The sequence below is a fragment of the Trematomus bernacchii genome, unplaced genomic scaffold (genome assembly GCF_902827165.1).
Source record: "Trematomus bernacchii unplaced genomic scaffold, fTreBer1.1, whole genome shotgun sequence".
NCBI classification, from domain to species: Eukaryota; Metazoa; Chordata; class Actinopteri; order Perciformes; family Nototheniidae; genus Trematomus; species Trematomus bernacchii.
Window position 1 is genome coordinate 11,450,463 of NW_022987828.1, and position 55,958 is coordinate 11,506,420.

The window sequence follows — 55,958 nt, forward strand, 5'->3', positions numbered from 1 at the left end:
GAAAATAAAAGCATGGACAAGCTTTTCTAAGTCCTGTTGTGACATTAGTTTTATAATCCTCGATATATTCTTCAGGTGATAGTAAGCAGACCTAATGACTGTTGTAATGTGGCTGTTGAAATTCAGGTCTGAGTCCATCACTACACCTAGATTTCTTGCTTTATTAGTGGTTTTGTAGTCTGCCGACTGAAGCTCTGCGATTACTTTTAATCGGTCCTTCTTTGCTCCAAAAACAATGATCTTAGTTTTTTGTTTGTTCAGTTGGAGAAAGTTCTGAGTCATCCAGTCAGTGATGTGCTCAATGCACTTGCTCAGTGTTCTAATCGGAGAATAGTCTCCTGGTGTGATTTTAAAATAAATCTGGGTGTCGTCTGCATAGATGTGATAGCTTAGATCGCTCTTTTTAATAATTTCAGCCAGAGGTAGCATATAAATATTAAAAAGCAAAGGTCCTAAGATGGAGCCTTGAGGAACCCCGCATGACATATTTGTCAAAGTTGATGTGTAGTTGCCTATTGAGACAACGTTTTTTCTGTCCTTTAAGTAGGTACTAAACCAATTTAGAGCTGTTCCTGAAACTCCCACCCAGTTTTCTAAACGGTCTAGCAATATGTTGTGGTCAACAGTGTCAAATGCAGCGCTGAGATCTAATAATACTAAAACTGATATTCTGCCACTGTCTGTGTTTAAATGAATGTCATTTAAGACCTTTACAAGTGCAGTTTCAGTGCTGTGGTTAGGTCTAAAGCCTGACTGAAACACATCAAAACCGTCATTTAAAAACATGAAATGACTCAACTGTTGAAAAACAACTTTTTCAATCAAGTTGCTTAAAAAAGGAAGGTTTGATATTGGCCTGTAATTATTCATTACGGTTGTGTCTAAGTTATGCTTTTTTAGGAGCGGTTTAATTACTGCAGTTTTCAGGGCCTGCGGAAATACACCTGATTGAATAGACTTGTTTAGTATGTGTAGTATATCTGAGGCCATGCAGTGAAAAACAGTTTTGAAAAATCCTGTCGGAATAATATCGAGGCTACAGGAGGAGGATTTCAGATGTTGAATAATGTCTTCCAGGTCATTAGCATTTTTCAGACGGAATTGTGTCATGATGTCTGGATTGACTTTAGGTGGACACAGGGACAAAACATTTGCTGTACCTGATGCAGAGGCACTGACTGCCTGTCTAATTTTCATAATTTTGTCAGTGAAGAAGGAGGCAAATTCATTGCAGGCCCTGGTGGATAGAAATTCTGAAGCTACTGACACTGGGGGGTTTGTTAGTCTGTCGACGGTAGCAAACAAAGTACGTGAGTTGTTTTTATTTTTGGTAATGATGTCAGAAAAGAAAGACTGTCGTGCCTTTTTTATTTCCTGATTATAGACGCAGAGTCTCTCTTTATATATTTCGAAGTAAACTTGTTTTTCTCCACCTGCGTTCAGCTTTGCTGCACTCAGTTTTTGCTGTTCTCACAGTCATGGCTTTTCTCCATGGAGATTTTTTCTTGCTAGATACTTCCTTTGTTTTAATGGGAGCAATGGTATCCATGACATTTGTTATTTTAGAATTAAAATGATCAACTAGCTCATTTACTGAGAAGTTAGCATGGGCAATTGAGGGACTAAAAATCGGAGCAAACATTTCCTCTGCATTTTCAGTTAAGTGACGTCTAGTGGTTACCTCTTTCTTAGCAATTGTATGGACGGTAATAGAGCTCTCAAAGAAAACACAGGAATGGTCGGAGAGCGCTACATCAGTCACCACAAGCTTAGAAATGTTCAGACCCTTTGATACAATTAAGTCCAGAGTGTGCCCCTTATTGTGCGTCGGACCCTTGACATGCTGAGTCAGTCCAAAATTGTCGATAACCCAAAACAGTTCTTTAGCCCCTCTGTCCTGGGGATTGTCAACATCGATATTAAAATCACCAACGATGATTAAACGGTCAAAGTCAATACACACTATAGACAACAACTCGGTAAAATCATCAAAAAAGCTTGCACAGTATTTGGGTGGTCTGTAGATGTTTAGGAAAAGAGCTCGAGAGGAGCATTTCAACTGAAGGGCCACATATTCAAAAGAAGCAAAGTTTCCATACATAGTCTGCTTGCATTGAAATAAATCATTAAACAAAATAGCTACTCCACCCATTCAGTCTTGCCTGACTCATAAAACTAAAGTTGGGAGGGGTTGATTCTATAAGAACAGCTGTGCTGTTGTTTTGGTCTAACCAAGTTTCAGTTAAAAACATAAAATCCAGATTGTGCTGGGTGATAAAATCATTGATTAAAAATGATTTACCTGCTAAAGACCTGACATTTAATAGAGCCAGTTTAAATGTGTTTGATATACTATCACTCTGACCTTCCGTGATAGACCGTGGAGCACGACAAACTCAAACAGATCCTTTTGGACTTTCTTTTTCCAACCTGAGTCACCAACCTTCTGTGAATGTTGGTTAAAACAGAAATAGTCGTTGGGTGGCGCCAGAGAGCGAGATGGCAGGCATCAGCGGCATCAGCGAAGAAGAAAAGTTTCTAGCAGTGGAAACGGTGGCCTGAGATGACACTGCTGGAAAGGGGGGTGTGTGGAAATGGAGTGGAAATAGTCACTTAAAATGGGTTGGCTCTGTGAAACCTGATGTACTTATATGATTCTGTTTTCTTCAAGTTTGTATCTTCTTGGTCGAATGCACTTATTGTAAGTCGCTTTGGATAAAAGTGTCAGCTAAATGCAATGTAATGTAAAAATACCTTTCAACTTCACAAGGGCTTTTGGGAACTTACAGATGGGCAGATAATAAAATATCAAGTATGACCTTACATGTGTGTGTAACTCAAATCCTGCTGCATCAGTTGCATTGCTTTTAATGTAACTGGAGATGTTAAAACATTTTAATAAAAATGATAGTAAAATACTGATGTTGTTTCATTTATGTTAAATCTTTACAGAAATGTATATATATATCCTTTATTTAACCAGGTAAAAAGACTCATTGAGATTAAAATCTCTTTTTCAAGAGTGACCTGGCCAAGAAGGGCAGCATGAACAAAGTTACAACAGATAAAGCACAGACAAGACAGGCAGACAAATACAGCTGTAAAACACAAATAAAATGGCACATTAGCCAGTCAATATGCAAAATAAAACAAACTATTAAAAATCTCTATCTGGGTAAAAAATATTTTACCCAGTTTTGTTCTCACTGTAGGAACCAGCATCTGAATAAAATCTTGGGAGCGCAGGCCATATAGACTTTCTCTTTGACACATGTATGTGCAAATGTAGGAGGTATATTTGTCCTGTCCTTTACATGCACACATGTAACACAAGTAATTTCACTTTATCAACATATGTTTTCTGGCAAATCATTTCAGCAGAAGGCCTTAGCCGTATAAATAGCAAATGTTAATGAATTGGCAATTGTTAGCATGCTGACTTGCTGAACAAAGATGGTGATCAAAGTAAAAATACCTGTTATTTGCTGAAAGTCAATATTTTAAAATCATGTTGCATTTGTTTAATGCAACATTGTATTCATCTCTTATGGGTTGGATTGTATATATTATCCAATTATAAGGCGTATCTCAAACACATATGAAACATCTAATTTAGTTATATATTATATTTGTGGTTGTATAAATCAAATATTATAAATGACCTTTTAAAATGTACAGCCATGTCATACTTTGCTTTCATCTATGATCATCAATTTTATTCTTCAAGTATAAACCTAAAAAACTATTAAAAACAATCTGATCATTGTCATACATTTTCTTTATGTATTTGTTTGGTAATATTGGACTTAATATTTGTATCAATGAGTTGCTACACAAAAACACACTGTGTGGTGAACGTGCAACATAGCGATGTGTCATTGGTTGACACGAGGACAGAAGAAGAAGAAGCATGAATGTTCTTTATCAGTTTGACATTGTGAACAGTTAGTTGAGTGACCTTGAATGCTTATCTGTCAAATTGTCAGCTTACAAGAAAGTCGTTCATGTTTGCTTTATAGACTCCTAACTTCCCGTTATAATTTACAATGTTTAAAAAGGATAAAACGGGGCTGTAAAACACTAAACGTAACCAGTGTTTCTCTTTCTGGTGAGAAAAAACAGTGAACCCTGTCCTGTTGAATCAGCTGTGTGTGCAGGATTCTCCTTATTTGAGTCACGGATGTGGCCTTGTAATATTGAACATTAGCTAAATATTAGCTAATCTATTAGAAATCAGCTTAATAAACATGTTTATCTGCCTATAAAGAAAATCTGAGAGGTGCTTTCACTAGAACTAGTTGGGCTTATTATCTATCTTACAGCTTCACACAATAAAGAGACTCAGTACTTTTTTATTTGTACATTTGCATCAAATCCGATGCAATTCTCGCAGTTGCAGATGCTTATTAAGTATAAAAAATGTGGGGTGCCATAACATTTGTCATGATTCAATCAGCTATTGTGGTTTAAATAAGCATTTCTGCAATTTGCACTAATGGCATGGAATAAATAATGTGAAAGAAGATTCATATGGATTTTATCTGGACTTAGAGAAAGAGTATGAGTTACAGAGAATGATAGCAGAATAAAATAATTCGACAGGAAATAAAGATGTCCTACTTTTGCCTAGGGCTGTGCAATTAATCGTATTTTAATCGCAATTACGATTTTGGCCTGCCACAATTACGAAAAACAACATAATCGAAAAAAACTATTAATTTGCTTTGCTAGGTTATGACAGTGCACTGCAACATATTTGATCTAATTAATTTTGGTCTCATTTATTTGTATTTATCATATTTATATATGTTTAGTAGCTTTGGGAAGTGCGCTCCAAAATATTTGTTGATCTTGTTTATTGGTATTTATTATTTTGATATTATTTATTTAAAGGTGGGGTAGGTAATTTTGGAGAAACCAGCTCGAGTGTGCTAGAATTTGAAAATACACAGCCGGAAAAAATCTGCCACTTCCTTACAGAGCCCCTCCTCCAACACACACGAACGCGCACATGACCAATGAGGGCACGAGATAAGTTTGTGCACAGGTGGAAGGCTGACAGGCAGGTAGGCCATCCAGTTATTTTAGCCGGGCCGGCTAAAATGATTGGTCGTGCTTTTTACAGTATTACGGCTTCCACAGATTTTTTGTCAAAGCACTTAAGATATTCATTGCTATCGGGATGTTAAGAGCATTCCATGGAATATAACAAAAAGGGTATCTCGAGCCGGTTTCTCAATCTTACCTACCCCACCTTTAAATGTATAATTTATTTTATTTATTTTTGTATTGGTTTTTCAGTTGAATTATACATTCAGGGTAATCAACAGTTAAAAAGATACTGTTCAAATTATTATTTGTATTTGTTTTAAAGTTCAATAAATGGATTTTTTCAAAGCCAACCTATCATGCAAAATGCACTTTTGTACGTCTTTTATACATGAATATGTGTCCCCGGTGTTCCAGGGAACTCACCAAGTGTCAGAAAACACAACCCTCTCTATTTTCCTCCATACCCAAATCTCTAAAAAAGGGGCTGCAACGGATCTGATAAAAACTGATCCAGATTTGAACACTGTCCTGACGTCAGGACGGTGGCGCTACGGCTATTGGGCCAACTCCACCAATCAGGAGGAGACAGCCACGGCCATTGCCGTTCGAAAGCGCTGGAGACGCTGTAGTACATATGCCAGGCCTGTAAGTGGCGCTGTAGTCTGCCACAAAAGCAGCGAAGAAGACTTGGTTACCATGGTTACCCTTCTGTTTATTCTCCGCTGTGGCTTTCTTTCTCCCTCCCTGAGGCAAGCGTTTGCTCCTTCTGCTGCTTTAATTCAATGCAATCCCTCCCCGTCGAGGCAAGCACTGTAATTCTCTCCGGTTAGTCCACCAGCAGATGACAAACACCCACCTCTCCGCCTCTTCGAGGAACGAGGGGACCGTGCGGCAGAGTTTCAGTTTCAGTTTCTTTCGCCGGTCAAAATGTCCGTTAAAGTTTAAATCTTCCGGACAAAATTAGAAAAGTGCCGGTCAAAGGTCTTCTTTGTTATTTATTGAGCTTTAAAACAAATGAATAACGACTCTATATAGGCTATAATAAAACACGGAGGACGGAGATCTCTTTTTCTCCCCCTCTTCTGACAGCCCAGCAGCTGATCAGAGCGGCTCCCCTCTCCTGCAGGGGGACGTGGTCAGCTGCAGCTCACAAAATCAGACCCGTAGACAGCAAACAACACACAGAGCGAAATGAGGCATGGCTAAAATGCATGATCTGTTTGGTATTTCGAAAACAGAAACGTATTAAATATACCTTATATAGGTATGGCCCTACAATATATCATTTAAATATAGCACGATAGGTTTCCTTTAATAATCGTGATATCAATTATTGACCCAAATAATCGTGATTATGATTTTTGCCATAATCGCATAGCCCTACTTTTGCCTGTACTGTATAGATTTAAGTGAGTCATGTTTGAGACGTGTTTGACCCCGTGAGTCAATCTCAAACAAAAACAAGCCTGGCTGTCCCCGTGCTTCCTATCTGTCTTTATTGGAAAGTTTATCCCTGCTTTCTCCCCCTCCAGGATGAGTTTGCATCATCTTCCTTAAGTCAACATGAAGAGGGACATTGTGTTGTCTCTCTCTGTCAGACCTATTTCTCTATAGCAGTAGCAGTGCGTCAGTACAAAGCGGGGTAGAAGTCATGACAGCAGAGCCCCTGACTCAATGCTGCTTTGGTTAATCAGTAACCAGAGTGGGAGCAGCGAGGCTGGTCTGTGTTAAATTGAGGGAGCCGAGCAGCCTGGACCTCATTCAGCACCTCACTCAGCAGCAGCAGACACACTCGGTAAGAGCAAGCTTTGATTTTTATCTCATGTGCCTTTTGATTGTGCAGTGAATATCCAAACCCTTCAGAGATGAGGGGCAATGTTTGGAACTCTATAACTGATTTGACTAATCCAATTATGTTCCACAAAACCCAAATATAATGTTCTAAAAAGGCTTTGTCCAACTCTCTTGGACAAAACGTTTTATTCAATGAGTTGCTTGAGTTCATAACAAAAAGAAAGTGCAACTAATTTCCGTAGAGTTGCTACTTGAAGGTTATAATGAATCAGATCGCATGAAATAATGTGGTCAAAGATTCTGAATTTGGCAGAAAACATGAAGGCATGTTGTCATTAAGTCACTGGGTACACAGGTGTGCTGGTTGCTTATAAGAACATTTGAGTGCAATGGTTATATTGATTAGAGACTACGGCCATGTCCTGTTGTATATTTCCTAATAGAGGAAAATCTAGTGTTTGTTCACCCCTTCCAAGAGTCCATCAGTCCACATTTTTGCACGTTTAACTCACAGGATAGTCCTTTTTTTGCACAAGAGCTTTCACCCAAGCTACTCTCCTACATTGTAGCTTAACACAAAAAATGTTCACAATAAAGGAGCGAAAGTTGTCAGTTTAGCTTAGATGGCCAACTGTAGTATTTAAAACATGGTTTAGTCTCATTTGTTAGGCACTCCCTAAACAAAAAGACTATTAAAAACTTTTAAGAGTGTGAAATATCACAATGAACTTGTCAGAAATGTTCTAAAAATGTATTTATTTTCTAACCTGAATCCATTCATTCTAGATGTGTTTATTTGTACCGTTAATATCATTTAAAATGTCCAAATAATATTGCCCACTGTTTCGTGTATGGTAACAGTTTGGATTAAATGACTAAATGTACACGCTCAGTTGGCGTCCCAGATCGAAACGCTGCGATACAAGGATTTAAAGAAAGAAAACAATTTCCAAATGAAACATCCATCTTATTTTAGTCAGTGAACACACACAAATTTGCACACAGCAACGTAGATGCGTCTTCATTATCTATGCGACCTCTGTTGCAGAGGGTAATGCCTGCTCTCATTCATTGGGCAGCAGGAGAGGACACACAAAGAGAAATCAATCCATCATTGACATGCCGCTCTATGTCCAATGTTCCTGCCAGCCAATCCTGTCAGAGACAAAAAACCAGATCCAGCCAGATTTCAGACGAAATGCGCACTTAGACTCAGGAGGCAAAAGACATACTCAAGGTAATTCATTGCTTACTAAAAACATCTGTCTCCCACAGAAGAATCCATTGTAAGGTGACTATCATCAAAAGGGAAAATGCAGTCGCTTCTCACAGCCCTCCTGCTCTGCTGCTACCTCTCAGGAAGTCAAGCCAACCGTGTCTACGTCCACCCCTTCTCCCTCTTTGCTGCCGCTAATGTCAGCTGCGAGACCCTGCAGACCGAGACGTCCAAGCCTCTGCACACGGTTCCTGTGGCCCCCCTTGATATAGAAGTCATGACACCAGACAACAGGGACCAGTTGGAGGTGGACGCCCAGAGGCATAACATCACAACGAAGACGGCGGTCCTGGCACAGCTGCTGAACACTCTGGGCCTGAGGTTGTACGAGGCTCTCAGCAGGCAGCAGCCAGGCACCAACATTCTCCTGTCTCCGGTCAACACCTTTGGTTCCCTCGTCACCTTCTACCTGGGGGTCTCCACGAAGACAGCGATGCCATACCAGGTCTTTGATTTTGATTTGTTTTTGTAGAGATAGACCAAAGACGTTCAAGGAATGCAGATCCTGCTTTTTTCCGTAACAATTTTTCTGATCTGGTGTTGTACTTTCACTCAGAGAAGTAAGTCTTTCTAAATTCACTCCTTTCCTTCCAGGACCTACTAAGCCTGCGCAGAGGAACCGACAGGGAGGACTGTGTGTCCTTGGTGGATGGACACGAGCTCCTCAAGACCCTGCAGGGCATTAACTCTCTGGTGGACGACGGGCCAAAAGATGAAATCACCACCCAGGTCTGGACCTTCTCTCGCCAGGATGCTCAACTGTCAGAGGACTTTATTCAAGGCACACAGGATTTCTCTGACACATCGTTCACCCGCGGCGTGGACTTCTCGAATCCACAGCAGGCCGAGCATCTGGTGAACAGCTTCCTGGAGAAGACGTCAAATGGGAAGGTGAAGGGCATTTTCAAAGATCTGAACTCCAGCAGTGACCTGCTGTTTGTTTCTTCCTTCAACTTCCAAGGTATGTATCTGCTGTTCTTATCTTCTAACCCTTACCCCAACCTGCACCACCTTGCAGTACCTGATTGTGTTCTTTGGTTGTGTCTGTTCAGGCAACTGGAGGACAGCTTTTCAGCCAGAGAAGACCTCCCTGCAGGAGTTTTATGTGGATGAAACAACCACAGTGATGACTCCCCTGATGACCCACACGGGTCAGTACCACTACCACAATGATAAGGTAAAACTTCATTCAAGGGACTTTGTCGTGCTTTATGTTGGTTCATTTTTGTATTTAAAATATAAAAAGGACTTGGATGAGTATTCAACCGTAATAATTGTCCTTTGATACCATGAAGGTACGGCGGTGCACGGTTGTGAAGCTGTCTCTGAGCAAGCGCTCCCACATGTTGTTGGTCCTGCCTCATGAAGGAGCCAACATGAAGGACATTGAGTCAAAGCTGCTCACAGTCATCCCCGTCTGGCAGGAGAGCCTCCAGGAGGGGTGAGTGTTGTCCTTTTAAAAAGAAAACGTCAAATCCAGATGTATTCCATCTGATTGACCAGAAATCTGAAGCATCTCTGGTGTTTCATTTTCATTATACATTATTTTTTAATGTCATCAACGTCATGAGACTTCCACTTGGATATAGCATTTCAAAATTTCACTTGTGTTGAATAGCTTATTTCATAATTTTATGGTGATTTTGTGGAATTACAACTTATTGCATCATAATTGTGTATTAGTTAAATATTGCAGTTTCAGAATCAGAGAAGTGGAAAAAGTCTAGAACAGAAAAATTAAATAAAAGTGAGAACATATATCATAATTTCACTAAAAGAGTTGTAAAAAAAATATTAAATGTATTTAATAAATAAAGTGAGGTACAAACATATATATTTTTTCCATCATTATCAATTACTAGTTTTTAAGATAACGAAAACATTTTTTTCCATGATTGTAATAATATAGTTCCGGGTTATGGAGCATATGCAATTATATTGGCTTAAAAAGTTAAAAACAACAACAAAAACATAGCAAGTAACCGTCTATCAGTTAATCAATACTCAATCAATAGCAAATAAAGGTTAAGATTTATAAAGGGACGAGAGAGTCACGTACACTCCCATTTCAGTCCAAAGATTTTAAAACGTAGCATCTCTATCCCCACAGTCTGTTGGAGCTGTCCCTCCCAAAGTTCTCCATGTCCTCTGTGAATGACCTCCGTGACCTGCTGAACAAGATGTCTCCGATAGTCGGGGCCAAGCTGCTGGGCTCCGAGGCGGAGTTCACCAGACTCAGCAACATCCAACCCTTTACTATAGATCAGGTAAACTACATGATCTTCTCATATTATTAAAAAGGAAACACTCACTGTGTGTGTTTGCATCATCAACACATCTCTGTGTCCTCCAGGCGGTCAACAAGGTGACGTTTGAGATGTCCGAGGAAGGAGCAGAACTTCAGGATAAGATCCAGGAAGCGGGCGTCCCTCTGAAACTGTCCATCAACCGGCCGTTCTTCTTCTCTGTCATAGAGGGAGACTCAAGAGCCGTCCTCCTAATGGGCAAGATCGTCAACCCTACACTGTGAAATTAAATAGTACTTTAACTCATTTAGAACACATTTACATACATGAATAATGTGTAATATATAATTCAACAGTGTTATTCCTCTCAACCTAGCTCTCAGTATTTATGAAAAGCTGTTACTTTAACTTGTTTTCAAGCAGCCTGTTAAAATGCTAATTTGTTTTTTTTAGTCAAATGTATTATAGCAGAGTTCTGTACAGTAGGTAGGTGCAGTAACCACAATTCTCCATGACGAACGACTAATACGTTGTATATTGTAACTAAGAGTTTATTTTTGTTTTGTTACGATTTGTGATTGCTGAAATAAAACATTTGTATCCAAAGTTGTGTTCAGTGCTTTAAATTACTGTCCAACCTTATGAGCCAACTAAACTGGACTGCAAGGAAAGCTGCTCAAAAGGTCATTTCACTTTCCGGTTAATGATTACTCTACAGTGTTGTTGACCGTGTGAAAATTAGGATGATAAGCAGACTAATAAAACTACTGTTGAACAACTTATCTAGCTTTTCAGATGATATATCTACAGTAGTAATGATTTCTCGTCCCGCCTCTCATATTTACTGGAATAAATGCATAAATACCTACTTAAAGGGGACCTATCATGCAAAATGCACTTTTGTACATCTTTTATACATGAATATGTGTCCCCGGTGTTCCAGGGAACTCACCAAGTGTCAGAAAACACAACCCTCTCTATTTTCCTCCATACCCAAATCTCTAAAAAAGGGGCTGCAACGGATCTGATAAAAACTGATCCAGATTTGAACACTGTCCTGACGTCAGGACGGTGGCGCTACGGCTATTGGGCCAACTCCACCAATCAGGAGGAGACAGCCACGGCCATTGCCGTTCGAAAGCGCTGGAGACGCTGTAGTACATATGCCAGGCCTGTAGATGGTGCTGTTCTCACAGAATCTGCCCTTGCAAAAACAGAGCTAAAAAATTTCAAATTGAGCAAAATGAGGCATGGCTAAAAGGCATGATCTGTTTGGTATTTTGAAAAAAAAAAAGTATAAATATGCCTTATTCCTTGGTCCTATACTATATTATTCAAATATAGCATGATAGGTCCACTTTAATGTAGCTTTAAACCTTACCAAAAGAAAAAGACTAATACCAAAACAAACCATCACATGCTGACAAAACTAAAAAACAGTGTAGACTGAGTGTCATGTAAACATTAAGAGTAGTGTACTACCCCACATCTGTATTTGATCAATATAGCCATTTGCAAATGAGAAAATCTGTCACACATTTTTGAAGATACAATGTAATAAATGTTGACATTGTAAAAGCAATATACTTTCCTTTTTAAACTTTTCTTCCTACTCATAAATATTAGAAAATTATGAATAGAAACATAATTTTAAGTGTGAAATAATATGGAAATAGGCATATTAGGATTACTGGATGGTGACAGGAAAGCAACTTTTGAGGCCCAAATACTAAAAGCAGTTACTCAAGGCCAACATTTTGTATTCCCAACATCAAAGTTGAACTTGTATTTATTTGATTTTCTTTTCATCAACCTGTAGCGCATGTTAGCAGTGCTGAGGGAAAAATATGTAAGCAATGCAATCCAGTAGCTAGCTAACGTCTTTTATATCAAAACATGCACATTCAAAACGGTCTCCGAAGTTCTTAATTTTATTCCCAAGTTAATTATATTATATAACTTTGATTTTAACAAAAATGTAAATATTACACACTAACAGACTTCCTTATTTGAGATGCATCCTTCACCAAGTAGCAGAAATTATATAAATATTGATTAACATTCTCTCTTTACAACTTAGACTTAAGACTCTTGCAATATTCTGACCCAACATGTACAATGACTTTCCAAAGAGCAGTGCATATCACCAGGATCAGGCATTTTCTATAAAAACATTTAATATACAATGCAGTCCCTTTTATTCACATTGACTACGGCAGAACCAATGATGACGTTTTTTTTAGGTTTCCAACAACAACTAGCGCACATCGGGCAGATTCCTGATGATAAATGTTTGTGCTCTGTGGCTTTAAAGTCTGCATTCAGATTTGTTTGTACACAAATATCCCCATAATGTCAGTTCTTGTCACACGTTCTTTGTGGCATCTCATCACAAACTGTAACCACACTTTGACTCTAGTCTAGACTGTGACACATATTGTTTTTCCTTCATTAGTGTTGAGGAACAGCAGCATGTTATTGGGTTTCAGTTATTATGGAGTGAACATTTTACTGCTCAGCGAGCTCTCGGGCCTCTTTCACCAGGTCCATCAGAGTGGTGAACATGGAGATGTCACTTGGCTGAAAACCCATCTTCTCGATCTGAGAAGAGAAAACAATCAGAAACATTTCAGATGAGTTTTTAACAGAACTTGGTGCAATTTCTAACTTCAATAACATTTGTTTAAAGTATACGTTTGTTACCAGATAAATGTGAATTGTTTGTATCATGTTTATTTTGTCTCTCCACCCGCAGCCTACCTGTTCCCCCAGGTATTCCACATCCAGTGCCAGTTGTAGTCGGATCTTGCTGTCGTCTGTGGGTCCACCGTTGGCTCCTGCTGTGGAGGTCATGCTTGCACCCTTTCTGGCTTGCTTTAAGCGCTTCAGACTCTCCTCCATCTTCCTCACTGAGCTCAGAACCTCAGAGATGGTCTCATAGTACCTGAATACAAGACGTAGGGAAATTAAAGCGGGTAAATGTGTTGGTTGCAGCTGGAAAGTCTTATTAAAAAGGCAAGCAAAACAACTCTCAAGAAAGAAAGAAATCGTCCTTCATTTATATAAAATGTAATAACTAATTCTGTAGACATTATCGGCACAGGCCCTTTCAAAGCTGGTAATGTAATAATATCTGGGTGCGTATTTATGTTTGCAGGTGTGTGTCTTACCTCTGTGTGCAGTCAGACAGTGCCACTCGCAGCCACTCTTTTGCTGTAGATTGGTGGACCAGCCCTGTTGAGTCAGTCAGTAACTGAACTAACGGCCGCAAGGCGTTGTCCATGTAGGCGGATGCACGCACCGGCACATCCTAGACAACACGTAAAGTAGTAAATATTACAATTTTTATGGACTTAACGACTGCTGAATTTAAAGTATTTTTCTCATGTTGCAGTTATCAAGATGAGTTTTGTGTCATATCCATCGCTTTCTATCTCAACAGCTAGAGATTTGTATTTTTCTCTGTAAACTTTTGTTTCAGGCTACAATGAGTGTACAATGTGACTGTCGAGCCTTACAGTTGTCAGATGACATTGATGGAAAATATGAATAAAGATTCAGCATTCACAGATCCTTCAAGGACTTAGATCAGGTTCAGTGGCAAGGCAAGTTTATTTATATAGCACCTTTCAACACAAGGCAATTCAAAGTGTAAATAAAACCTTATTCAATGTTTTCTCCTCTCTGAGCTACTGATTCCCAAATGGTGTGGATTTTGTCACAGAGAATGTTGATTGATTAGGATTTTTAGTGAAAGTTCCTTTTTATAGGGTCAAAAGGAAAATAAAATAAGTAAATGCCACAGTTCCAAGTCCATTAGCTTTTGAAGCTGAACTGTTGATCCCAATCCAAAAGATTTCTCCATGAGGGAATGTTACATGAGGAAATCTATGAGAAACATGTTGGTGTGCGTGTTTGCAGCTTCACTGACCTTATTAGTCCTGCGGTACAGTCTTGGGACCTCAGAGGCACTCTTCAGGAAGCGGCAACTGCGTTCAGTCAGATGCTGGGTCATCTTGATATTTAAAGTGGGAATGCTACTGGACAGGCAAGTCTTGGAATCCATTAAGGCGTCTGACAGAAAGGAGAAGTGCAAACATGGTCCGAGTTACCCTGGTGCTAAAGCCAAGAGCCAAGGAGTGATTCAATGAGTGACTGACATGTTGTGTTTGGAGATGTCATGATCTAAAGCCTAAAGGGGACTGAATGGATACACTTTTAAATGTCAGTGAACATCAGCATTTTTTAAATAAATAAGAACAGCAGATAAAATGCAATAATTTGATGTACGGGAAAGCAAATATTCAAATCAAAAAATGTTTACTTATAGGCTTAATTAGTATGATGTGTTCTGTAAGATTATGAAAACTTCTGTTGGACTGAAGTCTTATTTTAATTTTGAAAAACTAATGCCTTCAAATATTAGTGTCATGAAATCCTCCTCCATTCTCATGTACTGACAAAACATTGTAAGATCAAGCCAACACGGCAACGCTATTAAAAAAGCCAAAATGACTTTTAGCTCACCTTCCACCACAGCAAAGTTTTTGAATCCAATCGCTTCTAACCGTTTTCTGATCGTCTCTGACAACTCTGGTATCTGAGAGAAAATCAAGCAAGCTGTCAGTGTGGAAGCAATTAAGTAAATTAAGAAAAAAAGGATCACTCGAGTTATCTATGTATTTAGTTTGTGTGTGTGCACCTGTTCCTGCAGCTTCTGGATGTCAGCTGCTATGTAGACCAGCTGTTTGGTGGACAGAGAGGCAGGACTCCCGCTCTCACTCCCCCCCGACGTCCGGCTGGAGGTGGAGGAGGCGGAGCTGGGCAGAGGCCTGGTCGGCTCTTTAGGTAACTCAGGCGTTGGAGTCTTAGTCAACACCTGGGCACACACCGATCAAGATGAGCAACAAGAGAAAGCGACAGCAACATTTCTATTCATTTGCATATTGCTCTTTTGGAATTACTCCACGCTTTTTTAAGGTTACCTCGTCAAGAAACTTGGCATATCGTGCGTAGAGCTGCAGCGTGAGCTTCCAGAAGCGATGTGCCAGAGGTGACAGGTAGACTTTGTCTGACCAACATCTCATCAGGCACGACCACAACACCTCCGACACCTGCAGGTGGAAGGCACTGCCAGCTGCGCATGAACACACACACAGATAAGTGACTGCAGGGAGAGTATCAGCTACACACGGGCATTCATGACAGAGAATTATTCCTACCTGGTGCAGCCTCAAGTCCATCACTGATGGCGTTCTCTAGACTTCCAGCAATTTCCTTGTACCTGGAAAACCGTGAGACAAAACAATCAATGTGCTATCGGCTTATTTCATTTATCAGCTCTGACGTGCAAGTGTTCATGACATGTAACAACACTGTTAGAAGAAATTGACTTTCCGGAAAAGCTGAACAGTGCAGGTTTGTGTTGTGAAAGAGGCCTAATCTTTACAGTGAGTGTGAGTGTGAGTGTGAGTGTGAGTGTGAGTGTGAGTGTGAGTGTGAGTGTGAGTGTGCGGGGGCGGTGGACACAGTGGACATTTCTCTACTTTTTCATACGAATCAATAGCCATTCAGTCAAGGTCCAGTGTCATGTTTATGGGAAATGTTTTTATAATAAGCTGACACATCTGGAGTTTACATTTAGCTTCTTATCATCATTCTTTAGGAAACTCAAACCCAGAAGATATTTTTTCACATTTCTATCACAATAGGCATTCTTTATCGTCTGCCATCTTGTGTTTTTCCACAAAAAATGCTGGCAGGCTGCCATTTTAATCACAGCTTGTCTCTTGGGTTCTTCAAAAAGCATGCTGCGCAGAAAATACACCCGTCCTCCCAACGTCTGACTACTTTCGTTTAAGTTGAAGGGTTTACATTAAGATCAAAACACACATATTATCCACGGCCTGCTAGTAAAAAGAATGTAAGCTAAGGTTTTGATTATGTTTGAGTTTCTTTCTAAACCAAAATAGCTTGAAGAAATAGTTTTACATAACAAAATGCTATACATATTGATTGTCAGATACAAATAGTTACATGTAATGGTCAGACACAGCCTCCGTTGATCTAATATCACATATGAACATCTGACTAGCACTTCTAAAAAAGAATATGGGCAGCCAAAAATAAGAAATACATTGATCTTCTTTTATAACTTTTACAAGAAAGGACATAACGGTATTTCCGATATTAGCAACCTATTCCCTACAATTAGTATTTGTAAAGCTCTTAACAAATCCGAACAGCTTTCAATTTCAAAGGATGTATAGAAATGTGAAGTCCAATATGATGTTAGGTGAAGCATACAAATGTGCTCTTAAAGGAGATATAACTGGCTGTAGTGTACCCTGTGTGACCTATAGGCTGTAGTATGTATAGATCATATTAATAATTCACCTTAGTTGAAAGTAGACAGGCAGGTTCCATTTGTTCTGGAAGGTGGTGTATGAGGGGTGAACTCTCAGTCTCTTCACACTGGCCTGTGAGCTGCACTGACGCTCAAACCTCCGCACAAACTCCATACTCTCGCTGTAACGCTAGAAAATAAAAAGGACAACAGAAAACACACATAGGTGACGCTACTCAACACTGAATCATGCCACACAGAAGTGAATGTTTGTGCATGCAAATCGTGTCCCTGTGTCTGTACCTCAAAGAATATTTCGGGGTTTCCAGGGTTGAAGAGGTAGGACAATCTCTCCTCTATCCCTTTGATCATCTCAGGCCACACAGAGTTCACCAGGAAATCATAACCTGGCACTACGACAGATTTGTCACTGAGGAGAGAGGGAACATCAGCACATTATAAAGTATGAAATATCATCTACTTTCGACACTACGGTTTCATTTTATGTGCAGAATGTAGGATTAGTATTTGCTTAAACATATTAAGTCAATTACGTATTGTAATTATATAAATATAAGAATACAGAATACAAATGAACCAAAACGCCCAAGTAATCTATTCTAAAGTAATATCTAATACTGACTGAAGCATCATAAAGACTGCTATGGTGCTACAAATAGAAATGTGAGCAGCCAATAAACTGAATGCAACAGTTCCACACATGAAAGCAGATGATTTGCTTTTCTAATAGGAGCAAGAGGATTTCAAAGCACAACAAACATTTTGAGGACAATGGAGCTGCTGGGTCTTTGTGGTGATCCCAGACAGGTGCTCTTTGGATCCTTTGCTTACTCCCTTTGTACATTTCCCCAATATGTTAAATATGTGACATGCATTAAAAAAAAGTACTAAGTTATGATATAATAAAAAATAAAAAGTTACATAATTTAAAAAAAATACACATCCTGTAACAGTTCTTAGGATTTAGCAGCCAGGTATATATTACACAGTTATTAACGGCATCTATATATATTGCACATCTAGCACATATTGCACATAGGTGGTTGGTATTTAGCAGCAAGGGGTGATAGTCTGTGTGTGTGTGTGTGTGTGTGTGTGTGTGTGTGTGTGTGTGTGTGTGTGTGTGTGTGTGTGTGTGTGTGTGTGTGTGTGTGTGTGTGTGGGTCAACTAGGGGCTGTGCTGGTTGTATAGTCTGACCGCTGCAGGAAGGAGAGAGGATTATGGTCTCAACATTTTGGAAAAAAAACAACCGTTGGCATTTTAATAAAAAATTGCCATGTAAAAAAAAAAGGTATCTTAAAGGGGACCTATCATGCAAAATGCACTTTTGTACGTCTTTTATACATGAATATGTGTCCCTGGTGTTCCAGGGAACTCACCAAGTGTCAGAAAACACAACCCTCTCTATTTTCCTCCATACCCAAATCTCTAAAAAAGGGGCTGCAACGGATCTGATAAAAACTGATCCAGATTTGAACACTGTCCTGACGTCAGGACGGTGGCGCTACGGCTATTGGGCCAACTCTCCACCTATCAGGGGAATGTGGGGTTGGGCCACGGCCGGCCATTGCCGCTCGAAAGCGCTGGAGACGCTGTAGTACATATGCCAGGCCTGTAAGTGGCGCTGTAGTCTGCCACAAAAGCAGCGAAGAAGACTTCCCGCCTATAGTTACCATGGTTACCCTTCTGTTTATTCTCCGCTGTGGCTTTCTTTCTCCCTCCCCGAGGCAAGCGTTTGCTCCCGCTGCTTTAATTCAATGCAATCCCCCCCCGTCGAGGCAAGCACTGTAATTCTCTCCGGTTAGTCCACCAGCAGATGACAAACACCCACCTCTCCGCCTCTTCCAAGGAACGAGGGGACCGTGCGGCAGAGTTTCAGTTTCAGTTTCAGTTTCAGTTTGTTTCGCCGGTCAAGATGTCCGTTAAAGTTTAAATCTTCCGGACAAAATTAGAAAAGTGCCGGTCAAAGGTCTTTAAAACAAATGAATAACGACTCTATATAATAAAACACGGAAGACGGAGATCTCTTTTTCTCCCCCTCTTCTGACAGTCCAGCAGCTGATCAGAGCACGTCTCCCCTCTCCTGCAGGGGGGCGTGGTCAGCAGAATCAGACCCATAGACAGCAAACAGCACATAGAGCGAAATGAGGCATGGCTAAAATGCATGATCTGTTTGGTATTTTGAAAACAGAAACGTATAAATATACCTTATATAGGTATGGCCCTACAATATATCATTTAAATATAGCATGATAGGTCCACTTTAATTTTGCACAAATATGGATGAAGATGGAATAAACCACAAAGAGTTGCTTGATCTATGCATGCTTTGAATTAATTTGCCTCCATGATAACAGCAATACCTGGATCTGGCTCCTCCAGTCACCTCTCTGAGCAGTCTGCAGTGATGAGGAACAAACTCCAACAGTCTAGAGTACATCAAATGGAGACCATTCGGACTGGACTTCACCACCTCTTCCACTATTACCTAAAATAAGGAAAAGAGAGGAGAGGATATTCTGTTAAACATATCTGTTATTTTAAAGTACAAACTCCCTTGGCTCTACAGTATATTGAAACATGTGTTGTATGTTTACCTGGTCCATGTATGGCTTGACCAACACCTGTCCCACCAGGGCTTCAGCATCTCGAGTCTTGTCTATGGTGGCGTACGTTCTCAGGCAGTGACACACCATGTCCAGGTTGGATGTTTGCAGACCCTCGATCAGCACGCCCTCCAGAGACTGCTGCAGCATGGAGGTGATCCCTGCGATACGCTAAAGAGGACACAGCCAAGAATCAAACACAGTATATTCCAGCAAACATCTGTATAAAAGTGAAAACTAGGATCAAATATTTGGGAAATATCGTCTGCCCTTAAACAGAAAGACTGCACCTTTTTCTTTAGCTGTTTGACGTTAACACTTACAGGTCTGACTTTGTCCAGTAGGGGCATGCCTTTGCTCTGTACAGCATGGAACTGCAGCTGGTTGAATTCTGTAGCAATCCTCTCCAGGACCTGGCCTGCTAACAAGGGACTGAACAGAGGCAAAGAGAAACAGTTAAGACACAATGGCTGAGTGCTACGTTCCTGCAGCAAATAGCTAATACTATTTGAACCTCTGGCATATGGCTAGGTGATATAGAGATGCATAAATTGAAACTCTTATAACTTGTTTAATAACCTGCCCACATTCAAATCGGTTATCTCAGTGATACCAGTGGTTTTGAGCATAGATGAGTGTCCTACCTGCTGATTTCCAGGGAGCCGGATTCCTTGGAGTTCTGCGAGTTGAGGATCTTCTCAATTTTCTCCACCGAGCGCACCACCTGAATCAGCCTCAATACACACACCTGATGGATGGGATATTGCCAGGTTATGAAAATATTTAAACAATTTAAAACAGGATTATAATCCATGTTGCACTAAAAATAATTTGTTGAGGCAACACTGGGTTTACAGTTTGGTAAATCATCATAAAGTATATTTAATGATGAACTCTAAATATGATCAGATGAAGATGTCAGACAGGAAGAGGAAGAGCCAAACCTTCTTTTTCTGCAGATCTTCCTGTTTGGTTAGCTGGTTGTCTATAGCCTGGATCACCTCACTCACACAGGACCGCAGACTCTGAAACAGACATCAGGAAGAAACATTCATGAACACTCTGTGACTTATCAAAGGTTTCAGTTAACTTCACACGAAAACATACCATAACCTCCTCTCGTAACTGTCCCAACGGCACAGAAAGCTGATTGAGGGCTTTGTCCATCCCCACCTGAGTCAAGGGAAGCAGAGGTCTAAGATTAGGGTCTGTCTATCACATTATCAGATTCACTTAAAAAACAAAAAACTGCATGGTGTGCTTCCTTTTTGACCACCATTATAAGACCCCATATTTTGAGGCTGATACTGATATTGATAGATAAGAAAACAAACATGTTAACAATCAAGAGATATTCTTTTAAGATCATTTCAGCATAATTATTTTCAGTTTAAAACAAAACACCACTTCAAATATAGATGTACAAGAAAAGCAAACTAAGAAATGCATTCTTTGAATGTGTAGGTTAGGCTCCAGAAAAAAAACATCTGAACAAAAATCATGACAGTTTATATTTAAGATAAAGCTTGTCACTTGGACATCATATAGATAATATTTATTGATAGACACCTAACTGAATTGCCTTTTTTGTTTAGTGTTGACTACAAGCTGCTGATTGCAAGGTCCAAAATGTACAACCAAATTAATTACTGACCAGGTTGGTGGAGAGGTTAACAAAGTCGGCATAGTCCTTATTAATGAGCTCCACCATGGCTGTTTTCAGCAGCTTGTAGTAGAGCTCCAGGTCCTCCCTCATCTCCTCCATCTGGACCTGCTTCCGACACTCCGCCACAAACTGGTCCACATCAAAGTCATCCTGCAGGGAGTAACACCAGACAGAGCAGTCGTGCACAGGTTAATACAAGGTTTATATAAAAGCAGCCAGTCATGCATGGAACAACGAGCATTACTAATGGAGAGAAAGTCGACTTTAGCTACAGAATGACGGACCAAAAATCCAAATGTAGGCACCTGATACTGAATGAACACATTTGTATTCATGAAACACGTCATTTGCTGTGATAGCTCATGTTCTGTAAGGGTAACGTTTTACATGTCCGACATTAACAACATTAGCTAGGATCGTGAATGTGTACCAAACATGTACAAACAGTATTAGGTATTATGTATTCATAAAGAAATAATACATGTTTAAGGAAGATAAGCAGCATCCAGTATGAACATTCAACTAGCTAATGCTAGCTAGTTTAACAACATAAGCTTTATATAGTGTTAACAAACGTCCCGTTTTTTCTTACCTTCATAAAAACATCCTTATCGAAGCACAGCGAATCTGGTCCCTTTGGTAGATTCATATTTGATTATAAAATACAGCTACAGCATAAAGTGTAAATGTAAGAAGCCTCCAGCTAGCTGCTAGAAACAAGCTTCCGCAAACATGGCAAGTGCACCAACGAAGAAGAGTCTGGAGGACCACTGACGCCATAGCGCCCTCTGGAGGCCAGACGGGGTACACTGAGGCGAGGCGAGGTTCATGCTTATTACCCTGTTCTCACTCACCATAAAAAAGTTAACAAAATATTAAATAAATACAATACAAGTTACTTCATTAAATGGATAATGAGTTCAATGCTGGCTTACATGTTGCTATCGGCTTTCTATTTTTTAGAAAGCAGGCTACACGTTGACGCCATGGTTGACGCGCTATCATTTGGACTGATTTTACTGTATTTGACATCATTAAATCAAAGTCAACACATGACCAGTAAATGCAATCTACCAGAGGTTATGCCATGTAGTCTAAACAGTTAACACGTTTAATTAACGAACAATATTTTTTTATTTTTTTAATGAAATAAATACATGTCATACAGAAAGACAAAATAAGAAATAAATGAATAAATCATTAGGTTACTAAACATGTTTTTTGATATTTATGGCCAGTATTACATGATGAAAAATATTAGCTATTTCATACATATTGTCATGCATTTGATGTATTATTGGCTCACTATTAATAATCATAATTGTTCCACATCTTATCTCCATCAGCACCATCCTCCTGTAATTTCTTATGAGAAAATGCATCTTATTGGACGACAGGGCAGGGCTGAGGAGTCAGGTGATGCAGCGGCAGCCACTACTCTCTCTATTTGCTGTATTTGTAGGGAAATCACTGGTCTCTCAACCCGGATGCTGTGCCACTACTATCGATAATTGTGCCCAGTGCGCAGCGCTGTATAGGCAGAGCAAGGAGGCGGAAATATTTCAGTACCCTTGAAGCGGACAGCGCTCCCGGGATCCGCACGCTTTCTGAACACCGGGCTCCTCATCCAAGCCCGGCGAGCAGGCAGGACCATATTCATACCGGGGTTAGGGGACGGTGCAGCGGTCACGGTAAAGCTCTTGCAACATCGTGACAGTTGCATGCTGCTGTAGTGGAAGGGTGAGAGAAAGGGAGGAAGAGAGAGAGAAGGGGAGCATCAATACAGAGAGAGATGGCGGAGTGCGGGCGGAAGGCGCTGTCTCTCCTGGAAGCGGCCCGCTCCCGGTACGAGAGCCTGCAGATATCCGACGATGTGTTCGGGGAGTCCGGGGATGACAGCAGCGACAATCCCTTCTACAGCACCTCCGGGGACTCCGACTCCGACAACTACATAGCCGAGGTGGGTGAGGAGGACCAGCAGCAGCCGCAACACCACCACCACCACCACCACCAGAAACGGGGCGATAAGGAGGGCAGTGGACACCGTGGGGGGTCCGGAGGGGGCGGCGGTCCCCCGGGCGCCCTGTCCCGTAGTCAGGCGGAGGAGGAAGGCTGGACGGAGACTCTGCAGGATGTCACGGTGCCGCCTTTCAAAGAGACATATGGTGAGACATGATGCATGACAACACGAATAGGGTAATGTGCAGATGAATTGTGTGTGTGTGATGGAGAGACAGTCCATGTTCATGTTTGTCAGGTCAGACAGGACATTTCTGTGGCCATTGTGCCAAAACAGCACACAAAAGGCTATTGCTTTGGAACAACTGGACGCTTGTTTCATTTTCGGTGTGTGTGTGTGTGTGTGTGTGTGCATGCATAGTGAGTGACAGTAAGAGAAGCATGACTCTGCATCGTTAATTGATGTATCAGGTTAATAACTAACGCTTAGCCTTTGATACCTCACCCCTTGGTGCTGTGGTTCACATGCTGTCCTGTGTGAGGGCGTGTTCATGTTTCTGGGCAGGGAGACATGCTGTTTAGTTCAGAGAATCAGCATGATGTCTCTCCTGGTATATGAACACACATTGCATAATGAATAGTGTACTGAAGGCCTATGTATGCAGATGCACAAATGATGGCATCAAGTTAGTTAACAGAACTCATAACTATTATTAACATTAGTCACAAGGCACTCCAAGTTTGGTTGCCCACTTTTTGCTTTGTCTGTGTGTCTCTCTTTTTGTCTCATTCTGTCTTTGTGATAAGCATTCTGTTTAAACCCCAATGCTAGCCAACATGTATCAAACGGACTGTCTCTTTCTCAGAACAGTTTTTATCCATTTATCTATCACTTACACTATACAATATGTATCAGGGAATGGGGGGTGTGGGTGTATAGTGCAGTGCCTTCTGTCAGGCTTTGCTTGGATTTGCCCCCTCTAAACACGTCTGCCTCATGTGAAGCATTAGCAATGGGTGTAAAGGCCATCCAATATCCACTGTGACATGTTGCACTGTGGCACCATTGGAGGTGAATCAGCATATGGCTGTAGCAGATATGGACCAAGCTCCATTTTAGCTCATAGAAACACACATTGCAGCATTCATGTAAAATGTATAAAAGCACATATTTGACTGTAGTTAAAATGGTGAGGAAACCACAGAAAATCATGCAAACTGCATTGGTTGTATGCAAACATTTGTTTTTGCAAGCTGTTTTAATGCAAAAGGAAAATATATGCAGGCTCAGGCTTAACATTAAAAATAAAAGACCTGATATGATCAAGACATCAGATAAAAGTTGTAAAATATTGTGTTTACTGTTGTTATGTCTCCCAAATTGAGGTGGTGTTATTGGCCTGTTGGCCCGGATAGCAGGATTACCGGACAGGACACCAAACAAAACCCAGAACAGCTCTGTTTTCAGCCAGCCTGGTTATCCAGCTAACTTCAGTAATCCTGCTTTGCGAGACAGGGCAGATATAGAGTGGTTTATATTTCAATACCAAAATAATCCAAACTAAATTTAGATGAGTTTGGGCACCAAAAAGGGTAATTGGGCGAGGCTTTAGGATTTATTTTCTGTACTGACTCATCCAGCTCTATCCTGCTTTGTATGCTTGTGAAGCAGCAGGTGTGTCCGTTTGCTTTGTACAGCCTGGTCTGTTTTTTAAGGATACAGTTTGTGTCTGTTTGCACAAGGCCTGTGTGGGTGTGGTCTCTCCATCCTGCATCAGGGTGAAGATGATAAAGAGCTGCCCCCCTGGATAGAAGCAGGACAGCAAAGGAGCATAATCTCACTTCAGACCTCAAGTGACCAAGAGCTTACTCTGATTTTATCGGCTGTAGCAGTAACGACAGATTGCATCTTGAGCATCGGCATATCAACATAAAAATGCTTCTCTGATTTTAATGGCATGGGATGGTAAGCTGCTTAAGCTAGATGAGGTTTTCCACTAAGGTGGATTCAGTGACATGTTTATCACATATCTGGATTTCTCTGTCTAGCTATCGGCCCACCCTTTTCTCACCTGCCTGTCTGCCTCCCTGTCCATTTCTCTGTCTGTCTCTGTGTCTCACTGTCTGGCTGAGACAGTGCTGACACAGTCCCAGTGCTAATGTGACAGCTCCCCTCCTTAAACACTGTGCACCCCGTACATAAATCATCAGCAACCGTCAGAAAGCATCCAGTCAACTTCTTACGAACTGGAAGTGGATTTGGTTTATTTACAGTGAAGCAGCTCCTCCTTGGTTTTTAACCAGCAGCGATGTCTATAAGCCGGCTGAGTTTTTTTTCGCTTGCATAAAAATGTGGTTCGCCCAAGGTCAGGTTTATAGGTGAGGTGTTTTGTTCATCTCAGCGAGAGACTGTTGCCCCTGAGAGGTTGAGGCAAAGGCCCAAGCCAAGGATTATGAAGCATACTTCCACATCTCAGATTATATAACAATTTATCCTGATGTTCGAGGGAATTAAAGAGCTATTTATTCATTCACTTTGCTGGGCATGTCTAATAGATGACTGGTACTCTCCATATGTCAGTTTCTCTGCATGGCTGCATATTTCCGTCTGTGTGTCCTGTTTGCCTGTTGCCTTGTACCATGGCAGAGTCATTTTGAAAAAAGATGTACACAGACAAACACAGTGAAGGTTGCATGTATAAAAATAGAAGTCTTGTCAGGTATATTTACTGGCTGTTTGACAAGAAGGCTCTGACTCTACAACACACACTCATCCAAATATTCACAGACCAAAAGAGATTTAAACCAATAAATAAGACACACATTGAGTCAAAAAACATGCTGAAATTAAATAAATAATAATAAATAATATAATGTTTATAATAATAAATATCCATAGATGGAATGAAAACACTAAATGAGGTAATATCACTTATTTTCATAGGGGTGTGTTGACTTACATTTGAATTGTATTGTATTAATCACAAATTAAAGAAATTACAAAGAGTAAAGAAAATAGAGGGGAAACAAAATCAAAATCAGATGCTCATGTTTGCATTGTCTATATCAAATTCACATATAACTAACAGTTGTGTACCGTACAGTATGTTACTGGAGAAATCATAATAAGTGCTAACAACAAGAGCCATCTGGACATCTTTTTAAGGCTTTTGAAAAAATAAACAATCATCAATTTAATTTCAGGATTTTGTTGAGTTATTTCATCCCAAATGCTGACTCTTAAATCCTCATAGTATGTACGATAGAACATTGACTGAAATGATTACATTGCATTGCTACACTACACTTTTTTCTGATGCACAGCAACAGAATACAGATATTTTTACAATCCATATATATTTATTGACATAAAAATATTACTATTTTTATTTGCTTGCATTTCAGTTTGGCCATAGCTGGGATTCGTCTGAGAAAATAATTAGAAATGGCTTTCAAATCCATGTGGTCTTTCTGTAATTTCCGCTAGCTTAAAACATGTTTCGTCTACAGGATGGGTTTATCTACGAAACACATTAATCTCTCATTCTCAAATCCATGGCTATAAAAGCTCTACCAGGCAGACGTTTGTCCCTTAGCAAATAGAAATACTACGACAGCTGATCATCATGAGGGATTATACTTGGGTTTGTAGGTGCAACGTAGCAGGAGTTGTGTAATGTGGGAAATTGATATGTCGAACCTTTCTATCTACAGAGACATTAGCTAATATTAGTAGTCTGAAAGAAGAAATATGTAAGTGTTTGATTCCGTTTAATCAGCATGATGTAGGTTAGATCAGCTGGTAGATCTACAGAGGAACAGATTAAAACAGTCCATTATCGTAACAAATAATGAGTTCTTCCTCAGTTTGTATTTTTGAGGTGAGTCACTGTGCATCGGTTGGCCTTACATCTGAATGTCTGATGTTTTTGATGGAGGAGTGGCTTGCTTAGGGGAAGTCATGCTGGATTTTTCAAACAGCCTTCAAGTCTAATGGAATGCAAATGAGAGGATTTCAGCCCGTGGCCCACCACTCCTGCTGTCTCTGCCTCAGCATAGCATCAGCTCTGTGGGTGTGCTTTGCTTGTTTCCTCTTCTTGTCCTCCTCCACATGTTGTTTAAACAATTAAAGTTTAAACCCTGCACACATTATCTTTAACTCAACATTAGAAGTCTGAAGCCATCGTGATTGTGGTTGTAACCGCTCAGGAAAGGAGAGACGATGGATAGAGAAACCTTGTTCTACGCTGTTCAGGGATAATGAGATCGTGCTGTTCAATTTACCCTGAAGTTGTTCTGCTCGACATCCACATTTCCTCTCACGGATCTAACAACCTTAGAGAAAATCTCTAATTCATTACAAGAGCAAACACATCAAGCCAGTTGTTGCATTGTGTATTGATTGTGTAGCTTCAATGCAACACCTAAAAGCTAGCAGATAAATTGCTTTTAAATGGGAGGTAAACGCCACCTTCCCCTCAGTAAACTAGTGAATTAGAATATGAAAGTACTTGTTCCATGCTGCCATTTATTTTATTATTAATCAATTATTCTCAGCTATCTATTTTATGAATGCAGCCATAACTTATAGCTTAATGCCTATAATAATTATAACAAATATTTTATAACTTTTTCACCAGTTAGAAAAGTTACTTTCAAATATTTCAATTGTTAACCCACTACTTTATGCAAGTAACTGTTTCTATAACTATAAGATAAATTAATTCATTATTTGTTTATCCATCAATTTAAGCTAACCTTTCACTAAATATTAATTAGCTCAACCTTACAATGTACCCCAGTTTCCCTGTTTATTACTTGAATGTCTGCTATGTTAGATGCATTCATCTTTTGGTTAAAAATAAATCTGTTTAAACAAACCTTTATCGTCAGCTGATGCTTTACTGACAGTATGACTTCAGATGTCTTTCATTCATGGCACCCTCCTGACCCGACTAACGGATCAGAGCATGATTTTGACTCACTGTGTGACATAACAATAAAGCAGCGAGACACTGAAACCTTCGACAAGCGTAGAAACTCCACGCTGAGACACAGATCACAGTGTGGCGGCTGTCATGTTGTGTAAATGATCTAACCGCTGCCCTGGGCGCGTGACATTCAAACCAAAGACTTCTGTGGCTGATTCATCAGAAAGCACAGCGATTCTTTGTGAAAGTTGTATTTTAAGACTATTTATACGATGTAAGTCTACCTTATTAATGGATGTTTCCTCCGTATTCTTTTCTAATGAAGTGACATTGTCAAGAAACAGTTTGTATGCTTCCCTCACAGCATATACAATGACAGCTCAACAAAATCTAATTTTGTGTGTCAAAAAATAAACCTTTTATTGAGTCAGTCTCTAAGGCATTGTGCCAAAGGTTGAAAACTAGGATTAAGTGACAGTTGTGTCTGTGAGTAAGCCCATATGGGACTCTCTCTCTATCAATCTGTCTGTTTTCATATCATCATTTCCCCCCCTTGCTGTCCTGATTCAGGCCCTGCTCAGAAGATGACGTCCAGCGCCACAGCCCTGGACTTCTTCCAGCTCTTCGTCCCAGATAACTGCATCCAGAACATGGTCACCCAGACCAACATGTATGCCAAGAAGTTCCAGGAGCGCTTCGGCTCAGACGAGGGCTGGCGTCCCGTCACAACCCAGGAGATGAAGGCCTTCCTGGGCTTCGTCACCTCCACCAGTGTGCAGCGCTGCGAGTCCGTGCTCAGCATCTGGAGCTCGGGCTTCTTCAGCAACCAGAGCATCGCCCTGAAGATGAGCCAGGCGCGCTTTGAGAAGATCCTCAAGTATTTCCACATTGTGGCTTTCCGGCCGTCACAGGGGAGCAACCAGGGCCTGTACAAGATCCAGCCCTTCCTGGACTCGCTGCAGCAGTCCTTCAGCTGCACCTTCAGACCCTCACAGACACAGGTGTGTGCTCTCTCCCTCAGGACTGCTTCTCTCTAAGCATTGCATATACGCTGGACAGCTAGGTGCTATTTTGTGCATATATTTACATATATTTTTCCTCGTACTGATTCTCCGTTCAATACCTTTTTTTACATTTTATTAGTGAACACCCAAAGGTCAAACTGATTTAACAGCACAGTTGACATTAAACGTTATACCTTTCCTTTTTAATTTCTCATTAAGTATTCTAAGAAATATGAGGAAATATCCAGAGGTCATCTTCAGCAGACAAAATGTTCAGACACATTTTTAAGTCTAAATATTAGCCACACATTGTCAGATCACTGTTTTCTTGTTAGCAGCACATGTTTTACCCCTCAGGTATATGTATATACATGTGCATGCACTGAATTGTAATATAGTAGCTTAGGAGTTCCCTAATTTGCTTGTGAAATAAAAAGGAAAAAGGAAATGTGCTCCCCATGTAGAGCAACCAGGTAGCTCCTGCAAAGAGGCGCAGTTTGAAACCCTGAACAAAGCCTGTGTATAAGTGTAGGCAGTCATTTTTAACTTTAGGCCTCACTGTTTTCAGTTGCACTGTTTGCATCAGTCACATTAATGCAACTGGGCCACTGGAGCGCCAGCCTTGCTACTCTATTTTGGGTGGGCTGGATTTTTTTTCAGTTCCTACTTTTCTTTCTCCTCTAGATGAAAAGCAGCACTACAGTTTTGAAAAGAGCAGCGAACAAACAACCTGATTGAAGTGTTATCTCATCAATCAAATCCATATTCTTTCCACAAAGAGAGACACAAGCAATCATCAGCCTTGTTAACTTCAACCTGAAGAAAACAAGCTTAAATGTGTGTAATTAAAAGATTGTGTTGTGGCAGTTCACAGAAGGAAAGGCATGCATAGCATATTATTTCCTCCTAAATTAGTCATTATAATTTTACTCAGCAGTGACTCATGTGGTTGGTTGTCATAAAAGTCAGGACACAATGTTGAGAGCTTTCTCTTTCGGCTTATTCTTCCATGAAGATAACAAATACAAATCACCTGACATCTTCGGAATTTGGTTAGGAGGAGGGCACCCGGGTCGGCTATTTGTACACCCAATTGGATCTTATGCTGCCTTTGCCCCTGCTGTTAAAATGTAATTAATTGCTGGGAAGGAGTTGATTAATTGCCTTTCTGCTGGATAAGTGCTATAACATCATCTTCATTATGAAAGATGATGCCAGTACTGTGATGCATTCGGAAATACAGGCTCTTAGCAACTCAGCAAAGGCCATCCTCGTATCACATCCACATCTCATTTAACAATGAATATTTTTGTTAACACAACTTGATGTTAACAATAATGAGTTTATTTCAATTTGAGGTAATTAAGGGGTTTCACTTTAACGCTCTCTATCCATTGGGGTCTAAAAACAACTAAATTGAAAGGAATCAGGGCAGACTGTTTGTCAGAGAGCGTGTGCGTAAGCAGTTACGGGGTGCATGTGTATCTAGGCCAGTTTGTGTTATCTGTTGGGTTTCTGTGCCAGGGGCAGAAAGAGGGCCCAGATAGTGAAAATGGCAGAATAAAACTCGTACTTCCCTGACGATTGAAAAGTTATCTGCTCATGTAATGACTGACACAGAAGGAATGGAAGAAGATAATGTCATGATTTGTGTTTGATCTGCTGTTTATGTTCTTAATTAATCAATTCATCTTCACAACATAGTGTAAAATGGACACTACAATTTCCATCTATTACCAACTGTCCAAAACCAACCAATATTTAGGTTGATTTTATAGAAGAAAACAAACAAATATTTACAATTTAGAAGCTGGAACAATAGATTTGGGTGCATTTTAACTAAATAACAAAGACCATTTAGATTATTACCATTTTAGCTGTACAATTCTGTTGATCAACTTCAGAATTGTATCGACAAATCAATTCAGCTCCATTCTTTAAAAATGTCAAGAACTATGCAGGATATTTATCTACATGTGAGTTAGTGTGACCTGGATTTATCTGCCACAAAGCATTATTCAACATTGTGTGCGTGTGTATGTGTGTGAATATGAGTGATCGGCATTGGTGCTGAATATTAGCATGTTATGTCAGATTATTTTTGACATCGATGGAAAAAGGATGCTTTTCTGCATCAGTCTGGCAGTTTTGCAGTTGCTGAGATAATCTGTTGACACTGCTTTGTATTGATTTGCAAGTGTAAAATCTTTGTTGTAGATATCCACTGCTAGACAGCTAGTGATCGGATAGATCAATATCTCTCCTTTCTGTGTCCAATAAAGGATCAGTGAACCTGTGCAAATGATTTACTAGCAGCATTAATGTGCAAATGTAACCACATTGTTTTCATCGGTTAGGATTCGGTGTAGAGGAATATCTGGGCACCAAGAGAAACTAGTGCAGTAGCAACAGGATGAGATAATTCTTAATAGGCCATTATGGTTGGGGTGATGTCATCCATCAAGTGGCTAGATAGCCTCGTTAATTTTTCCATTGTAAAAATCCATTACTCCATATTTGAATTGGAAATGAGTTGTCGCTCTTTGTCCTGGCGCAGGAGACAGCTGTTGGTCACTGCTCGCTTTAGCTTTAGTCAAATCCTGTCGGTGTGGGAGGAGGAAGACACTGGAGGAAGGGAGAGCCGAGAGACATTTGAAATGCAAATATTTGTTTGTGTGTGTCTTTGGGAAATATTTGGCCAGGATTTATGTTTACCGCGCTAGTGTAATCATCCAAGATATTGTTTGGTTTTGTGGGAGTGTTCTGGTAATGCCCTGTTTGGGTGTGTTTGGATTTGTGAATGTGTCTAATACTTTAATCCTGTTGAAAAATGTCTCCTCATTATTTGGTCTGACCCATCCCAATGTATCAAGAGACAGTGAGCAGACCAAGGACATAATACATCAAGAGGAAGACAGCACAGTTCACCCTACTTTTAAAATGTACTTTGACGGTTCTACCAACATCATTATCGACTTTATCGATGACCACAACAGCAAATATCTGCAGTAACTTCAGGAACAACAAACCAAATTAAAAACATTATTCCAGTTTTCAGTTTCTAAGGGAAGTATCTTTTTATTATTTGAGAAGTAAAAAAAGGAAGTGATTTAGAAAAAGTCTTTAATTATGTTCTCTTCATTACGATTACTGCTTGTTTTAAAGGTGGATAATGAACATGTACATAGTTAAATGTTAAAGGTGGGGATAGGTAAGTTTGAGAAACCGGCTCGAGATACCCTTTTTGTTATATTCCATGGAATGCTCTTAACATCCCGATAGCAATGAATATCTTAAGTGCTTTGACAAAAAATCCATAATGAAATGTCATCTGTGGAAGCCGTAATACTGTAAAAAGCACGACCAATCATTTTAGCCGGCCCCGCTAAAATAACTGGATGGCCTACCTGCCTGTCAGCCTTCCATCTGTGCACAAACTTATCTCGTGCCCTCATTGGTCATGTGCGCGTTCTTGTGTGTTAGAGGAGGGGCTCTGTAAGGAAGTGGCAGATTTGTTCCGGCTGTGTATTTTCAAATTCTAGCACACTCGAGCCGGTTTCTCCAAAATTACCTACCCCACCTTTAATGTCTCCGTTGTATTTGTATGTGTTTATGTTTCATTTTGTTTGCATTTGATTCCACTTGCACCATGTTTAGCAGACAGAACAACCACTCATTGCTTCTTTGAGAGTCTTTTTCCCCCGAAGCCATGTCTTCTCTATTTAGATTTATTTTTCAATTTGTTTGAAGCTAGAATACTCAAGAGCAGACCTTAAAAATACTGTCTTCACTTTATTTTGTTCATAAGTAGTAATGGAAGATGTAGTCAGACAAACGGAAAAGAACACTGAAGCGGATTAAATATGCAAAAGTTAAAGACAAAGCAACGAATAAAGCAATAAAAACAAATGAAAGCCATTCTTCTAAAGGGATCTTGCAGACAGTTCTGCTCAGTTTTGTCCGCGTTTTGCTGCCAAGGACATTGTTTTTTCTCTCACAGTATTGCACCCAAACACATAAAAGACTTGTGAAGCGTTACGATTGGCTGCCTTCTCTCTCTCTAACACTCGCTGTAACGTTACATCATGCACAACCTCGCTATTATGCCTCACACAAAACACGTTTTATCCATCTCAAGGCCAGCTATTTCACATCGTGTACTTTACTTCTGACATGGTTATATAAAAATCAGGACAAACACATGTAACATTGCCTCTGTGTGTTTCCAGGTACTTCATGAGCCGTTGATAGACGAGGACCCGGTGTTCATCACCACCTGTACGGAAAGAGAGCTGAGGAAGAGGAAGAAGAGGAAGTTCAGCCTCTGGGTTCGACAGTGTACCTCCACCGGATTCATCTGTCAGGTAGCAGCAAACAATATTCATTCAGTGTACTCAACTTTCACAAAACTGAAAAGTTTAAAGTCAGATTTGAGTGTAATAAGATCGAAGTGGGAGAAGTTTGTGAGTTTGCTTTGGGGGTATTTTAAAGTGGTGCTTTCAAAACTCATGGTAGAAATATTTTACATCAGAAATGAAAGAAAAAGTCTGAAGTCAAAAAGGCTTTTTCTAAAACATCTTTGATCATCAAAATTCAAATCGTATTCCCAGGTTGTCTCTGTTTCATCATTTTTCATTCAGCCAATTATTTGCCTTCACTAGAAAGAATTTAAAAAAAAATCAGAATTCCAATGAGAACATTTTTAAGCTTCACAAGCATGAAAGGCAAGGTTTGATTTTTTTTAAATGATCAAACTCTGCTAGAAGTGAGAAATGCCTTCTGGGCAAAAATATTGGTTGTCAGATTTTTCTCTTGGTGTTTTAGATTTGAGTCGCTTCTGGCTCAGGATTACATCTGTGTTACATCTCAGGCAGCACTGCTCTGCTCACTAACAACCTTACTGCAACCTGCCAGTCCTGCGCCGCTCGCTTATGTAACACAGACATTTAACTGAGGCCAGAGACACAGGAGGACTGACAGACCTGACCATTACAGAGGAAGAAAACACAACAATTTCCTAATTGGTGACAAATGATGGAGACAACCTGCTAACTGAGCCTGAGCTTGTGATACACGATGCCCGGCCAGACTGCATGTGATAGCACACATTTTTCCGCAAATGCAGGTTGTTAAAGGGACTTTTCTCAATATACAAGCATGCACACACATAAGTTTGCACTGCTAAGAGGATGTTCACTTACAAAACACATTTTCCTCCAGTGGTTTCTAGCTATAAAAGCAAGACTTTTTAAATTCGAAATGCATTTCAAGTTTATATGAATCTATGATGAGGCCTTGGCAGTCTAAGTTGGTCACATCATGCGGTTCTCTTATTAAGTTGAAGATTTTTAGAAAATAAATCCTATATTTCTGTGTTGATCTCTTGTTAAAGGATATTTGTCTCCCTAAAAGTGTTTAAAACATTTGAATTTCTCATCTTGTGTCAAGGTTATTGATGCCTGGTTTGAATTAAAGATTCACATTTTAATTAAGTGTCACAGAATGTGGACTTTGGGAACATATTTTTGAATCTTTCAGTGAGCAGTAAACAGTAATCCATTAATTTGTATGATACTTGTATGAGGTCAGGAGAATAATTTAGCCTCTCTTGTTCAGGTTTGAGAATGACCTGCCCAATGACAAACTTTACTCGGCTTTTAGAGGAATCTGGCAGGAAAACAGCAATACAATAATACATAATTGTAAAAAAAAAAGGCATTTCACTGCAGAGGATTATAAATAGAAAAACCAGGCACCAGACGACGCTGCAGGAGAAGTCCTTCTTTAGTCTGGATGTGGTCCAGAACTACATTAGTGTAGAGGGGACCAAACGAGCAGAATTTAAATTGTTCCTTTTACATTTTGTATTATCATTCCTTTATATCAAGTAAAATAAAACAATTTATAATATTTCTTGTCATCCCAAATCCACTGTGTAAAACATGCATAAGCATCACAGAAGCCCATAACCCATGATCCCATCGTTTTAACAAATAAGCATTAACATTCACACTGACTGTGGGTTTGGCCGTCGCTCAGTCTTTACCAGCCCGCTGATGTGTGTCTGCACTGAGATCTTCCCTCTTTAAATGAATTGTGTCGAGGGAGAAAAAAATCCACGAAATAAAACGAGTTAATGGAGTGAATCAATGAGATTCCATTAGCCAGTGAACCACACAGGAATACACAAACACACACACATATAGAGACACGCACACACGCTGAGCACTTAGTGTAATAGCTAAAGGCTCGACGTAGATGCTGGCTAATCAGGCTAATGCTGTTCCACTCGTGAGCAACTGCAGGAATATGAGTTCAAGAAGGACACTGGACTGTGGATGGACATTTGTTTGTGTATTTGATATTGACTTTCTTTGGAAGCCAATGTTTATCTGGAGGTCTTTAAAGGCATCAGTGTGTTGAGCTGAGAAGTATTGTTCAGTCTGCCTTGATCCAGAGCAACATATCACAACAACATCTGGCCATATTGTCATGAAATATTCATATTCACAGCTCCAGTGGGCACTCTTAAAATAGTTCTGCCATCCTCTAACAGTTTTGAGATAGTTTGGGAATCTTTCATGGTAAGGCTTAGCTTTCAGTTTCAGCATATTTTAATCACAATTACGATTTTGGCTTGCAACGATTATGAAAACAACATAATCGAAAATAAAACGATTATTTATTTATTTTTAATTTTTTAATTTAATTTTTTTAAATAATTTTTTGTATTGGTTTTTCAGTTGAATTATACTTAAAGTCCAGGGTAATCGACTGTTTAAAACATACTGTTCACATTTTTTTTCAATAAATGGATGTTTTCAAAGTAAATGGATAATCGTTTTTAATAATCGTGATATCAATTATTGACCCAAATAATCGAGATTATGATTTTTGCCATAATCGAGCAGCCCTACTTTCAGTATCTACTGTAAACCGTATTGGACAGAATACAGAAGACATTAGCTTAGCACATTCATGTTTTCCAGAAGTGTACATTAATCAAATTCAATCAATTATTTATAAATAAAACTCCCCAGAGAAACCCCACAATACACAGGGAAATAAGGGAAGAACAACAGAGCTTTATTTTTGCTCCAACATCAGGCAAAAATGTGATTCTTTAATTTTCTGTGTGGAAATGTTAAGCCTGTATGAGAGCATAAAACATAGAGAGATAACAGAAAAATGCTGGGAGAAAGGAAGGGGGACATCACTCCGGACTCAAATAGGCATGCAATTCATGGTTGCTGCCTTAAAGGAAAAAAACTGCATATTTACCATACATTTTTGGCATATTATTATGAACCATCCCCAATGCAGTTTTTTTCTCCAGCAAAATCTACTGTTTTCTCCGGTGCAACCAGAGAATGCATATTTGTCTTTTTTACTGGCTTTTTAAAGAAATGTGAGGACAGGAGCTTTGCAGAGAGTGAAGACTTATAGCTGCAGATTTTTCTCATCAAGAGGAAAATAAAAATGGTGCTTAAAACTGAAATAAAGATTGCTGGTTCTATATCTGTTTTATCGAAGTGTCGCCTCTCTCTGCCCACGCTGCAGATCTCAGTGCATCTGAAGGAAGCCACAGACTGTCTGGCCACCTTGAAGAATAAGCCTCAGCTCCACAGCCTGGTGGCCAAGCAGCTCTGCCAGAACATCTCTGGCAAGAACACCATTATTTTCACAGGGCCGTCCATCACCAGCCTCGGACTCTTCACCGAATTCAGCAAACAAGGTACACAAACAAATTATAACATCAGAAATCTGTTGGTCTGTCTAATACTGTTTAAATAAAACACCTTTTGTTTTCTAACTTCCTTCTCCTCTTCTGTCATCTCTCAACCTCTACCTTTTTCTGCTTTGGTGCACAGAGTGTAGTCGATCTTCCGTACTACCATAATACTTTGTTTGTCTTAAAAGTGTTGTTGTGACGAAAGCGTCAAACACTTAAGAGAAGACAGACTGTTGCATTTCCCTTTCAAACTTGACTTCACAGCACTAAAGTATGCAGTCAGAATGATTCACTTTTCTTTCTACATCTGTCCTTGTGCCCCAAGTGAAACATCTTAATCACATGGGGAGTGTGTAAAAGCACAAGCATGACTCATATGGCAATGCAAACATACGATAGTAGACCGTATTGTATTTGTCTGTCATGTTATGCTTTTGTTTTACAGCTTGGGACCTAAATGTTTCTAAAACCAGTTAAAATGTTTTAAGAAAGATGCTTGACATTGTAAAGAACAGGCCTTATGTCTACATGTAATTCCTAAGAAACAATCCAAGCAATTTGCCACTCTTCTGATTTCATTGATAATTTGTACTTCTTTTAAGAATAATTCATCTTGACGACTGAATCTTAAACTTAGGGACTTGTCGGGATGGATGTTTTTTTTCTTTGCAAGATTAACCATCCTGCGATGCACTGCTGTAGACTGTTAATTGTCTTTTTAAGCGCAATACATCAAGGGAGATTCAGCTAGAAGTACTTTGCTTTTTATTGATTTATTTTTAGCTATGAAAAAGCAGACACTTTAAAGCAAATATCTGCAGTAACTTCAGGAACAACAAACCAAATTACAAACATTATTCCAGTTTTCAGTTTCTAAGGGAAGTATTTTTTTATTATTTGAGAAGTAAAAAAAGGAAGTGATTTAGAAAAAGTCTTTAATTATGTTCTCTTCATTACAATTACTGCTTGTTTTAAAGGTGGATAATGAACATGTGTATAGTTAAATGTTAAAGGTGGGGTAGGTAAGTTTGAGAAACCAGCTCGAGATACACTTTTTGTTATATTCCATGGAATGCTCTTAACATCCCGATAGCAATGAATATCTTAAGTGCTTTGACAAAAAATCCATAAAAAAATGTCATCTGTGGAAGCCGTAATACTGTAAAAAGCACGACCAATCATTTTAGCCGGCCCGGCTAAAATAACTGGATGGCCTACCTGCCTGTCAGCCTTCCATCTGTGCACAAACTTATCTCGTGCCCTCATTGGTCATGTGCGCGTTCGTGTGTGTTGGAGGAGGGGCTCTGTAAGGAAGTGGCAGATTTTCTCCGGTTGTGTATTTTCAAATTCTAGCGATCTCGAGCCGGTTTCTCAAACTTATCTACCCCACCTTTAATAAGACACCATTTACTGTATAACACCTGACAACAAGAACTTCTGAATCCATACAGGCTTTTCTGTCTTTCTGTTACTTAATATACAGGACACACAGTTATGGAGCAAATTGCGATATTTCATGCTGATAATTCATCTTTGAAGATTGTTTCCACAGAGCTCTGATTTTCATGCTCATTATACCAAAGGCACATTTTATGAAGACATTATAATCCTGTTGTGGTTAGGGCGAGTCACATTTAGATACTCTTCAGTGACCCCTATTGTAATAATAGCAGATACGGGACAATGTCAACATGCCATAAAAGGATCAAAATGACTGAACAGGGGAGGAAGAGAAAAAACAATCAACATAACAGATGTGACTCTTTTGACGATATCATCAGGGCAAGTTTTTACATTCCCGTTATCACAAATGCTCTTTCGCTAAACAATTAGAGACGAGCCATTTTAAACTCAATTGGGCAGAGCCGCAGTACGCCAAGAAAAGAAAAAACAAGTTAAAAGATCAAGTCAATATTTATCTTCATAATTAGCTACCATGAGGCATTCAGCCAAAAATCTGTCCTGAGCTTTTGAAGGCATTGTCCGCCATTTTGTCATCCTGGATTTATGAGCATAGTTAATCATCTCTAAAGCACTTACTCTGGGCACACGCACACATACAAAAATGTACTGTACAGATACAAATCTTACTCCAAATTGAGATCATTAACTAATCAGCAGCACTCAGCCACATGATTGTTCTGCCACTGCTCATCCATGCAAGAAATGAACAAATTGAATGGGTGGAAAGACAAAAGACGAGGGAAGGACAGAGGCCATATGAAAATAAGAGAGTACAGCTGTGAGAGAGATAAGCACTCTGCACGAGTTTGCTCTCCTAGTTGTGGTTCAACTCAACAAATACTAATCTGAGAATCTGCAATTGCCAAGAAGTATCCAAATAACTGCTGATTATCTCTCCTTCATCTACCCAATTGATTAATGGACTATTGTTTCAGTTAAGGATGAACACTTTTTATCATTGATGTTACTAGGGCAACTAACAATTATATTACTTGAATTTCTTCCACCGAATTGTTGGTTATTTATTTAATTAATCGATGACAATTTGGTCTTTAAATATCACAAACTAGTCTAAGAAAAAAATTGCCATTTCAATTTCTGAAAGCCCAAGTTGACATGTTCAGATGTCTTGTTTTGCCCGACCAAAGATTCAAAGAATATGTATTTTTATATCATGGAAAAATTATAAAAGAAAGCAACGATTTGAGAAGTTGAAATCAGGAATTATTTGCAATCCTCAGGAAAATAATATCAAATGATGAACTAATCATCCAAATAAATAATTTGTATGTTTACCGACTCATGGGTTAATTTACTAATCATTTAATCTTAAATTGGTGTTGTATTCATACTAAATAAGTACCTATACAAAATGTTTCTCACATCTGTGAAAATACTAGTAGAATATCTCTGTGTTACAAAGTGATTCGTACAGATGTTAAGATGTCTTTGCGTTGATCCCTCTCCAGATATCTACTGCTGTGGCCTGCTGAGCACCAGGAAGAGTGACTGCACAGGTCTACCACAGAACATGTTGGTGTGCAGCTCCACGCCAGCGCAGCGCGGCCAATCACGAACCATGATGAAGGGCAGCATGTCGCTGATCAGCTGGTACAACAAGGGACACTTCAGGTTCCTCACCAACGCTTATCCCCCAACAAAACAAGGTAAACTGCTCTCCTGCACCCAGAACTAAAGGTGTATGTGTCTCACTGAATCATCAATATTTAAAGGCTTTTAGTTCTGACAGGAGACATACAATATGCATTAGTGCACAAGTTTTTCAGTGAAAATAAGCTTACCGTCAGCTCTGGATGTTACCATCAGGTGAAATTGGCAAATGCTTAAGTATTCATGTCAGGGAAAATCAATGAGAGCTTCTAATCCATGATAATCCATTTCCAGGAGCGGAAGGATCATGATATTCTCTAATCCACCCTCGCTGGAAGCGTTTTGTTCGGTCTTAAACTCAGTTGAAAGGCTGCAATCTGTTTGAATGACGAATGTGGAAGGCAAGCCCCAGATCAATTAAACTGTTATTATCTATGATTGATTTCCCCCCTCTGTGTGTGTGTGTGTGCAAGTGATGTTCACTCTGTACTAAAAGGAGAACTAAAGGAGTTTCCAATACAATCAATAAGGCTTATAAATAAAACAATTGTTTTCTTCTTATGACACACATTACATTATAACAGTTACCACTGCAAATTAAAAAAAATTATCCTACGTTGGCAAGAGTAAAAACAAGTTGAATGTTAGATTTTCATAATATAATTTATGTCTGAACGCGACTCCTAAACTCAGTCAGATACATACAGACGCATCAGAAAAAAAGTCTGGTTTTAGTTCACGGCTATCTTAACGAGGTGATGAGATGTAAAATAAAGTATATTCTGCAACTCCAACGTGAATTTCTTGCCCCAATTCTCCTTTGGAAGGGATTTTGCCAGACAGTTATGGTCAAGGAGGTAAATTAGAGAAGAGTCTCAACATAATAGTGGGTCATTATACTATTCGGGTACAACATTTGCACCGTACAATCTGACCCAAGAACAGCTGATGTGTTTTCCTTGGTAACAAATCTGAAGCAAACACCAATAACAGTGGAGCATTCAGTCATGTAGGAAATGTTATTAGTTATACACGTGTAACCACTAACATTATTAATGGCTACATTTACATTTACATGTCCCCATTATCGTGCACGCTGGCTCACTGTCACGGCTTACTGCGACTCCAATGGAACGGAGCCATTGTTAATGTTATTAGTTTCCCCTGTGCGTTTCCTGCTGTGAATAAGACCCATTACTGAGTAAACAAAGCAGCCCTGCAGGGAGCAGAGGATGAATGAACCCGCTGCCTTCCCTCTCCCCTTCAGTTGGCCCCATAGTCTTAAGAAAACGAGTCTCCTCAGTGGGATATGCTGTCTGTGTCTCACTCTCATTTTGTGCTGTGTTTGTTTGTGGCAGGTATCATCATTAAGAGGAAAAGTGGGGAGATCACTTGTCCCCTGGCTGTTGAGGCCTTTGCGGCGCACCTCAGCTACATCTGCAAATATGACGACAAGTACAGCAAGTATGTGCAGCATAGCAAGTTGATTTATTATGTTAATGTGACCGTGTAACATTTTACCTGCTTTCTTGCCTAAATCAATCCTATTTTAGACGGAACATGACATACTTCCCTTAAAGCAACATATACTGTATTATCCTTACCGGTTCTGTTATGACCATTGGCTTAAGGTGACCAAGGTGACTCAACGTAGAGAAATATGCTGTATTTGAATGAAAATGTGTTGGTTGTTACCTCATAACAATTTATTTTATTTGAGCTCAATTAGTTGATTGACCATACTTGATTTTGACAATCAATACATCGATTAAGATATGTTTCAAGCTAAAAATACTATTCAACTTCTCCAATTTGATGATTTGCTGCTTTTTCTCAATCTTTCCTTTGCATTTTTGGCATTGAAGGATATCAGAAATTGTAATTCTTCGGTATTTCGGGAATGTCATAGCAATACAATAGACTTAGCTTTGAACTGACAATACTCAGTTACCTAAATAGCTCTTTTGCCAGTGTTACAGTACATTCATCATGTCACAAAACACAGGTTTTGCCCCTGCTTGTAATCAGCCGCATATTGAGGTCTTTATTGATAAGAATTGACTTGCCATTATCATGTTTTCTTGACACTTGTTCAGCAAAAATATATATTTTCCTCCCAAAGGTACTTTATCTTTCATAAGCCTAACAAGACCTGGCAGCAGGTGTTCTGGTTGAGCATCAGCATCGCCATCAACAACGCGTACATCCTCTACAAGATGTCCGATGCCTACACGGTTAAACGCTACAGCCGAGCGCAGTTTGGAGAGAGACTGGTCAGGGAGCTGCTGGATTTAGACGACTGCTCTCCCACACAGTGAGGAGGAGGACGGCAGCAACAGAAACACACACACACAAACACACACTTACACTTCATAACAGTTGTACAGACTCTGCAGTCTGTGTTTATGTGATAATACTGAAGCAGTGCCAAGTCTACGTCTCTCTTCTGCTAGTTGTTTTCGGTGGTACTGTAAATATTCATTAACACACAGCTGCACTGTACACAGAATAATGAGCCATGGGACATTACACATGCCTCAACTGCAACTTTTAACCACACAAATGTACTAAGGATGTGTCACCAGGAGCTATTTCACAAGCAGAGATGCAGACGGGAACAATGAAGGAGCAATTCAACCTTAAATGATGTCAGCTTCCAGTTTTTACTCTTATCAAAGAGTGAAGGCTCAAACATGAACTTGTCAGGCTAAAAGGCTGCATGTATCTCAATGTAAACTCTGCAAAAAAACACCTGTGATCGTGAAACAAGAGCTTAGTAAACCAGGACTATAGTGTGTTCACACGCTGCATGCATAAAGAATCTGGATTGTGATGTTTTCTTGTTTGGTGTGAAAATGATTTCTGCTGGAGGTGGGTTGGATTTTTTTTTTTGGTTGTGTGTGTGTGTGTGTATGTATTTAGCAAGTGGAACTGCCATTTGTGTGCTCGACGTTGAGCCTGAGGATGTAAATGTACGGCTATTGTGACCCAGATGTATCGTGTTGCTGCATACTGTACTCGCTAGAGGAAGACTGTCAGGTGACGTAAAGCCACACACAGCAGTGTAAATACCCTCCTGCTTAAAACAAGTTTTTAAAAATAGATTTTATTTGCATATATTTTAAAGAACTTGGATACAATTTTGCATATATATGTATGATGTTCAATATCTTCGACTGAAGAACAAAAACATTCTTAGGTTTTATTTATTAAGAGTTTAACACTTAAACTCTCAACTAGTCTGTTGTTCCTGTGGACTTATCAGATTGGACTGACAACATAAAGTAATATTGATAAATCCTGATGGATGCTCTAAAATACGTGACTCCACCTACTTCAAACCAGTGAGAAGAGCACGAATACAAATATCAAACTTCTCTTGTAAAAAGAACGTGTTCCAACTGCCACACCTGCAATCTACTTCTGAATCAACACTTTCTAAGACAGACAAACTCTAATTGGTCTGTTTAATTACTCAAGTAGTTAACTGTGCTTTGCATGGTACAACAAGCTCAAAATCGCCTTGATTTGATGTTATATAAGCCAGTGTTGCTAAGCAACAAGTACAATCTTGCCGAATGGGCAGAGCTTTGGACAAAATTGGTTGGCAAGATTTGTGTACAGGAAGAAAAAACCCAAACCCAAATAGCTGGTGGTTTACAAGCTGTCCCAAAAAAAAAACAAATCTTAATGTAAATAGAAGACTATGTGTGCCCTAATCTCATCAGGAAGTCCAGAAAGTAACACATGAATTTAGAACTGGATCGATGTTATTTATCATAACAATTGCAAGAAAAAAATCGAAATCTTGTTTATTATTCATGAATTATCTTATGTCTCTATTCAGAAGTGGAAGCAAGGAAACATTTATTTCTTCAAGCAGCCCATTTCTTGCCAAGTCACAGATTTACACCTGCCAGCCCGCGTCCAGCCAATGGAAGTGTGAGTGGAGAGGCGAGCGTTTATTATCTGATTAAATTGCACTTACTGTCTTCGGACCATATACCACACTGCTGTCTGTAGCTTTAATGAGTTATCCGCAGTCCACTGTGCTTTATTCAACGTGTCATGCAGTACACATGTTATTGCAGTGCTGGCATCGCGCTGTGAAGATTTTAGCTGAAGGGTTTTGATGTGTGCTTGCTTAATCAGCATGGTTCGATGTGTGAATAGATATAACAGTGAGATGATGGTGGCAGGCTCATGCACTTTCCAATCACAGTCGTGCACTTTGAGGAGAGTTGTATAGCAACATGTTTACTAGATAATCCTTTTACTTTTGAACCCTGTGGTAGTATCCACCGCTCTAAAAAATGGATTGATAAGTTCTGTAAATATACATAGATAAATGGAGTATATAAAAAAAAAATGAGGTAAGACTGAAAATTAATGACTATAACCAAAACAGAAACGTTTCCACTTTAGATCTAGAGTACAAGGTGAAGTATGTATGTGTATATTTTGTTTACAAATTATTGCACTGAGTGTTTGTCCATTATCACTCTGTCACTGAGACTCAAGATTGTGATTTTTTTAACTTTTTCACTAATCCAAAGCATTGTTGTTGTCATTGTTGCTCTTGTGTCTTATCACTGTTCACCTAACACTAACACTGTCACCCCCCCCCGTCCTGTCCTGTGTTTGTCAACTGTGGTTTTATGACGTGATATTATCAACGTCCACAAATTACACAGATGTTTAGTATAAAATTGATGAGATCGTATTATCGAAATTAAGAACAGGTGTTTCTGCAATTTTAGAAACACCTCTTGTCTGTGAGACTGCAAATGTCCTTTGTTTGTGAATAAAGGAAAAATCCACACTGCTGAAAAAATCTTAAATTCAGTTTAAAAGAGTAACTTAATACCTTGGTGAATATTAGTAGAATTAGATGGCTCTCTTCCGCAAAACAACTCTTTAATGGTATTTTTCATATTCCCAATAACAAACGTGATGTTTCGCAAAGAATTTGTCAAAAGTAACTTCAGTGATATTAAATATAAGAATTGTTTTGACTTATTTAATATCAATAATCACTAAGATCTAAAATCCATTAAATAAAGAGCAGAGGAACTCATTTCTCCATCGAGACTAACCTGAAGAGGCCTTGTTGCGATTTGTGTTCTGAGTGAGATGCATAGGTGCCATAACTGAAGACGAGACAAGTTGAGAATGATAAAATGAAGCTCCTCAAAGCAAATAAACCTGAACTGCGTCCCAAAATGGTGAGGCACATATAACTTTCAACAGTATCCTAGGGTGATTTTTTCCTTCAGAGTGTGTCAAAAGTGTTTCAAAATTGGACATAAGCAGGTGTCACATACACACCCTATGAATGCCAGGATTTTAGTCCTTATATCGCTCGGCTCAGACCACAAATGAGAAGAGATCGTGCACCAGGGATTTTGCAAGGCCATGGTTACTTTGCAACAAATTATATATGAGTGTGAGAGGGTAGTATTGAAGTTTTTCTGCCAATATGGAAACATCGTTATCACCCCAACTGCAGACCGAGGTGAGCAGCTTTATGTTGCCTCCCTTTTGATCCCCTATCATAAAAGAAAGGCCGAGGATCCTCCTCTGTGATGCTTTAGCTAATTTAGCTCAAAAAAGGGTTGCGTTTTAGCAGAAATAGATAATAAAAAAACATGGCTTCATTTTAAATCCTCAGGTTGAACTCTGAAGTTATTATTCTCTGCAGCTGGCTCTATTGATCAGTCTTGAATCAGATATTTCTGTAGTGCCTTTTCTGCTCATTGTTCCCTCATTGCAGTGTTGTATTAAATTATGTTAATTTAAATTATAAGAAGAGATTTGATTTTTAAAACATGTAATATGGTTAAATCCTGTCCTGCATGGTGTACAAAATAGAAACTAGAGAGAAAAAACACCTTCACAGTAGAGTTTTGAACATGTGTTATGGAGCCCTATGCCCTTGTACTAGTTGTAAAGTTTCCCTTCAAGTGATATTTCACATTTCCACATAAACAGTGCCACTGGAGTCAACACTGCATCCTTTGTTATGAGCTTTGAATGTATCTCACAGACATAAATCATTTTTAAATACCTTGTCTTTGTTCGATGGATAAATGTACCTCCCCATAAAAAGCGAAATCATTGACAGCAGATTTTTTTGCGTTAACCATAGAGTGCAATTTAATAGAACAGGTGTTGAGCCCCCCTACAGTCAGAACATCAAATCGACAAATATGGCCTTGAAACAAATTATAACCAACAATTCAAAAGCTCACTTTGATATGTCTTGCTACAACAGTGTGGACCTTTTCTCTCCATTGTCTACCTTTTCACAAATAGCAGAGGTGTCTGATCTCTCATAGCAACTGCTATAACAGAAATATTAGTTTTGTCCGACCAATGACGGTCCCTAAATCAAGAAGATTAAATAAACCACCCTCATTGTCAGTTGATCTGTGGTAAAGAAATGCAGTGTTGTATAAGATGTATGCGGTTCTGTGTGTTTAAGTGTGAATCCTCTGTACAGTCTGTCTGTGTTTATATCCCGTGAGTGAGACAGTTGTCATAAGAGTGTGTAAAGATATTTAATTAGTAATTAACTGTACAATTTTAATGGCTGACCTCAGGGCTTCATAACTAACTGCTGTACAAAAATAGTAATAACACACATTAATGTACTACTATAGCCTTATCAGGTGCTTTCAAACCATTGTACGAGTAATAGTAGAGTTAGATATGTTGTTGTTTGGAGATCAGCAACCAAAGGTTAACACCAGGGTCATATAACTTACAGTTTTTCCAATAACATTTCAGAAATATTAATGTTACCAGGCACCAAAAGCAAACTTTACCTGTACATATGATTGTAGTTTGTAACGTTTGCTGCAGGATGTTCAGTACTGAGGGCTGAAGTGTTATCTAGTTTCAGAGAAGCGCCCAAAGTATGTTTGTATGTGCATGTATTGTTAACGTGAGTGGAATCATTTGTGTAAGATAAGTGGTGTATGCTGGACCAAATAACTTGTGTGTGCGGTGATGAGATGTACAAGGTTGTAGTGTAAATGTGTGTTTATTAAAACTCGCCATATGTTGGTTCTCCATTAAAGCGGAAAAGCATATTACTCCAGAGCAAACATTCACCATAGCCTTCAATTCTGCTTTCAATTCTCCAATAGGGAGTGTATGTAAGACTTGATTTGGATAAACACTATGCATATGCAAAACAAACTTTTATCAGTTGATTTTTTTTACTTTACATAGGCTATAATACAACTTTCAAGAGACTTCAAAATAAGATACACATATGGGAAAGGAACACAATTCCCTCACCTTTCTGACCAACAAGTTTCACATTGTCCCTAATTGGACAAAACTATCCCTGTGTACTCATAAGATACAAAATGACTACCCAAAAAAAAAAAAACAGGTTTGCTGGTGCTGTCTGTTGTTGAAATGTGCTGGTACTATAAAAACTGCTTGTTGGTTAACCTGCAGAGATTGTGAAAAGCCTGTCTGATGTTTTCCAAGCCTCTGATGGTAGTGATATTTCGCCTCCAGCGCCAAACTAAACCTGTCAGTTAACTCACAAGGATGACTTGCAACACTGAGTATTTGGTGCTAGGTAATTATGGGCCTTTAGGACATTTCTCACCTTGTTTGACCGACAAACTGAACTATAAAGGAATGACTCTGCTGTGCACAGCTCCCTCGCTGTGTTTGTTGTTGTTGTGATGTGTGTGAGTACATTCTCTGCTCCCCTGTGAGTGTCTTTCATTTGGTTTGAAAAAGCTGTCACGGCTACAACATGAGCTATATGTGGCTAAAGAATAAAATAAACATTGTGTGTCAAACTTGACAGCGTTTCAGCAGCCAACACTTACTGTATTCTGTCTCACCCACCTCTTATTAAAGCTCTGTATTTGACACACAGCATCTAAGAAATGTTCCTGGTTTGGTTCCCGTGTTGTGTTCAGGGATTGTGATTTTTAAAAAGCATTTCATTTGTTAGACTTGCTCTGTATGAAGACACAGCATGGGAATATCCCATTGATGAATCTCATGCAGCACACATACTGTAGAGAGTCTGATCTAAAAAATGACGTAAACAAAACCATCATCATATACATTTCACTAAATTCCTTATAAATAAAATGCTGTGATATGTAAACGAAATGCTGGGAAGGAAGAGTGTTGCAATGAGATTAAATGAAATAAAGGCAGACTGTCACCATGTAAGAAAATGAAATATTATTGTTTTTCTACAAAAAAATCGAATGTGTCTGTAAAGTAATGTAATAACTGAAGCAGCTTCATTAACAGGTTTGTGAGACAGATTACAGTAAAATACGGTGTTGTAAAATTAAATTACTATAATTTGAAAGTCAAGTTTAGCATTATGTGTGCTCAACTGCAGTTCCGCAATACATTAACAGCACAAAGTAACAATACAAAAACATCACATCTGACCAAAAATGGAAACTAATACTAATTTTAAGGAAATATGTTGCATGGGATCACTGTGACAGATTTACTTAATTTACTCTTCCTGCAGATTCAGCTAAATATAAAGATAGTAAAGATAATGTTAGGGAAATCATCAACGTAGTAGAAGCCATTAGTAAAAGCAACATTGTCAATGGCTCTACTGTAACCACAAAGAAGGGAGACTCTGTACAGATGGCAGTGTTTGAGTGTTAACCAAACAGCAATAAATTGAGCTGTAGATGTAATGTAAAAGAAAAAGCAACAGAGGGCAGCAAATCACATATCTCTCAGACACATTACTCACTTTACCCCATTGATCATCCACTGAGGGTAAATGCATTACAATTGGTCGGAGCAGCAAAGGGAGACTGTATAACTGGATTATTTTTGCACCTTATTGATTACATTCTCCATAACGGACTGACTGTCTGACCTCCTGAAACTGTGGGTAATTTAAACAGAAACCTCCAGGAAGAGGCGGTTTGGCAAAAATAGTGGCATGTTATCCCATCTGGAGAGCCGCAAGAAGCTTTCAGTGAAAATATTATTTCTACCTCTGACTGTGTGTGTGTGTGTGTGTGTGTGTGTGTGTGTGTGTGTGTGTGTGTGTGTGTGTGTGTGTGTGTGTGTGTGTGTGTGTGTGTGTGTGTGTGTGTGTGTGTGTGTGTGTGTGTGTGTGTGTGTGTGTGTGTGTGTGTGTGTGTGTGTGTGTGTGTGTGTGCAGGACCGGTTCTTGACAATGTGATGCCCTAGACGAGATTTTAGCTGGCGCCCCCCACAATATACATACATATAGAGAATACACAATTTCGTTTAACTATAAAGAGTGGGATTTATGGCACAACTTCACCTACTTCCAAGGTGTCTTGAAAAGGGATGTAGACTCACTGTACATTGTCAAAACGTCATTAACTCTCATAGTTTATAGAACAACTTCACTGAAGTCACAACATGTCTTATCTTGTAGCCTTGGTCAAGTTTATCAATATAACATAAAACAGGAGTGACTGTATTTTCTGAGTAAGTATTGCAGTTACTGTGAAGTTGCTATATCAGTTACTCATCACTTGTTAATCTGATAAAAATCACCCATAAGCACACAACTTCCATGCAAACAGACGCATGTTTCTTCAATACGATATTGTAAAACTTTACTCATCTGAAATATACTGTAGGGGACTTACAATTGTTGTTCGTGAGATATGTCTTTCACAAGTTTATAACCTCTGTCTCCACAATGTCTGGAGACTCCACCCATCCTATGAGTGCAAGGTTATGACATTCTCAGCCCACACTCTTTTAATCAAGCTCTTAACCCTGCACACACACACACGCACGCACGCACGCACGCACACACATACACACACACGCGCGCACAGACACACCTCTGCGGTATATCATTATGCTGTAATCAGTGTACAAGCGGCAAAGGGGTAATTATTAAATTTATGGTTTTCTTTTCTTCTTTTTTGCGTTGAGAGGTCATTGTTGTGTCATGAGCCGTCAATTGTGGGAAGATGCACCAATGTGAGCAATCATAAATGTTTTGGACTCATTGAAATTACATAAAAGCAAATAATATCACCATGACAGTTTTTTTGTTCGGGTGGTTGTGTATTTATTTGTCAAAGAAAGGAGCTGATTCTAGATGATGTACAATGATTAACCTCCGTCTGTGAGTTTCTATAGCACTCAGGCTGCTGCCCTGTTGCCACACTGTAACACGTGCATCGAGAAGAATTGTTTGGAAAATATCAGCTACTCATTTTGACATGAAATATGGTTTCTGGAGTACAGCCTTTGAGAAACCCGTGCAGATAAGGCTAAGGGTGGACTTTTCACACAGGCAGGGATAACACTAATTACTTCTCTATAATAATGAGTTCTACTTAACACAAAGGTGTTGAGAAACTCACACACACCGCATGTAGTCGTTTTCCAGTCAGGTGGCATCTGCGTGTGTGTGTGTGTGTGTGTGTGTGTGTGTGTGTGTGTGTGTGTGTGTGTGTGTGTGTGTGTGTGTGTGTGTGTGCGTGTGCGTGTGCGTGTGTGTGTCTGTGTGTGCGTGCGTGCGTGCGTGTGTATTTGTGTGTGTGTGTGTGTGGGGGGGATCTAACACCAATGTGTCATGTTTCCCTGTGGTTGCGTACCCATGACTCACTATCTTTTCTCTGCATGAGATAGATAGATAGATAGATAGATAGATAGATAGATAGATAGATAGATAGATAGATAGATAGATAGATAGATAGATAGATGGCTAATGAAGTGGAGTAGAACTAAGCTAGCTAACTAGCTAGCAAGCTACTATTGTCAACATGTGATGTGTATTCATTTTTCAGCAGAACATACCTAACAGGGTTTATTAGCACATGTTTAATGTTGTTTCTGTAAGATTACATATTTGACATGTTAGTAACAAGCAAAAAAGGTCAAAGGTACACACATTTACTTATTGTCAATGTTACCTTTGCTAACTGAAATGATCAGCTATTTAGGCTATCTCTGTTGATTATGCATGCAGCGAGAAGCCCCCACTTATGTAATATATTATTGTAGAACTATATTTAGCAATGCCCTAATCATTTGTGATTATGTTTTGTGAGTAAATCATAATCTGTTTTTATATAAGTAAGCTGGATGAAAAATTCAGTGAATTAAGTATAACATTTCACTTGGATTTAGTTCTATAGATAGAACGAAGTCTGTTGCTTTCTCATGGAGACAATGGCTCCCAGCTGTGTGTGTGTGTGTGCTGAGGGAGCCTCTCGTCTCCCACTCAGGTCACATCTAAACAACAGGACAGGGTCAAGACCGTACAGATTAAACTATTACCATTATGATGTTAGCAGGACTCGGGGGTGGAATCATGAGCAGCAGTTATGAATACCAGGTTTCATAGAGAACAGTTAAAATGACGCAGCTGCCGAAGAAGAAAGGGGAGAGAAAGTGGGTGGAAGGAGGGGGCTGAGAGGTATGGGATGTGTGATTTTTAGCCTCCTTACATGTGTGTGTGTGCTTCAACCATGTGTTCAGTGACTGTGTGTAGGTGTTAGGGGATATTTGGGCTGCAGCAGGGGGATTCAGGCATAAGAGAGGCATTAGTGATAAAATAGGATGATGTTTAATCTCATCGGAAGAATGGGGGGAGGAAGGGGGTGGGTGTGTTTAGAGAGGGGTAATGAGAAGGGGAAGAAAGACTGATTATTTTCATGAAGCAGAACTGGCATAGTTGTCCACCCACAACACTTTACAACCTGTTTGACGTGTGTTATTGTGCGTGTGCGCACACACACAGAAGACCAATAGAAGGACTACAGGGAGCCGGATAGACAGTCACACACACACACACACACACACACACACACACACACACACACACACACACACACACACACACACGTGCGCGCGCACACGCACACACACACACACACACACACACACACACACACACACACACACACACACTCATTTAAATTAGATCAGACAGGTTGGGACAAGCAATAGGAACTTCTCTTCTTTTTAGGTACCATCTTTCACATACAGATTTACGTTCTTATTCAGTCCCTTACTCACTCAAAATAAAATATATATGTATTTAAAGAAGAAAATACTATATCCTGAGTATTCAGGTACATGTGTTGTATTCAGAAATATTTCTCCTTCACTTGATTATTCGTGTAAATAAAAAATGAGAGGGGCACAATTTATCAAAACTATTTCCCAACTGGGAAAAGTTGTTTGAATGCTACTCTAGTTTTCAATGTGATATGATCATAATCATGGCATGATAATATTTGTTAAAGGGATTTGTTGGACAGAGTTGTCTGAAAGGATAATAAATGTAGCAATGACTTATAACTGATATTGATATTATTTGGTGGCCAAAATAGGTTTCTGTTAATTACCCCGTCCAAAGCAGTATATTGCTGAGCTTTAAACGTAACGGGATTGAAAAGCAAAAACCTTTTCCGATCGCTTATTTAACGCACAGATAAAAAACATCAACTCCTACAGCTAGTAGCTAAATTATCATCAGTGCTTTTCCCTGCGTTTCATTTCTGGCTGCAATCCAAATTACCTTCAGGGTGGTAGTAAACTTGAAAATCATGTCCCAGTAATTGTCGTGTTCAAACAAAAGCACAAACCCCAGTGAACAGATTAACCTAATGACTGCTAAAACACAAATAGAAAACTAAATGGACACAAGTCCATTTACATTAAAGTCAAATAAGACTAAGAGTGGTATCAAATAGGAGAATCTTTCAACTCAGACACATTTATAGATCCATTTTTATTTCCTTTTAATATGTGTATATCAATCTGGTATTGCTTTTTATTTAATGAAACAATGGATAATTTCTGGCAAGAATTAAAAACTCCCAGCAAAAAAAAAACATCATTCATTTTCTTTTGCCTGACCCTCAAACTCTCCTGTAACATAACTACTTCAGTTCTCCACTGATGCATACTTGTGAAGAGTGTTTGATTTATGTCCTGTCTGAGCATAATGTTTCAAAATAAATAGATCTTATTATGAATGTCAGAGAGTCCCAGCAGTACTGCCTCTTTGGGACTCTCTCTTTTGGAGTTTGTCTCCTCAAAACGAGCAATTTAAAGTTAGTATTTGAAAAAAAAACCTTAACAATGACACTATTGTACTCCATAAGTGTATGTACTGGGATTTTGTTTTGATAAGAACACAAGATTCCCAAAAGAAGTTTTTCATTGAAACAGAACAAATTGATTCCTGGAATAACACGATCAGGTGCTGAAGCCCCAGGTTGTATTCATCAGTATCGTGACAAGTCATTGACCCTCTACTGCATACCATTTCCCTCAGTCAACAAAAAGTATTTTTGACCCCCACTCTCTCACATGTATAAATATTAAACATTAACACGTTGCAAAATATCTCATGACATGTTTTCTGAATGAGGAAAGGAGCAGCTAGAGTGGGTGTAATGTGGCATTTTTCACTTTCAGGGCTAAGCAGAACCACATGTGGGTTGAGATTAATTAGACTCTATAACACTTTCTAAATGGAAACTCAGATTTAATTTACATTTTAAAAAAAGAGGCAAGCAAACAAATTAATTGAACATATTTTTTTTGTGTTAGCTCTATGCAATGTTGTGCAGTTAAATAATAGGAGAGAAAATATTAAATTGATCTAACCATGGAGTTAGAAATCTGAAAAGAAAGACTGTGGTTCATAAGATACATTTGGAAAAATACAGAATCAAGGGAACATTTGTACGTTTTAATACCATGTTTTCATCTTATTTGTAGTTTTTTTCACTATCAGGACACTCACATCTTCCACAAAACCAGATGAACAGGATGAATCTTCACTCCTTAAAAAAACGAATTTATGAAGAAAGAGATACGTATCCGTTTAGATTTGGATTTAATGCTTCAAGTGTTTGCACCTATCATATACAGGTCATGTTGGATTGGCCTCCAGTCATAATACAGTGTGACTAACCCAACACGACTACATGTGCTTCATCACCTCTAATCTAAAGTATGAAACCATAAAACATAGGAGAAGACAAGAGGAAACTATTAGCTGTTTGGTCAGGGAGGCGTTCAGGGCCGCCCCATACTGTAGGAGTTAAAGAGAGCAAACAGCAGTGATTAAGTGTATGTACATATACATATACATATATACAGCCCACAGACCCTTTTGTCTTTACAAAAATCATGATAAGAACTCAGAAAAAAGGCCTCCATTTGCGCACTTTAAGTATGAACGCAAAAGGTTTTTGTTGTATCCTCTGAAGGCCCACGCAGGGTGTCACCCTGAGTGTTTAGCAGGTGCAAAGATATGGGAAGCCTAATGGGTTCGTCCTTTGAACTCATTGTGCATGCAGAGGAACCCACTCAGGAAAACCTTTACTAGCTTTGTGCGGCACAGCCATATCATGATAGATTTCAGAGTTCAACAAAATAGTTCAATTATTACCAGAATGTTTGCTTTACTCGTAACTCTGACCATTATGATGGTTTATGGTTCGATGGATTTGTCTTATTTTTCTTCTTAGTCACTGTGTTGTGAGTGATGTTACAACTCCTTGACAACTGATGATTCCTGTTGGGTTTCACATGATGAAGCAGGCAGTGACGAAAAATTTGAACTTCAAAAAGTAAATTAATAAAACAGCTTGTGAATGTGAATCAAACAACACTTCGCCCTTTATTTTAAAAACATCAACACTAAAACAATATATGGCACTGTCCAGGCCTCTGGCTTTCTGTACTGCTTAAACCAGTGACTATCTTCTTGCTACGTGTTATATGTATTTTTTGTTTTTGTCTTTATTACCATTTAAAGTATTGTGAGTTGCATGTTTTAATGATTTTAGTAACTTGTCATTTTCTTTAAATAGTATAATTTGTTTTTAGGGTGAATTAAAACAAATTCTCGTGGTACTATAGCTGAAAAATAGCCTCACCATTAACATAAATGTATTTTAATGTGCTCTGTCCCTGTTAAATCAACTAAAACATTTACAAATAATAAATAAATATAGCAGCAGCTGAAGGAATATTTTAAACCAAAGTATTTCATTTCAAAATGAGACTAATTAAATCACTATTCTGCTGCAAGTGTATATTCAGCCATTGCCTAAAGGCCACTTTGATCTGTGGTGAATCAGTGCTGATGCTGTTTAAAAAAGGTTAATGTCAGGGAGGGATCAATCTGCTGGGGGCGAAAATGATCCTATGGGTCTCTTTTAATCACTCTAGCCCAATAATAAATTAATTATCCATCTGACATTTACAATGTTTAACACAAATATGTGAGGAAATATGAACCATATAGGAATAAGAGTTAGACTGTATTTAACATTTCTGATCTTCAATACTACCCCTTCCACTTTAAACGCGGGTATACTGCACTTTATTTTCTAAATTTGTATAATAGCTCTATAATTGATCATTTTTTACAACCTAATTCCTCTAGCTGTGTTCATGTATGAGCCATTACACACCAGGGCAAATTACTTGTATGAGTGAACCTATTTGGCAATAAACCTAATTCTGATGCTGTGATAGACTGTAGTGTTTCATTCCATGGTCTTAATTCGAAACCCAAGAATCGGCAACATTAGTACATCCGAAACAGGCACTGCAGTAGTTTTTTAAATGACCGTAGTGTCTGGGAATGAAACCCTCCTCAATTTCTGATATTATGTTCTTAACTTTTTGATAGTATGTCAGCTGTTCTGGTATCTCTTCCATCTCTGAACATGTTCTATTCTGAGAATATTAGGGAATGGTTGACTTTGGAGGGAGTTGCATATGTGTGTGTGTGTGTGTGTGTGTGTGTGTGTGTGTGTGTGTGTGTGTGTGTGTGTGTGTGTGTGTGTGTGTATGACTGTCTATCCGGCTCCCTGTAGTCCTTCTATTGGTCTTCTGAGTGGGTGGTCTGTTCCAAGAGAGGAGCCCTGGAAACATTATACACACACACACACACACACACACACACACACACACACACACACACACACACACACACACACACACACACACAGGGAAACTGGGAATCACACCAACGCAGCACAGCAGAGGGTGGAGCAGGCAGGAGCCTTATTCCAGATGTGCGACATTAATTTAGATGATCCAAAACATGAACCGGTAGCTCCCACTCACTCATCACCACTGTGTGTGTGTGTGTGTGTGTGTGTGTGTGTGTGAGAAACATTCATGCTAACTTTTTAATATTCTCTCACACTCAGAAATATACCTGCAGGTTGACATTTTCATATATGTTTGCATCATT

At 39.2% G+C, this 55,958-nt stretch overlaps 3 protein-coding genes across 4 annotated transcripts; 2 read left to right on the forward strand and 1 right to left on the reverse strand.

Moving 5' to 3' along the window:
• The first annotated feature begins 6,722 nt into the window (after positions 1-6,722).
• Positions 6,723-10,974, forward strand: agt (angiotensinogen). 2 transcript variants are annotated; one of them, XM_034151923.1, is made up of 7 exons: positions 6,723-6,847; positions 8,122-8,567; positions 8,717-9,083; positions 9,175-9,299; positions 9,418-9,563; positions 10,233-10,389; positions 10,476-10,974. In XM_034151923.1, exons 2-7 carry the CDS (start codon positions 8,160-8,162, stop codon positions 10,650-10,652), a joined length of 1,380 nt encoding a protein of 459 aa, XP_034007814.1. In that variant the 5' UTR covers positions 6,723-6,847; positions 8,122-8,159; the 3' UTR covers positions 10,653-10,974. The 2 variants fall into 2 exon arrangements, with proteins under 2 accessions (XP_034007814.1, XP_034007815.1); XM_034151924.1 differs by having other exon boundaries at positions 6,828-6,847; positions 8,125-8,567.
• Positions 10,975-12,123: 1,149 nt separating this feature from the next.
• On the reverse strand, positions 12,124-21,743 carry cog2 (component of oligomeric golgi complex 2). The gene is made up of 18 exons (XM_034152541.1): positions 21,601-21,743; positions 20,997-21,158; positions 20,450-20,515; positions 20,287-20,367; positions 19,987-20,090; positions 19,666-19,774; positions 19,334-19,513; positions 19,100-19,224; positions 17,018-17,144; positions 16,765-16,904; positions 15,591-15,652; positions 15,354-15,505; positions 15,071-15,247; positions 14,896-14,968; positions 14,300-14,442; positions 13,539-13,678; positions 13,129-13,312; positions 12,124-12,969 (listed from the first exon to the last, which is right to left on the reverse strand). Exons 1-18 carry the CDS (start codon positions 21,655-21,657, stop codon positions 12,877-12,879), a joined length of 2,175 nt encoding a protein of 724 aa, XP_034008432.1. The 5' UTR covers positions 21,658-21,743; the 3' UTR covers positions 12,124-12,876.
• Positions 21,744-22,551: 808 nt separating this feature from the next.
• On the forward strand, positions 22,552-47,540 carry pgbd5 (piggyBac transposable element derived 5). The gene is made up of 7 exons (XM_034152658.1): positions 22,552-23,173; positions 28,469-28,899; positions 33,132-33,266; positions 36,463-36,637; positions 39,568-39,765; positions 41,068-41,173; positions 41,832-47,540. The coding sequence occupies exons 1-7, from the start codon at positions 22,801-22,803 to the stop codon at positions 42,025-42,027; spliced, it is 1,614 nt and encodes a 537-aa protein (XP_034008549.1). The 5' UTR covers positions 22,552-22,800; the 3' UTR covers positions 42,028-47,540.
• The last annotated feature ends 8,418 nt before the right edge of the window (positions 47,541-55,958 follow it).

Excerpts from the sequence above, each read along its gene's own strand:
- agt (XM_034151923.1), top strand. The coding sequence starts at position 8,160 with ATGCAGTCGCTTCTCACAGCCCTCCTGCTCTGCTGCTACCTCTCAGGA. Across the intron at positions 9,564-10,232 it reads CAGGAGAGCCTCCAGGAGGG|TCTGTTGGAGCTGTCCCTCC; the intron begins GTGAGTGTTGTC and ends CTATCCCCACAG. Across the intron at positions 10,390-10,475 it reads AACCCTTTACTATAGATCAG|GCGGTCAACAAGGTGACGTT; the intron begins GTAAACTACATG and ends TGTGTCCTCCAG.
- cog2 (XM_034152541.1), bottom strand. The coding sequence starts at position 21,657 with ATGAATCTACCAAAGGGACCAGATTCGCTGTGCTTCGATAAGGATGTT. Across the intron at positions 20,516-20,996 it reads TTAACCTCTCCACCAACCTG|GTGGGGATGGACAAAGCCCT; the intron begins GTCAGTAATTAA and ends CCCTTGACTCAG. Across the intron at positions 20,091-20,286 it reads AAGATCTGCAGAAAAAGAAG|GTGTGTGTATTGAGGCTGAT; the intron begins GTTTGGCTCTTC and ends CCCATCCATCAG.
- pgbd5 (XM_034152658.1), top strand. The coding sequence starts at position 22,801 with ATGGCGGAGTGCGGGCGGAAGGCGCTGTCTCTCCTGGAAGCGGCCCGC. Across the intron at positions 33,267-36,462 it reads CCACCGGATTCATCTGTCAG|ATCTCAGTGCATCTGAAGGA; the intron begins GTAGCAGCAAAC and ends CCCACGCTGCAG. Across the intron at positions 36,638-39,567 it reads CACCGAATTCAGCAAACAAG|ATATCTACTGCTGTGGCCTG; the intron begins GTACACAAACAA and ends ATCCCTCTCCAG.